The sequence below is a fragment of the Leopardus geoffroyi genome, chromosome B4 (assembly GCF_018350155.1).
Source record: "Leopardus geoffroyi isolate Oge1 chromosome B4, O.geoffroyi_Oge1_pat1.0, whole genome shotgun sequence".
Lineage (NCBI taxonomy): Eukaryota > Metazoa > Chordata > Mammalia > Carnivora > Felidae > Leopardus > Leopardus geoffroyi.
The window spans coordinates 25,199,973-25,272,061 of NC_059341.1; the positions used below are offsets into that span (position 1 = coordinate 25,199,973).

The 72,089-nt window shown below is 37.6% G+C and overlaps 1 protein-coding gene across 1 annotated transcript; it reads left to right on the forward strand.

Moving 5' to 3' along the window:
- The first annotated feature begins 14,545 nt into the window (after positions 1-14,545).
- RAB18 (RAB18, member RAS oncogene family) lies at positions 14,546-52,565 on the forward strand. Its single transcript, XM_045467113.1, has 7 exons — positions 14,546-14,837; positions 19,592-19,647; positions 40,553-40,614; positions 45,118-45,190; positions 46,379-46,497; positions 46,569-46,635; positions 50,584-52,565. Exons 1-7 carry the CDS (start codon positions 14,770-14,772, stop codon positions 50,757-50,759), a joined length of 621 nt encoding a protein of 206 aa, XP_045323069.1. The 5' UTR covers positions 14,546-14,769; the 3' UTR covers positions 50,760-52,565.
- Positions 52,566-72,089: the final 19,524 nt, after the last annotated feature.

The window sequence follows — 72,089 nt, forward strand, 5'->3', positions numbered from 1 at the left end:
AAGTGGCTTTCCCAAGAAATGTAGCCAATCTGACGACTTCAAGTTTTACTACTCTATATCCCACATCACAGCTGCTAGGGAGGCACTGATCTTTTACACTTGAAAGTGAAATAGCAATTATAATCTGTGTGTCAGAATTAGCTATCTCATAAGGGGCCCAAGTCATTTTTTACAGGAGTGTTACATCTTTCTGTTTTGAGTTTGAAGGCCCACATCCACCATGTATCACTATGAAAAGAAAACTCAGTTCTGTGTTTTGCAATAACCAAATAACTCATACTGTCTCTGGGCCAATTAACTTACATTACCCATCCATCTGGCTGGTTTGGATTATTATAGGCTGGATGGGTAGCAGGAGAGGTAGGGAAACATGTTACTGGGGATTCAGAGCAATGAAGGACAATTTCCTTGCAGCTGATGAACAATTTGAAATTAAGTATTAAAATGCTCAACATCACTCATCATCAGTGAAATACAAACCAGAACCACAATGTCAGAATTACTAACGTTAACAACTCAGGGAACAACAGATGTGCAGAGAGGGAAGATCTCTTTTGCACTGCTGGTGGGAATGCAAACTGGTGCAGCCACTCTGGAAAACAGTATGAAGTTTCCTCAAAAAATTAAAAATAGAACTACCCAGCAATTGCACTACTAGGTATTTATCCAAGGGATACAGTTATGCTGTTTTGAAGGGGCACATGCACCCCAATGTTTATAGCAACACTATCAACAATAGCCAAAGTATGGAAAGAGCCCAAATGTCCATCGATGGATGAATGGATAAAGAAGATGTGTTATACACACACACACACACACACACACACAATGGAGTATTACTCAACAATCAAAAAGAATGAAATATTACCATTTGTAACTATGTGGATGGAGCTAGAGGGTATTATGCTAAGAGAAATTAGAGAAAGACCAATACCATGTGACTTCACTCATATGAGGACTTTAAGATACAAAACAGATGAACATAAGGGAAGGGAAGAAAAATAATACAAAAACAGGGAGGGGGACAAAACATAAGAGACTCTTAAATATGGAGAACAAACAGAGGGTTACTAGAGGGGTTGCGGGAGGGGGGATGGACTAAATGGGTAAAGCGCATTGAGGAATCTACTCCTGAAATCATTGTTGCACTATATGCCAACTAACTTGGATGTAAATTAAAAAAAATAAATAAACTCTTTAAAGAGAAAAAAATGTTTATTTTTGAGAGAGAGAGAGAGAGAGAGAAAGAGAGAACGAGTGGGGGAGGGGCAGAGACACAGAATCCAGGCTCTGAGCTGTCAGCACAGAGCCCGACACAGGGCTCGAACTCACCAGCCGTGAGATCATGACCTGAGCCGAAGTCAGTCACCCAACGAACTGAGCCACCCAGGAGCCCCTAGATACCCCTTTTCTTAAAAGTCCTTCAGCCACTGCATTTCTGGAATGCACCCCATTCTTTCTGGCTACTTTTTTCCCTGGCACCAATAATCCATCACACAGATTAATCAGTCTTTTCCCTCAAGTTTCCCCTCCTATTCCTGGACTCTCTAATTAACCTTCATCTTTATCTCTCCTCTAAATTAAATTCCTCTCATTTACAGGGCAGAGCCATTAGCTCTCCACCCCCTCCTCAGGTCCACCTCTGCACATTGAAAGATGCATTCATCACTTTGCTAAACAAAAGGCCATCTTGGGGCGCCTGGGTGGCTCAGTCGGTTAAGCGTCCGACCTCGGCTCAGGTCATGATCTCACAGTCTGTGAGTTCGAGCCCCGCGTCGGGCTCTGTGCTGACAGCTCAGAGCCTGGAGCCTGCTTCGGATTCTGTGTCTCCCTCTCTCTCTGACCCTCCCCCGTTCATGCTCTGTCTCTCTCTGTCTCAAAAATAAATAAACATTAAAAAAAAAATAAATTAAAAAAAAACAAAAGGCCATCTCCTTGGATGCTCATCCTGTGCAGCACTGAAGAACTGGTAGGCTTTACAATTTCTGCCTTTCCTTAATCCCCCCCCCACCTCCTTTTCCCTCCTCCCAAGCTCTATAAATGGTAGAGTTCAACATAACATTTATTTTCCAATTGATAAGAACTGTCTAGCCAGCCTCCTACACATCTTAAAAAGATGCAGTAGTCAGTTTTTGATTTTTAAAAACGTTTTCTATTGAATAATCAAATACATACTGAAAAGTACACAGTTCCTAAGTGTACCTTCTATTAATTTTTATAAACTGAACATACGTGTGTAACCAGCGTCTCGAACAAGACGCAGAACATTACAAGCATTCCAGAAGCCTCTTTGTTCCCTCTACCAACCAGTATGGTCTTTTCTAGTGACAAAGAGTCTGAGCATGCCAGCATATGCTCTCTAACCAAGAGCACTGCAGTGAGTAACTGAGTTTTATTACTGTGTTGGCCTACAATCAGAAATTCACCACATGAGGCACAATTACTTATGTTATTTGTACCCAAGTCATTGAACAGGTAGTGATTGTTTTAACACTGTGGTTTAGGGCCTCAAGAAGGGGGAGAAATCTGCTTTCTGTTCCTGGGATTTCTCAGAGGTGTCGTCTCTTAGTCACCCATGAAACCCCTTTTTCTTTGGCTTCTACATGTGTTACCTTCTCTGATGAGTGATTACTGCTCTCCCAGCAGACGTCACACTACTGCACGTGGAATTATTGCTCCCAGAATCACCAACGGCATCACTTCATACTGTACTGTATAGGAGACCCTGAAAGGGTAGAATTCTCTACCCCCAGTGGATCTCAGCCCCGGCAGCACATTAGAATTATTTGAAGAATTACAAAAACCCCACAAAACCCAAACAAACAAAAAGTAACCCCACCAACCAGCCAAAACCACCCCCCTGTCCCACCCCCCAACTCATATCCACCAATTACATGAGAACCTGTTGAGGGGTAGGGTCCAGCACAGATACTTGTAAAGTTCTAGGTGTTTCTGAAGGACTGAAGAGCATTGCAACTTCTCAGCCTCTCCTTGTAGCTCCCCTCCATTGTAATTTTAGGCATATCAGTAACTCTAATTACATTTTCAAGGTGATTGAAAATTTACTCCAGACTTGATTCCCTAACTACCTTTCAAACATAGGGTAGGGCAATTTTCTTTTTTTTTTTTCCAGCCAAGGGACTATCCTTAAGTTATCAGAAACTGGCAAAACATCTCCATTATATCCCAGTTTCCTTCCACTGGTCACAGGGCAGGAATGGCCAGATCCCCTGGGATCGCTGTGAGGAAGGTCTGACCACCAGAATGCCCTGCCAGGGGAAGAGGACACTACTCCAGTGTGGAAGCGAGCCTTTTTCTGGTTGCTTTCAGTTCAGGACACAAGGTCTCCTTTAACAGAGCCATGCAAACAAGTGGCTTCCATGTCTCTGAAAGCAGTTTCACTGTCAACTGTCATCGGTCACTCACCAGCTACCTTTTGATGGCCTGTGAGCTGCACTGGTGATGTGAGGGGGACAGTGAGTTGAGAAGACAATCTGGTAGAGAGTATCCCAGAGGTTTAGCTCAGAAGAGGTCTATAGAGAGAGAGAAGTAGGCGTTGACCCGGCTGTGGAGGACTTTTCTTTTCTTTTCTTAAAATTAAAAAAAAATACTTATTTACTTTTGAGAAAGAGAGAGAACATGAGCGGGGGTAAGGGAAGAGAGAGAGGGAGACACAGAATCCGAGGCAGGCTCTAGGCTCTGAGCTGTCAGCACAGAGCCCGATGCGGGGCTCGAACCCACGGAACGCAAGATCATGACCTGAGCTGAAGTCAGACGTTTAACCGACTGAGCCACCCAGGCGCCCACCTAGAGGCCTTTTTTATGGAAAAAAATCAGTCCTTGTTTCCTTTCATGTCATCATGTGCCTGCTTTTTCTGGCTCTTTCTCTATCTCTAGGATGTATAGTGTCCAGACGATCTTCCTTGGAACTGCATCCTGCCTCCACCACCTGAAAGATGTAGTACCTAAAGATGACTTGAGAAGGCATCCCACAGGTGACCTGTCACTGGGCCTGGGGGTCATACACAGATATGAAGTTAGCCCCAAACATCTCTGACTCCTCTTACACCCTTTTCCACAAGTTTCAAGTAATTGGAAATCCCACCTTTTCTTTCTGCCCCCTTCTCTTCATACAGACCTAAAAAAATTTTTGTTTTTAAATGTATCCCTCCTTTCAGGGGTGCCTGGGTGGCTCAGTCAGTTAAGCATCTGACTCTTGGTTTTGACTCAGGTCACAATATCATGGTTCGGTTGGTGAGTTCCAGCCCGGAGTCTTGCTCTGTGCTGACAGTGCAGAGCCTGCTTGGGATCCTCTCTCTCTCTCTCTCTGCCCCTCCCCTGCTCACGTGCTCTCTCTCTCTCTTTCAAAATAAATAAATAAACTTAAAAAAATTTTAAAGGTATCTCTCCTTTCAGTTGTTTTTCATGTTCCTTCTAACCTAATATTTTCTGTATTAAAGGCTAAAAGAATGGATGTTATACTGGATAATTTGCTCCAGACTTCCAAGAGGTGTCTTTGCTGGAAAACAAAGGGTACTCCCTAATAAACCTGAAGCCCCAGCTTTGAAACTGGGCCCCAGGAAAAGAGTCCTTAACTTGTCCTTTTATAGTAAAACCCCTGGGGAGTCACCACCTCTGATGGCATTCCTGACTGATGGGACTGGCTGAATTAATAATAAGAATAGCCATCATTATTGAGGATCTGCTATTCACCAGCCACTGTATACTCATTATGCTGTATGATTAGTCCTTTTAAAAAAATGTTTATTTAGGGACACATGGGTGGCTTAGTAGGTTGAGCATCTGACTTCAGCTCAGGTCATGATCTTACAGTCTGTGAGTTCAAGCCCCACATGGGGCTCTGTGCTGATAGCTCAGAGCCTGGAGCCTGCTTCGGATTCTGTGTCTCCCCCCTCTCTCCCTGCCCCTCCCCCACTCATGCTCTGTCTCTGTCTCTCTCTCTCTCTCTCAAAAATAAATACATATTTAAAAAAGTTTATGTATTTATTTTGAGAGAGAGAGACAGAGAGCAGAAGGGAGGGGCAGACAGAGAGGGAGAAAGAGAATCCCAAGCAGGTTCTACACATCAGTGCAGAGCCTGACATGGGGCTTGAACTCACGAACCATGAGATAGATCATGACCTGAGTTAAAATCAGGAGTCATATGCTTAACCAACTGAGCCACCCAGACACTCCTATATGATTAACCCCTAAGGTAGGTATATCTCATGTCACTTTAGAAGAAATCAGGGCTTAAATGAAGAAATCGGGGCTTAAAAACGTGAACGCTTGCCTCTGGTCACACAGACGGTCGGTGACTGAATGAAGCTTTGAAACCAGGTCTGTCTGACCAGACCCTGCAGCCTTTCATAGACAACATTGATCTTTCACATTTCCCCTGTAAGGCAAAGCCACTAAACCTTCTCAGGTTCCTGGTGCTCTTATGCCATACCTGAATTCAGAGTTTCTGGCAATTACAGGCCAGTTCAGGCCCGTTCTCTTCCTTCAAAGTCCCACATGAAGAGAGCTGTGTACTTTTCTCCACCTAAAGTCTTTTTTTTTTTTTTTTTTTTTTTTTTTTTTTTTTTTTTAAGAGATTGCTCCCAAAGCAGCAACAGTTCATGTTCTATGAAAAATGTCATGAGTTCATCTTTGGTTCTTCCTGGAAAATACATTTAGTGTATGAGAGCCTTCCAAGAGCAATGCCTTAACCAAGATTGGTGCTGATAGTTGGGATATTAGACACCTTGCAGAGAGAGAGCTATATATGGGGTACTTGTAGAGGTTTCTTGAATGGGTCAGTTAGGACTCTCTGGTTGGACAAATAAGGGAAATGCAAATTCAACCTGGCTTAAGGGAAAAGAAGGTATACTAGCCAAATATTGGCAACATTAGACAGACAGAGAGAGAGAGAGAGAGAGAGAGAGAGAGAGAGAATGGTGAGAATACGTAGTTGTATGCAATTTAGAGTACACCACTTTATTTTTTTATATGAAATTTATTGTTAAATTGGTTCCCAGTGCTCATCCCAACAGGTGTCCTCCTCAATGCCCATCATCCACTTTCCCCTCCCTCCCACTCCCTATCAACCCTCAGTTTATTCAGAGTTTTTAAGAATCTCTTATGGTTTGCCTCCCTCCCTCTCTTTTTTTTCCTCTTCCCCTCCCCCATGGTCTTCTGTTAAGTTTCTCAGGATCCACATAAGAGTGAAAACATATGGTATCTGTCTTTCTCTAGAATACAGCACTTTAAATGAAAAGCTACATCTCCCAACAAAGTTAAATCTCTAAAACAACCCTGAATGAAAATGTCAAGTTGCACCAAGCACCTGTGTAATTTGCTAAAAGTATAAAGTTAAAAAATCTATAAAACGGGTTTAAGGATCCATGACTAGGAAGTAAAAATATAATGTCATGCATGGGTGTGATAAATACTGAATTTATCTCTGGGGTTGGAGTTAGAATCAGGTAGGAGTACACAGGTTGTCTCAAATCTGCAATATTTAATGCTTTACGTGGAAAACACCTAAATTATGCTTAACATATTTGATAAAACTGGATGTTCATCATATTGTTCTCTACTCTGATCAGCATATTTAAAATAATTCATAATTATCTTTGAAAAGGGAATCTGCTGACTCATATAAGAGAAAGATCTGTGAGCATCTGGCTATGGGTTTGGCTCGATCTTGAGGATCAAGTGGTGGTGTTAGGAGCTCTCTGTCCTCATATCGGGGCTCGCCCTTCTTTTCTCTGGGTTCTGTTCAGGTTCTTATTCATGCTAGAGGCGGCTTCAGGTCCATGCCCTAAACTTTCAGCATCTCTTATAAAATGGACTTCTCTCTCCTGACAGTTTCAGTAAGAGTCCTAGAATTTCATTCCATTGAATCATGTGCCCACCCATGAATTAAATCATTTTGATTAGGGGAATGAGCTGGGTAGCCAGGACTCAGTTATGGGCCAACCGCTATAACTGGTGAGAGAGGAGATCAACCTCCCTCAAATGACATTGAAGGAGGAGTTTCCCAAGGAAATTAGGAGAGTGTCTAAACAAGCAGAAGGGGAAGTAGGTTCTTCCCCCACGATAAACCCTTCCACAAAGAATGATTATCTTAGTCCAATGCCGGCTGTGCTCACCTGTCTCTAAGTGAAAGTGACTTACAGGAAAATATATCTCAGTCTCACTAAGGAGTATATTTATATATGCAAACTCATAAATAAAATGTCAGAAAGCAACTTGAACAGTATAGAAAGGAATATTTTGCCAAAATCAATTAAGATTTATCCTAGCATAGAATAATATAACAAAATTCTTTAATATAATACATTGTATTAATAAGTTATGAGAAATAACAAGCAATAGGTGAAACGATAGATATTCTCATTAAAACTAGGAACAAGAAAATGGCTCTCAGCATGATTTAATTTTTTTTAATGAAATAATAGTGCATTAAGGAAGAAAGTAGATACAAAAAGTACCATAAATAGAAAGCAGGAGAAATGTTCTATGCACAAAAGACCAAAACTAACAAAAGTGGACAGATTCAGTCTAGTTTATCAACAAAGAGAACCTGATCTAAAGGACAAGGGCACAAGCTTGCTTTGGAATGGGGACAGTGGGAGTATTAGATGGGGAGCCAGGTCATTCTGGGAATTATCTCAGAACTAGAGAAAAAGGAAGAACAAGATCCAGGCCCCAGGAAATGAGGCTGGTGGGAATGAAGCCGGAAACAGGTTCCCACCAGCTGGCTTGATACCCATAGAGCACTGACACTGTAGCACCTAGAACAGGGAAGCCCCAAGTCCTCCAGGTAGAAAAGAGTCACATAGGGGCCCAGACTTGCCATGTTGTATATCTGTCAACATTTCTTTTTTTCAGGAACTATAGACACACTTAGCATAAGCACACTTAGGTGAGAGCAGCAGGGCAAGAGATTTTGAGTTGGTGCTGGGCTGGCTCATCATTGGTGCGCGAGGGCAGGCAACCTATTCCTAAATGGAGACTCCTTCTACAGACGATATAACTGGGCTGAGAATACTATGGGACAAGCCCTGACAGTGCTCTCCATGTGTATCAAAGATTATGAATGGTATATCATAAAATAAATCATTATGTTGTAAATACACTAATGAAAGACATCCGTGAAAGTTTGAGCTTTTGACGTGGTAGATTATCCTTTGTTACTCAACAGATCTAGCCCTCTGAGTAGACTAGAGGGCCAGAAATTCCAAAACTCAGAAGGCATTTGGTCAAAGGGTCTGTTTTCAGGTAAGAGGTAATAAGTATACTCTGCCTTTCCTCTCCCACTGAATGAAGCTATAAAACCTGGAGGGAAAAAAAAATGTGTGGAGTAGCTATTTAAGGTATCTGAAAAGTAAATAGCATATGGCTTGGGAAAGAAGATTAGAGTTTGAAATATCATTAAACCAGCATTTTTATACCATTCTTTTTCTTTCTAATATCTCCTGGCCTTAGCTCAATGCACTGGAATTGGGCAACGAGGCACAGAAAGAGAGTTTTAGGAGACATCCTCTGGTGGACCAGAGCAGTGGAAAACACAACTTCTAAGCTCAGAGAGAGTGTGGAAATCTATCTCCCTTTTCCTCTTTTCAGGGAGGAAAAAAAAGAGGGGGAAACATGACATACACTGGATACATTAAAAGGATAATAACCCTACTCACGTAAATTCAACAGCTTAGGTGAAACTGACTCATTTAAGTCTTCAAAAAACACAAACTACCTGAACTGGCTCAAGACGAAATAGATAACCTGAGGGGCACTGGGGTGGCTCAGTTGGTTAAACATCCAACTCTTGATCTCAGCTCAGGTCTTGATCTCAGGGTTGTGAGTTCAAGCCCTGAGTTCAAGTCCACTGGGTGTGGAGCCTACTTAAAAAAAAATAATCTGAATATATAACTATTTATATATATAGAAAAATATGTAACTATAATATAATCATTTAAAATAATTAATTCTCGGTTAAAATTGTTTTGAAAATCTCCAACCTCAAATAGTTTTACTGGTAAATTCTACCAAATAAGTAAAGACAAAGTAACACTAATACTACCCAATTTCTAAACAAATTAAATCAATAATAAATAACCTTCCCCCAAATAAAACACCAGGCCTAGATGGTTTCACTGGTGAATTCTAACAAATATTTAAGGAAGAGTTAAGTTAAAAAAAAATTGTTTTAATGCTTATTCATTTTTGAGAGAAAGAGTGAGACAGAGTGTAAATGGGGGAGGGGCAGAGAGAGAGGGAGGCACAGAATCTGAAGCAGTCTCCAGGCTCTGAACTGTCAGCACAGAGCCTGATGCGGGGCTTGAACCCATGAACTGTGAGATCATGACCTGAGCTGAAGTTGGATGCTTAACCAAAGGAGCCACCCAGGCACCCCAGGAAGACTTAAGTTTAAATTGAATTTAGGTCAATTCTCCACAATCTCTTCCAGGTAACAGAACAGAAAACAGACCATACTCTAACTCATTTTATGAAGCCAGCAAATTCAAATTTAACAAAAACAGTACAAAGAAAACTATTCCAGGTATATCCGTACCAGGCTTATCTCAGTTTTAGATTCTCGTTGATTAACAACTCACAACCAACTTTATAATAAAAAAAAAATACATACCTTTAACACTATATTTTCTTTTGAGGTCCTTTGTTAGCTTATCTCTTCCTGGTTTTTGCTAATTTAAGTTGTTGGCTATTGACAACACTCTAAATATTAGCTATCCACTTAATATGTCTTCAAGAAAATCTACAGCCTACCCTGAATTGTTGTTCTACCCACTCCGCCCCATGTTCAAATATCAGAATGTTCACTTGGAATTTTGAACTGAAATTGAAATATGAAATATCATCATCAATATGAAATATCTAACACATTTTAGTCGGTAGTGAAAATGAGCCTAATGCAAATATTTGAATAGCACAGAACTTGTATCCGTGAGTTTCAGAACCACAGCTCTGAAAGAGTTCGGAAAAAGTTTGTGTCCAAGGCCCATCTTTGTATAAAATTCAACATGGCTGAAATCTAATTCATTTTCCTTCCCCTTCCCTGTCAGGACTTTTCCTTCTTATCAGTGGCACCTAGGCTTAAAATATTAGAAAAATGTTTGATATTTTTCACTCCCTTTGCTTCTCCTTGTCCTTCACCAATTGTCCCATGCAATTATTCCTTACTTCTTTTGGATACATCCTTCCATTTCTAGGCCCCCTGCCACCACTATATTCTCGCCCTTTCCTGAATAATTCCTATGCAAAGCCAAACTTATCCATCTAAAGGATTGTATTTTACATATCATCCTAATGCCTTCGTTTATACTGAATTCATTCTGCCTGAAGTGTTGTTACCTTTCTTGTACTGGTCTAAACTGTACCTTTTGTTGAGTCCTGTTTTCCTTGTGACTCCCTTTCTCGTTGTCCTAAGCTTCAACCACTCTTGTCTGAATTTCTGGAGCATGTATTGTCTGTATCACTTATTTAGCACACAAAATACTACTTTGCTGTATCTGTGCACAAATGCTTGCTTCCTTTCTAGCAGTGCCTGTAATGGTTATGCATTAAGAGGTATTGAAGATTCTTTTCCCCTCTAATATTCAAGATAGAGATTCAAGAGACATCTCAACTTATATGTATATAAACAAACAAAACAAACAAACAAACAAACAAACAAACAAACAAACAAGTAGAATACATTGTTCCAGTTTCCTGAGGTTGACTTGGGGTTTTTATATTAATATTTTTTTTGGAGCAACTACTCTTTGTTTCTATGCTAGACATTATACTAGATGTTGGAGACAGAACAAAACAGGACAGCAGTCAGTTCTGCCTTCAAGAAGCACATATTCTGAAGGGAACAAATAAACACAATGGCAATACTGTGGAGTATACATCACAGTAGATGCATAGGGAATATCAGAACACATAAGAACATGTAATACTGATGTGGGAGGCCATGGCAGTCATCCCAGAGAAAGGGATCCCCAAAACTGGAACACAGAGGATGAGTAGAAGTTGCTCAGGCAAAAGTGTGTGTGAGTATATGCAGGGGTGGGGTGGGGGTAGGGAACAGAAGACTACTCCAGGCAAAAGGAACGTCATATGCAAGGTCCTGGAGACAAGCAAAACATGGTTCGTTGAACATGTGAAAGGAGTTTAATTTGGGTGGAACACAGAGTGCAAGGCATGGGAAAGCAAGAGATGAGGTTGGAGGGGTAATCAGGGCTTATGATAAGATAGGAAACACTTGGCAGGGCAGTGAGCAGCATGTGGGAGGCAGGATGACTAAATGAGATGCATTTTAGGGAGGCCACTTTGCCTGCAGTGTAGAGAATAGTTTGAGTGGGGAGGGGAGTGGAGGCAGGAAGGCCAGTTGGGTTGCTGCTGTGGTAGGTAATCATTGATGATGAGCTAGCCATAGCAGTGGTGGTAGGGATGAAAAAACTGGATAAATTTCAGGGATGCTGAAGGTAGAACTGTGAGGACTAAGTGTGGGCATGGGGAGAGAGAGAGAGAGTTAAATAGGGGTTCATGCCATTCCATAAGAAGAAAATCAGGAGAAAAATCTGGTAGGGAGGAGAAGATAATGTGTTAAGTGTCAGCCATGTTTAGCTTGGGATCCTCTACCTGGGAATACCCATGTGGAGATGTCATGGCAGCCGTGTATGTTGGCCTAAACCTCAGGAGAGAAATCTTGGTCAGAGATGTAACTTTGGGGCTCCAAAGTAAATTACTCCAAGTAAATGTGATAAGGAAGCCATGTAAGTCCAAGAAGACAATGTGTGTGTAGAGTTAAGTGTAGAATAACAAGTGTGTGTGAAGTAAGAAGATAAAGCCAGACTAAAATCCTAAATGCCAAAGAACAAAAATGTTTAAAAGATGAGCAAGAGGATCACGCGCACACACACACACACACACACACACACACACACACACACAAACTGAAAAGTGGTCTAGAGGTAGGAGGATATCTAAGAAACTATGGTGTTGCCTAAGTAGGTCAACAATGTTACATACAATATCAATAAATCCGGGCCTATTATTTATGAGAAAGGTTTTTTTTTTTTTTATCTTGGTGTGAATACTACAGTGCAGCAATTCTCAAACGTTTGGTTGTACAAATTATTGTACACTCTTATAAATTACTGAGGACTCAAAAGAGCTGATTATGGCAGCTGATTATGTAGATTATGGCTACATCTACTGATATTAATAGAAATTAAAATAGAAAACTTTAAATGTATTAATTCATTAACAAATAATAAACCTATTTATTATTAGTTAATATGTTCATAAAAGTAACTATTTTAAAACAAAAAGCTTAGTGAGGAGAGTGGCATTATTTTACATTTTGGCAAATCTAATGTCAGGCTTTCTGGAAAACAGCTGGATTCTCATTTCTGGTTCTGCCTTCAATCTGTTTTGCTGTCACGCATTATGAGTAGCCTCTGGAAAATTCCACTGTATTATCATGAAAGAACAAGAGTGAAAAAAGTAGATAACATCTTAAATAATGATGAAAATAGTTTGTTTTGCAGACTTCCTCAGAGGGAACTCTAGAGATCTGGGGACTACACTTGTAGAATTAATGCCCCAGAGTGGGAGAGCTTGACCATGCTGTGAGCCTCACAAGCTGTTGATACTATACTCAAAAGTATGCTGGGTAGAGTCAACTAAGGCTTCAAGGGTTATTTTATGAGAGGTTGAGGTGGCCTGGTTGATACTACCTTCCAAAGTTAGGAATGGACTTTAGAATGTTCATTCAACTGATTCATTCAACATGTATTTATTTAGCACATATTCTACGCCAGGTACTGTTTTAGAAGGAGAAGATATACCAATAAACAAAACAGACAAAAGCCTTGCCTTCATGAAGCCTCCCTTCTGCTGGAAAAGATTACACAATAAACAAAATAATAAAATATATAGTATACAGGAGCATGGTAAGTACTATGCAGAAGAATAATACAAAGAGGTATAGGGATTGTTGGAAGGATTTGCAAATTTCAGTAGCAGGGACAGAGAAGAACTCATCTGAGCAAAGGCAGCATTTGAGCAAAGACCTGAAGGAGGCGAGAGAGCCATTTGGTTATCTGGTGGAAGAGCTTTTCTAGGTATTTGAAAAATTAGTTTTTAAAATTTAGTCTAACTTTAATTAATATGTATTCTTTAATCTGGCATCGATTGTATCTGGCAGTAGCTGCAAGCATAGAAAATAAGATCTGAGAACTAATGTTCATTCAGTGTCTGTCATGGACCAGGTATTCTGCTAGGTATTATAGGTATTATATATGAAGTTTGGTACCTTCATTAATGTTTACAGTTTAGTGAAGAAGACAAAGCATGCACGTACAATTCCTGCAGTTGCGGTGTAGCAGTTCTTACGAGGAACAGTAGTTGGTTTGAAGTTGCACCAGCAGAGGCTTCCATGCCCCTGATCTACCTGAAGTTTACATTTCTTACACTGAACTGATGTGTGAAGGGTACTACTCTTTAATGTAGCAGAAAGTAAGCCAGGAAGTTAATAACACCTAATCGCACCTTTTACAGAGCACTTGAGTTTACAAAGCGTGTTCGTTAATTAATCCATTTAATCTTCATAACCATTTTCAGAAGTGGGTATTATTCTTAGTGTTATTGCCTTTGTGCGATGGGAAACAGGCTCGGAAGGCTAGATAAAGTGGTTATACGGTATACTGCGGGGTCTTTGAGCGCAATGGAAGCTCTGTGGTACAACTTAGTAAGTTTATTTAAAGTAGCACTGGGACGGACCTGTGGGCAGAAAGGGCTGTACTTTTGCTGTATGAACCTGGTGGTTATATCCTTAGTGCTCAGGGAGGAGGAAACGCGCAGGGAGTATTCGATCATAAACGTTTTTCTTTGCATTTCTACTCATAAAACCACTTTCACAAGATTTCTCTGGTGATTATCATTCAGTTCCATGTTAAAAAAATTTTTTTTAACATTTATTTATTTTCAAGAGACAGAGTGTGAGCGGGGGAGGGGCAGAGAGGGAGACACAGAATCTGAAGCAGGCTCCAGGTTCCCAGCTGTCAGCTCAGAGCCCCGCGGGGCTCAAACCCACTGACCTTGAGATCATGACCTGAGCTGAAGTCTGACGCTTAACAGACTGAGCCACCCAGGCGCCTCTCACTCCGTTCTATATTAATAATTGGTAAGACAGACAGGCAGTCATGAAACCCTTTAAGAATGTAGCAACCAGCACATATTTGAACCTTATCAAAACTATGCAGGCTATAGGTCAGCATTGTGGGCTAAAGTTGAACATATTTTTGCTTCTATCCCTCATCAGGTGGAGTTGGGGCTTAAGATAATCTGCCTTCAAACACAAAGCTTTTCCTACTGCAATGCAGCTGTTATGAGCAGCTGCTGAAATAAAAGAGCGTTGTGCTCTGCACCTCTGAAGTACACCAAGTACACCACTGAAGGAGGGTTAGATTAGGACCGGGGGGTACTAACAGCCTACAAAGCAGGGCGAAATCACCCACGGCTCTTCCACTCTGCGCTTGCGCAGAGGAGGAATTAAACTCCCCGGAAAGACGCCTGGGACTCTGAGTTTGCGCAGACGCAGAGCTTCCTCAAGGCGGAACTGGGGCGACCCGGGCTCCTGCAACCTAAACACCCGGGGAGAAAGGAAGGTGGCAGACGTGCAGCGGTGCGCATGCGCGGGCACTTCTCTCGAGTGAAGGGTTGAGAGCCGGACCGGGCGGCCAGCTGGACTGAGAGCGGAGTAGGGTCAGGATGGACGAGGACGTGCTGACCACCCTGAAGATCCTCATCATCGGCGAGAGTGGCGTGGGCAAGTCCAGGTGAGGCGAGCCTGCGGGCCGTGACGAGGGCAGCGGGGCTCTTGCTGCCTCCGTGGCCTCTGTCTGCTGGGCCGCGACGGGAACGGTAAAGGCGGCGGGCCAGGCTGGGGGCGGGCTCCGCGGGTTCTTCCCGGCCTCTTGGCCGCGCGGTCCTGCGGCCCCTGTCTTCCCGGCGCCCGCCCGGTTCTCGGCCTGTGCCAGGCCCCACTTGTCTGGATCGCTTCTCCTCCCGTCGCGCCGAATAAACAATTCCGAGGGCCGCCGCTTGGCCGGCAGGTTTGCTGCCGACGAGCCTAGGGCGTGGCGGGCGGGTTTGGCCCGAGGGAGGCCGAGCGCGAAGCCGGGTCTCGGCCCCCGGGGTCCAGGCTCACTGTCATTCACCCTGCGAGTTGAGTTGTAACTTCAGCGCTTTGGTTTTTGTCAAGCTTTCTCTGAACACGCAGGGCTCTGCACGGGAAGTTTCGCGACGCCTTAGGTCACATTCCTGGCCTATTTTGGTGCACCCCGTTGCCGCTTCTCTGTTTCTTTATGAGTCAGCTGTGAAAGAACTCCTTGGTCTTCTGACCCCTTGAGTAATTCACCTTAGCCTAAGATACTAGTTGAAGCGGCGGACCACCCTTGAGAGTAACGTGTTATTGTTGCCTCGCGTTCTGCCACATCATCTGGAGGTAAAAGAACAAAGTAGTATTTTGTGTTTTCTTTCTTGATTTTTTCTTGAGGGACGGTGGTAACGGACGGTAAGTTCGAGTTAAATGTCAGTCAGGGAAGGCTCAGTGGGTGTTGCAAGCGGGGTGTGATTTCATTCAAGCCTTGGAACAGAGTTCCCCAAGTAATGTTATCCTTGCCATCTGATGATTATCATCATCACTGGCTTATATTCTAGGCTGTCTTGATTTTTAAACAATATTCAAATTTCGGGAGTTGTAAATAATTCCATGGTTTAGCTGTGCCTCCTGCTAACCGTATCGTTCAAATCACTTCATAAAGTTTTCCTTTTGTTTAGATGCTTACGGGTTTGAAATTTTATTCTGTAATATGTTCTGCAATTGTATATATTTTTAAAGTATGGCAATATAGTTTCTAATTTTCCTCATTTAATGTTCTCAGTGTATATTGGAGTGGGGGATTGGCACATAACGGGGAATAAATTTATGAATCTATGGGCTAGCAAAATAGTGCGGTGTGTGTGTTATTTAAAGGTTTCAATATTTTTCATGATCACCATCTATTATATTTGAGGGTTAAAAAGTTAGTTAGTATATTGAACATTGTCAAAAGGAATTCTATAGCCTCGTGACCTTTCTTTTTTTCATAAGATGTGACTCTCATTTAATGGGTTAAGGCATATGAAATTGCTGATTTTGAACTCAAGAATGGTTAAATGTCATTTTCTGCAGTTCAACCCAATACAAGTTTGGTTGGCCCTTTTTTTAAATGTATTGGAGGGATGACTATTTAGGCCCTGTTAAAATTTTCTGGAAGGTTAATTGGAGTGTTTACATAATTGAGGTTCTTCCTCTAGCATAAAATCTGTGAAATGGATTTACTGGTTTCCTTACTTCTCTCCCCTCAGACGAACAAACATGTTTGGATCTAATCTCCAAGCTTTTCTAAGAACTTAATGGTGAATTTTCAGCTGCTTACTGCAAAATTTTAACACCTTTAACTACCTCTTTCAAGAAAGGATCGTGTTTAGGGAGAAAGTTGGCATCTGTCTATATACCTATCTAGATGTAGATATACTAGACAGGCACTATTGGTGTATGTGATATACTATGGAAAACACCCTTGAACACTTTCTGGATGAGAATAAATGACTCTGCTAAAATAGAAGCCTATGCTTTTTAAGGTGAGTTAGTACAAAAACATTTGTCATGGATACAATCTTCAAGGGTTGTTCTGACCAGTAAGTTTCTATGATCTAGAGCTAGTAGAAGTGCAACATCACTTGTATTGTTGCATGACAGAGGACATCTTTTTTAAAAATTTAAATTAACTAATTAATTAATTTAAATCCAAGTTAGTTCACATATGGTGTAATAATGATTTCAGGAAAAGAATTTAATGATTCGTCACTTACTTGTAACACCCAGTGCTCATCCCAACAAGTGTCCTCCTTAATGCCCCTTGCCCATTCAGCCCATCCCCCCAGCCAACATCCCTCCAAGCAACCCTCAGCTTGTTCTCTGTATTTAAGGCTCTCTTATGGTTTGTCTCCCTCTCTGTTTTTTAATATTATTTTTGCTTCCTTTCCCTTATGTTCATCTGTTTTGTCACTACAAAGAATATCTTAACTAATTCAAATTAGTGGGTTGTTTTTCCAGTTTATTTCAGACTGTTGGAGTATAATGAGCATGGGTGATAGCAGTCAGATCAGGATTATGAAACTGGTGCTGCCACTTGTGTGACCTTGTGTGTGATACTTGAACACTCTAGGCCTTCATTTCTTCATTTGAAAAATGAGGTTCGAATGGAAATCCCTCAAACCTTAACTGATGTTAAATGTATGAGATTCTTCTGTGGCTCACAGTGGGGAAGTAAAGAAGTAGCAAAGTGTTTCAGAGACTGGAATGGATTATAGAGACTTTGTATTATCTAAATTGCTGTCTCTCCTATCCCTCTTGTATCCCTATCCTTTTTGGCCAATTTCATTTGTAAATTAGGAAAGGCAGACTAATTATGATCACACGTTTATTGGAAACTTGGTCTCCTCTCAGTGATACAGTGGTAGTTACTCCTTCCATCTCTCTGCTCCTTTAACTTTTGCTCCTTTAACTTTGCTCCTTTAACTTTGAAAATATGAAAGCTTAAATATACATCCTTTAGAGCTTTGGTTCTTAATCATTTTCTGGTTGTGGATTCTTTAAAAAATCTAATGGAGAAATAGACTCTCTGCCTTGAAGAAAGCACAGCATAGAGTTTAGAATACATTTCCAGCTAACAGTGTACCCCTGGTTAAGTTCTGCTTATGTTAAAATGTGTTGCTTTGTACCATATCAGTTCCCTGTCCTTCCTGACAAAGTACCATTAATGGCAAGTGTTATTGTAAGGAGTAGCAATTGTGTAAGAAGAACCGCTGGCTCAAGTGTGTGGCATATTGTTGATGTTCAATAAATCATAGCCAATACTGTTGTTATTATTGTATTGTTCTGGTGTTATGATTGCTACTACTACTCTACAAGGTTCTTATGTTTTTGTAATATTTCTTTGGTGACTGAGTATGGATACATACCTTTTCCATTCTAAAATTATGAGTAACTAAATTTTTAGTGAAATCTTCACTTTTATTAACTTAAAATTTAATGTTGGGGAGAGAAGATTTTTACAAGTGCAGCCTTTTAAGATCCTTGTTAGTGCTGTCACCTAACTCATGTTGGAAGTAAAAACCATACAGTCAAGAGGGTTCAATGTTAAGTAGAAAAATCTACAATTTGTTTCACTTTTGTGGTTCTGGTTTAATGGTAAACACGAGAAGGCAAAACCAAGAAAAGGAGAGTTAATCCCTTAACACCAGATTTTGAATACCAAAAGGCCGTTATGTGTTGCAATATACTCTGGACAAAAAAAAAAAAAAAAATCTCTAGCAGCAATAATTACAACCTGTAGAAATATATATATATATATATATATATATATATATATATATATGTAATTTTTTTTTCAGTTCAAACATCTGATAGCTATTTCCTTGATCTTACTAATGCATACAGGTGAATAGAACAATCTAGTCCTATTGTTGCAGACGATGTGAGGAAGGATCGATTAATTTTATAAATCCAGGGCTTTAAGAAAAGCTTAGATTTTATTTTTGAAGAGCTTTTAATAACTGGCACTTTACCTTACATTAAATAAGTAATTCTGGGAGATATATAATCTTAGAGTACTCCTAATGGTGTCTTTTGCTTTTATTTCATCTCTTCCCTTCTAGTTTCTTTACTGTTTCCTGGATTTAGTCCTTATCTCTCACCATAACCATGGCAGTTGTCTTCTGTTAATTTTCTTGCTTTTTTTTTTCCTGTCATTAACTTTTCTCTACATTTTCAAAATGTAAGAGCATTTCTTGCCATTTTTTTTTTAAGCTTTCAGTAGCTCCCTGTGGCCTACTTGATTTCATACACCCTACTTAGCATTTGCCAGAATATAGTTATTCTGTCTCTGGTATGATCTGTCTACCCTCACTTTTTGCTAGATCTTTTCTTCCCACTTAGGTAGTAGTCCTACTACTTGTTACAAAATGATAGATTTTCTCACCTGTATGTTTTTACTTGAATTCAGAGTGGATTACACATCAGACTTAAACAAAACATTAATTTGTTGTATTCCAAGAGACTTATTCCCCCCCCCCTTTGTCCATGTCACAGTATAATGTTTTTGCCGATACTATTTTCTCACAAGGATGTACCAGTACAGTTCAAAACTAAAACCAAAACACAGCCCAAATCTTTTCACACTTGGGAATTATGTAGGGGAGCATGGGGACTATATTAAGTAAACTATTTTGCTCTTGGGATTCTTTTATTGCCTTTTCAACAATTTAATTATTGGAATTAAATTATAATAATAAATAATTAAATTATTTTCAATAATTTAATATACCTGTATTGAAGCAGTATTTATATACCTGCACTGAGGCAGTATTTGTGGGAGCAGACCAACATCAGCTATTCTTATTTGTGTCTAATTTGTAACAAAATGTAATACATGGTTAAGAAAAAAGAGAAATTTCTAATCTGTCTTTTTAACGTCTCTTTTAGCCTGCTCTTGAGGTTCACAGATGATACTTTTGATCCAGAACTTGCAGCAACGATAGGTAAGCCTGTATTTAAAAATTCAATAGAGGGGCGCCTGGGTGGCTCAGTCGATTAAGCATCCGACTTGGGCTCAGGTCATGATCTCACGGTTTGTGGGTTCGAGCCCTGTGTCAGGCTCTGCTGACAGCTCAGAGCCTGGAGCCTCCTTCTGATTCTGTGTGTGTCTCTCTCTCTGCCCTTCCCCTGCTCACACTCTCTCTCTGTCTCTCAAAAATAAATAAATGTAAAAAATTAAAAAAAATTAAATTAAATTAAAAAAAATTCAATAGAAATGCCACATATTTTCTTGCCTTCAGTCTGTTTTATCTGATTCCTTCTATCCTTCATCTCACCACCCCATTGCTTCCATGTCTGTTGCTTTCATGTCTTCTTTATCTTTCAAGGCTCAACTTGGTTTCATTAAATTTCTGGAGCCTTTGTAGATCTCACCAAGCAAAACTAACTTTATTTGTTGGTTCATGGCACTTTGTTTTATCACTGTGGATATTATGATTATCTGTACACACATTTCTTTCTTGTACTATGCATTGTCTTTTATTTAGCAGCATATAATTATCTGAATATTTATTGTATGCCAGGCATTGTCCTGAGAGGTCGGGTTATAATGATGAATAATGCAGACTTGGTGTCTATCATCATGGACCTAACAGTATCACCTACTAGTAGACTGTGTTGCCTTTTTAGCGTTTGCTACAGTATCTTGCATATGTTCTGAACTCAACAGGTTTATTGATATTAGTTGTTAAAGATTGTTAGAAGCAGTAATACCTAAGTGGCTTTTTAAAACGAAATTTAGATTGCCTGAAAGTGGTTTGCTACACTAGCTTACTAGAATACATGAGAAAATAGAGCTAAATATTTACCAAAATATGTCACATGTTTAGGGAGTAGATGACAATAGAAAAGTATCAAGAGAAAGCGTGCAGTATGTGAAAGAGCTGAGTCAGAGCGGGATAGTAGTCTTGGCTCTGCCTTGAACCAGTTGTCTAGATTTTGAGCAAGTCCTTTAACTTCACTGTTTTCAGAGAGATAATACATTTTTCTTACAGCTCTAAAATTTCATGATCTGATGAGCAGAATGTAGTAAATACGATCCTAGCATTATTATTAGGGAAAATGAGTTTCTCTTAACTGGCTTTATTTGTTTTCATTTATTGTGTGTGTAGATTTATTTTTGTTTCCTTTTTTTTCAAATGTTAAATAATTTCATACTTAGAGAAAGGTTATAAAAATAGTACAAGAATTTTTGCATAGCCCCAAACATTAATATTTATGCTTTAAACATATGCTTTGTCATTCTTCCTTTACATACACATACCAGTATTCTTGTTTTTTTTTTTTTTTTTTTAATTGAGAATAAAAATGGAGATATGATTAACCTCTAAATACTTTGGTGTGTATTTCCTAAATGAAGATGGGTACAATTCTACTCTATATAGACAGATTTCATTAATTGTCTCCCTAATGTCTTATTTAGAAAAAAAAAAGAAAAAAACTATGTTTTGTTTCTGGTCCAGGATCCAGTCCAGGATCACACACAATTTAGTTGTCATTTCTCTCCAGTCTTTCTTTGTCTTTCATGGCTTTGACATTTTTGGAGTTCTTACAGGTCACTTACATTGTAGAATATCCTTCAATTGCATTTGTCCAAAGTATCCTCATGGTTAGATTCAGGTTATGCCTTTTTGACAGGAATTCTTCAAAGTGTTTCTCAGAGCATGGTGGATATTTGTACCATTCCTGTGATGGGATTTAGGTCACTTAAAGTGACATATGCCAAATTTCTTTACTATGAAGTGTCATTCTGTCATTCTAACTGTGGTGGTTATCAAACGGTGATTTTTCAAGTCCCATCATTCCATCTACATTTCTTATTTACAATTCTGTAAGGAGGAGGTCTCTTTTTTGTTTCTTTCTATCAATATGTACTCACAGTGCCTCTAAATGTTTAGTCAGTTATACCAAGCATTACTTAGCTTTTGTGTGGCATATTAACATTTACCAATTTACTTTTATGTGTGTGAAAAGGAGTCATTTAAAACACTAGTAATTTAGGGGCACCTGGGTGGCTTAGTCGGTTAAGCATCGAACCTTGGCTCAGGTCATGATCTCATGGTTCGTGAGTTCGAGCCCTGCGTCGGGCTCTGGGCTGACAGCTCAGAGCCTGGAGCCTGCTTCAGATTCTGTGTCTCCCTCTCTCTGTGCCCCTCCCTGGCTCACGCTCTGTCTCTCACTCTCTCTCAAAAATAAAATAAAAACATTAAACAAAATTTAAAACACTAGTAACTTAAAATCCATTTTAATTTGGCTTTTATATATTACTTGTTCCTTTAAAAAATTGGTAGTAAAACTTCATTTGACTCAGAACAGGCCTAACAGTGGATAGTGAATAGAAGGGTAGTAACTGGCAGGAAAATAAATTTGCCTAGAGTTAAAATTTTACTCAGGGAATGATCCATATATAATATAAAGCCATCTGTCCTCATTTCAAACCCGATTGGAATCTGGGGAGTATGATAAATTATGTGTTGTCCTTACTATTAAAAATACTTTGTCTGCTTTAAAAACAAATACTGAGGTTGTGGCATACTGATGAGTATATACATAATTTGTTCCCCAGATGGGCCCTGGGTCTTGAAAAGTATCTTTTACATTTAGGCATCAGATTATTTTCTGCCTTAGGTTATAACTAACATACACATGAGTTTTTAAAATAAAAGCAATTAGCCCATTTGCTATAATGACCTTGTAAAAATTAGTGCATTGTGGAAAATTAGTATTTTATCAATCAAATAGTAAGGAAAGCATACTTTCATCTTTCAGTAATATGGTGAGACACTCAAGTTTTTGTCTTGTATAACATATCCTTTTAACATATTTGTTAGATTTGGAGTCTGAGGATGGTACAATAAAGTTGGCATTTTCTTTTTTTCCTTTCTGGCAGTTGGCCAGAGTCACAACAAAGAGAGGGAAAAACTAAAACACATACGCTGTATTCCACTGAACCAGAAGAGAGCTAAAAACCCTAGGCCACAAAATAGGCGGAATGTCTGCCAAAAGCAGCGAGAATAAGCAGGCTGCATGTGGGAAGTGGAGCGAGGATACCACAGCTATAGAGCTTGGAACCAGCAAGAGATGCTTCATGAAACTGAGAGGCCTACCCTGAGATGCAAAACCCAAATCCCTTGTTTGCAAAAGCAACATGGGCTTTTAAAGCTGATGGCAGGAGTTTCCCTGTACCTGATTTGATTCTAAGAAGTTGGGGAGATGAAGCCGAACAGGCTTTTTTTTGGCATTTTTCTGTCTCTGTAGCAGTGGGGAAGAGATGTCTTTGCATCCTGAAAACCTGAGGGCTGCCTGTCTCCAGTGGCTGTTGAGAATTAAAAAAAAAAAAAAAAAAAAAAAGATTCTCATGTAAAACCCTGAATCAAGACAAAGTTTTTCTGGTCAAGAACTGGAGTCACTATGGCCTTCTTCATGAACCTCTTACAAATAGCTTATCCAAAAAACCCCCAACCTCCTTTAAAGATGAATTAACAAAAGGATTTCAGCTGAAGGCCACTCCTACCTTTCCAGAATCAAAAAGGAAGAAAGTAGCAGAAAAACCAAGGACAGATAAAGCATACTCAACAGAAAAAATACTTCTGTAAGGGAATTGAAAATCATGTCCAACGATTTTGTTAATTGAGAACACTTTTTGGGGGCGCCTGGGTGGCTCAGTCGGTTGGGCGTCCGACTTCAGCTCAGGTCACGATCTCGCGGTCCGTGAGTTAGAGCCCCGCGTCGGGCTCTGGGCTGATGGCTTAGAGCCTGGAGCCTGCTTCAGATGCTATGACTCCCTCTCTCTCTGCCCCTCCCCTGTTCATGCTCTGTCTCTCTCTGTCTCAAAAATAAATAAAACGTTAAAAAAAATTAAAAATAAATAAAACACTTCTTGGAAGTATTTACCACTGAGAGCACAAAGCAGTGATAGAAGAGGTCAGGGAAGAGATAGTATAGCCGCATGAGAAAATGCAATGTAAGCTGATTGAGCAGAAAGAAAAATAAGGTAAGAAAATAAAACCATTGCTGAAATGAAGGTGAAATTAGAAGGATCACAAGGGACAGTAGAGACTGTGGAAAACAAAATAAAGGACAGGGAAGCTAGAAATGGAAAAAGTGGGTGGAATTTATCAAAGTGAATAAAAATGTTAAAACACATTAGAGAAAATGATGTGGAAATCAGAAAAGGAGATTCAGCATATGTGTATTTGAATCTTAGAAGAAGAAATAGAATGAGGCAACAGATACAAAGGTATAACCCAAGGTAATTATTTCTGACATAAAAATAAATACACAAAATTGTAAGAATATATTGAACAGGTTTTTTTGTTTGCTACGTAGGGGTGTTTGAAAGAAAAAGGCATAAAGTTTCTTTTTCTGCTGTGGCAAGGCCATATGATGGTACTTAATCGGCTGCATAAATAGAACTAATTGAAATGGTAAGCATCGGTTAGATCTTGTAGAAATTAGTTACACTAACTTCATATAATTTGATTACATGGGCAAAATTGGCTTCATGTTAAAGTTTTTATTTTTATTTTTAATATTTTTTAAGTTTTTGTTTTTTAATTTACTCTGTTTTAGGTAACTTACCTTTGAGTAGAAAAAGTGCTTTAAGTAAAACTTTTTTTCAAATAAAAAAATTAGAAAATTTAAAACGAGTTCTCTACTTAAGATAGCTCACAAACTGTTCCTTAATCTGGTTGTAAGACATAATTGCTAAAATATATGAAAATGGTTTGAGGTTTGGTACATTTCCATGTAGACAAATTTTGGTTGTGATTGGTTGACTTAGGTCAGTGATTCTTATTACTCCCTTGTTAAGCTTTTAAAAATATTAATGAGTGTGCCCTCATATTACCTGTGTTTGGCTTCTAAGGACAAGCGGCCAAATCTGTTCCATCCACAAGTTACCTTATGGTTTGGGCTGACTTAACAAAATGACAATTTATTTAAAATAGTGACTTTATATATCTTGTTTAATGCCATAACACAAACCTGTTAAATTATTTGGAAATATTAGGTAGTTAGAAGAAAAATGTAACTATTCTGTTTCATGTAATTTCATTCAGTTAAACATTTTAATTGGAGTAAAGCAATAAAAAGGGCTCTAGCATTTCTGTATTTAGAATAATGACAAATGGTCTTCATCATATGTAAATAATTTCTTTTTTCCTCTTTTACTAAGGGTTTTATTGGGAGAGAGTATGACTTTTTTCATATGCCTTGTCAGCACTGATTAATGGTTGATAGACTTTTTAATATGAAAGGGTCCTTGCTTTCCTAGATAGGTCTTCGCTCATATTTTTGACATATTTCTGGATTATGTTGACTAATAGTTTAGGAGTTTTACATCTGTTTTTGTACACAAGATAGTCTTTATTTTTTTAAAAACAGGATTTTATATTAAAGTTGTATTGGTTTATAAAATGAAAGAGTTTTGGTTTATAAAATGAAAGAGTTTTCTGTCTTTTAAAATTGTCTTTATTAGCTTCAATATTGGAACTATCTGTTCTGTAGAGGTTACATTTTACCTGTGAGTCATTCTGATCCTTCTCCCTTCTTTACCATTCTAACCTCTTCCGGTTTTCTATTTCTTAGGACAGCCTTGGGAGTGGAACTGGGAAAGCCTCCCAACTTATCTCTTAAGTTAATTGTTTATGCTTTTCCTTCATTTCTAAACTTGGATGTTTTTGTAATCTGTCTTTTCTTAGGAACATATTTATTTAATTGTTTGAGAAATTGCTTCATTTTTTTCCTTCTTCCTACTTTTCTTTTGGTTTATTTTGTTAGTTTCTTATGATGAGTATTAAGTTGCCTTCTTTTCAGTCCTTATTTAATAAAGATATTCTTGAAGAACAAGTTTGCTGTGCCCCATAGGTTTTAGTAGGGTGTCTAGTACTTTTTCATTGCACGCTAGATAGTCTGAATTTTCAGTTTAGCTTTCTTTGAACATTTGAATTTTTTTATTTTTATTTTTATTTTTTAAGTAGCTTCACGCCCAGTACAGAGCCTACTGCATTGTTTGAACTCACGACCCTGAGATCAGGACCTGAGCTAAGATCAAGAGTTGGATGCTTAACTGATTGAGCCACCTAGGTGCCCCAAACATTTGAAATCTTTGATTTAGGGATGTGTTTCCTAATTTCCAGGCTATTTTGTTGTCACTTTATTTCTTATTTATTGGGTAATGATATTCATTTGGAGTAAGACCATCCAACCCTCTACCAGCTTCCTGTCCATCAGCAGGAGTCAAGTTGGGGTCTTGGAATTCAGCCTACTTCTCTCAGAAGACCTTCCTCCACCCCCCCACCCCCCCCCACCCCCCCCCCCGCTTTCCTCTCAAACATTTTTAAACTTGCTATTGCTTTTTGCCCTAAAACCATTATTGTTTGTCCCTCTCTGAGTAGTCATCACAAAAATCCCTGGCCTCCCAGGTTATTCTTCATCTCCCAGACTTTAATCTTCATGAGGTTTTGTACATCTTCATTTCTCACCCCTAGCTTCCACTCTTTCTTAACTCTTAAAACATATTTACTCTATCCTCTGGGTAGCAGAGCACTTCCCTCGTTTCATTGTTGATACTTTTAAAGTTGTTTGTAAACTCAGATTTGGAGATCTAGGTCCTTATAATCTTGTTCCCCACTGGATCCTTAAAGCTCTTATAGTATCCCTCTTGATGTCCTCTTCCCCTGATGTTCTCCACCCTCCCTCCCACCAAAAAACTAAAACCCAGGTAAAGCAGCAAGTTTTATATTCCTTGATGAGAAGGGGGAAATTGACTTAAAGAGGTTAACCTCCTGCCTATCTAGACGTCACCTTCTAGACCTCAGTAAGAGAACTGAGACTGAACCCAGCCTCCTAACTTCTAACTTGGTAATCTTTTAATCACAGCATAGTAATACAGAAATAAAAAGGATCAAACACAGGTTTGAGCAGAATGCCAAAAATGTTAAACATGAGAAGGAAGCAACAGAATTAAAATATATCAGTTAATTAAATGTGAATAGATCCAGGCCTCCTAATAATTTACATTGTCAAATGGAATTGAGGAGTACTTAAATAATGAAAGGTTGAAAATAAAGGGATGGGCCAAGCAAATGTAAACAATACAAAAGCAGAGGCAGTACTATAAGGTAATTTAAAGTAGAATTTAAGGTTAATGCACTGGACATAATGAAATAGGACATTTACAATAATGAAAGGCCCAATTAATTAACAATGTAGTTATAACAGTCTTACAAGTAGGCACCAAACATAGATTATATATATATATATATATATATGTATATGTATATATATATATATGTGTGTGTATATATATGTATATATATACATATATATGTATATATATACATATATATATACATATATATGTATATATATATATATATATGACCAAAACCTATTCAAAACACAAGGGAATAGGGGCGCCTGGGTGGCGCAGTCGGTTAAGCGCCCGACTTCAGCCAGGTCACGATCTCGCGGTCCGGGAGTTCGAGCCCCGCGTCGGGCTCTGGGCTGATGGCTCAGAGCCTGGAGCCTGTTTCCGATTCTGTGTCTCCCTCTCTCTCTGCCCCTCGCCCGTTCATGCTCTGTCTCTCTCTGTCCCAAAAATAAATAAACGTTGAAAAAAAAAAAAAATTAAAAAAAAAAAAACACAAGGGAATAATATGATGAGAATACAGTTATATTAGGAGATTTGTTATATCTTTTTCATAAATAAATCCAAAAGACACAAATGCGGCCATAGGGAAATAGCATAACGCAATCAACAAATCTTTTTTTTTTTTAAAGATTTTATTTTAAGTAATTTCTGCACCCAACATGAAGCTTGCACTTGCAACCCCAAGATCAAGAGTTGTATGCTCTACTGAAAGTCAGCCAAGCACCCCTTAATTGACAAATCTTTTAAGTGAAGAAGTCATTACTTTAAAAGCCCATGGAAAAATTTTACAAAATCAGTCTTAGACTTAGCACCAAAGTAAATCTTAAATAGGAAAGAAGCAGAAACAATACATGTTCTCTGATAATTTATTCTTTCAGAAAATATTTTTGATATGTTCTGTTACTAGCATATGTTTTTTAAAAGTTATCCCACAGTAATATTGACTTTTTTGGGGATACAGGTTTTTTGAATTTTAACGTGTATTATACAAATTTGTATAGTCATTTAACTATTACCACAGTCAAGATATTAAGCAGTTTCATCATCCCCCCAAAAAACTACCTATTGCCTTTTCAGTCTTATTTTTTCCTTGCCTCTAGCCCCTGAAGACTGCCCCTGCTCAGTCTTCATCACTATAATTTTATCTTTTTGAGAATGTCATGTAAATGGAATATATTATGCAAACTTTTTAGACTTTTTTCACTTAACATAGTACCTTTGAACTATATCCAAGCTGTTGCACATCAGTCATTTGTTTCTTTTTTTTTAATGTTTGTTTATTTTTGAGAGAGACAGCATGAGTGGGGGAGGGGCAGGGAGAGAGGGAGACACAGAATCCAAAGCAGGCTCCAGGCTCTGAGTTGTCAGCACAGAGCCCAACGCGGGGCTCAAACTCACGAACCATGAGATCATGACCTGAGTTGAAGTTGGATGCTTAACCGACTGAGCCACCCAGGCACCCTGTCATTTGTTTCTTTTTATTGCTGGGTTGTATTCCATTGCATGGATGTTGCAGAGGTGATTTATCCATCCACTTATTATAGGACATTAGATTGTTTCCAGTTTTTGATGGTTATGAATAGACCTGTTATAAACATTCAGGTACAGGATTTTATATAAATATTAATTTTTATAACCTTAGAGTAAATAGACCAGTAATAGGATTGCTGGATCATATGGTAAATGCATGTTTAACTTTCATCCATTTTTTAATAGAGTGATTGCATCATTTTACATTCCCACTTGTAGTGTATGGAAGTTCCTGTTCTCTGCATCCTCCCCTATTACACTTAGCACAATCAGATTTAAAAATTTTAACCATTCCAATATGTATGTCTTGGTAATCTCATTGTAGTTTAATTTGCATTGCCTACTGATAAATGATGTTGAGTGTCTTTAAAGTTCATATTTGCTAGCTAGCTATCTGTATTTTGAGTGTGTGTGTGAAGTGTGTAAATCTTTTGTTCATTTTTAAATTTTTTTTCCTTATTGTTGAGTTTTGAGAATTTTTTATTCTGCATGTAAGTCCCTTATTACATGATATGTGCTTTGCAGATATTAGTCTGTGGCTCCTCTTGTCATTCTCTTAACAAATTTCTAAAAGCAGAAATTCGTAATTTGATGAAATTCAATTTGTCAATTTTTTCTTATCAGTAGTGGTTTCAGGGGCGCCTGGGTGGCGCAGTCAGTTAAGTGTCCCACTCTTGATTTTGGCTAAGGTCATGGTCTCATGGTCATGATATTGAGCCCTGTGTCTGGCTCTGCACTGGGTATAGAGCCTCCCTCCATCCCTCTCTGTCTCCCTCGCTCTCCCTCTGCCCCAGGTGTGTGCACTTGTGAGCTGCCTGCCCCCTCAAAAAAAATGATGGTTTCAGTGTTGTACCCTTTTGCTTAACAGAGGGTTGGAATGATTTTCTCCCTATGTTTTCCTCTAGATGTTTTACAGTTTTATGTGCTACTTTAGGTCTGTGCTTCATTTTGATTTAATATTTGGGTACAGTATAAAACATATATGAATCAAAGTTCTTTTTCCTCTTCCCCTCACCTGCCCTATTGTGTATATGTTCTAAAATCATTTGTTGAAAAGACTGTCCCTTCTGTACTGCATAGCTTTTGGACCTTTGTAAAAATATCAGTTGTTTATATATGTGTGAGTCTGTTTCTGGACTCTCTCTCATTAATTTATTTGTCTTTATGTCAGTGCCTTACTATCTTGATTTCTGTAGCTTTATAATAGATCTAGAAGTCATATATTGTTGGTCTACCAATTTTGTACTTTTTTCAAAATTATTTTGGTTATTCTGGTTTGTTTGCATTTCCCAGTTAATTTTTATAATTAGATAGTTGATTTACAAGCAAAAGCTTGCCAGGATTTTTGTAGGGATTGCAGTTGAATCTATAGGGATCAATTTGGGGAGAATTAACCTTTTAACAATATTGAGTCTTACGATCAGAGAACAAATTAAATGTCTCTGTTCATTTAGGTCTTTTAAAATTTCAGAGTGGTTACATGTTTTTTACATCTTTTGTCAGATTTAGCCCTAAATATTTAATAGATTTTTATTAAAAGATGGTATTAAAATTTAAAAAATCCTTTGCTAATTGCTAATATATAGAAATACAATACATTTTTTAAATGTTTAGTTTGTATCTTCCAACCTTGCTAACTTGCTTAATAGTTCTAGGAACATTTTTTTTTGATCCTGTATATTCCATTGAATTTCTACATCTTTTTCTTTCCCATCTGGATGACTTTTTTATTTATTGCCCTGGCTAAAAAAAAAAAAGTTGAGAGAAGTGATGAGTTGATATCCTTCTTTTATTCCTGGTATAAAGGGGAAAACATTAAGTCTTTTACTATTAAGTGAGATGTTAGGTGTATTTTTTCATAGATGCCCTTTATCAGGTTGAGAGATTTCCTTTCTGTTTCTAGTTTACTGAGAGGTTTTATCAGGAATGCATGTTGAATTTTGTTAAGTACATTTTCTGCATTTGTTGAGATGATCATATGAAGTTTCTTTTTTTAGTTTAATGTAGTAAAGTCCACATTGCTTTTTTCAGTGTTAAATCAACCTTTTGTTCCTAAGATAACCCCACTTGGTTATGTGATGTGTTGTTCTTTTATACATATTCGTATTAGTTATGATAAAATTTTATTTAGGATTTTCATCTGTAGTCATAAGGGATATTAATCTACAGTTTTTAATTACATATGTGTATATATAAATATTTTTATTTGAGAGAGAGAGAGAGAACCCATGAGTGGAGGAGAGGGGCAGAGGGAGAGAGAGAATCTTTTTTTTTTTTTTTTTTAATTTTTTTTTTTTTCAACATTTATTTATTTTTGGGACAGAGAGAGACAGAGCATGAACGGGGGAGGGGCAGAGAGAGAGGGAGACACAGAATCGGAAACAGGCTCCAGGCTCTGAGCCATCAGCCCAGAGCCCGACGCGGGGCTCGAACTCCCGGACCGCGAGATCGTGACCTGGCTGAAGTCGGACGCTTAACCGACTGCGCCACCCAGGCGCCCCTGGAGAGAGAGAATCTTAAGCAGGCTCCATGCTCTGCACAGAACCCAACATGGGACTCTATCCCATGACCCTGGGATCATGAGCTGAGTCGAAATCAAGAGTTGGATACTCAACCTCCTGAGCCACCTAGGTGCCCCTATAGTTTTTTAACTTTAATGTCTTTGGTTTTGGAATCAGGGTAAGGCACAACTCATAGAGTGACTAAGAAAGTATTCACTCTTCCTCAGTTTCCTGGAGGAGTTTGTTTAGAATGGATTATTATTTAAATGTTCAGTAGAATTCACTCTGGCCCTGATATTTTTTTGTGGAAAGGTTTGTAACTATAGATTCAATTTCTTAAATAGACTCAGGGCTCTTCAGTTATCTATTTTATTTTTCATTGTGGTAAACTATACATAACACAAAATTGACCGTTTTAACCATTTTTAAGTTTACAATTCAGTAGCATTAAGTACATTTGTATTGTTTGCAACCATCACGACTATCCATTTTCAGAACTTTTTCATTACCTCAAACACTAGGAACTCTTTGCCATTTAAACTATAGCTCTCACAGGGGTGCCTGGGTGGCGCAGTCGGTTGAGCGTCCGACTTCAGCCAGGTCACGATCTCGCGGTCCGTGAGTTCGAGCCCCGCGTCGGGCTCTGGGCTGATGGCTCAGAGCCTGGAGCCTGTTTCTGATTCTGTGTCTCCCTCTCTCTCTGCCCCTCCCCCGTTCATGCTCTGTCTCTCTCTGTCCCAAAAATAAATAAACGTTGAAAAAAAAAATTAAAAAAAAAAAACAAAAAAAAACTATAGCTCTCACTCCACTTCCCCTTCAGTCTGCAGTAACCTTTATTCTGCCTTCTATCCTTATGAACTTGTCTATTCTAGGTCCCTCATATAGGTAGAATCATACACTATCTGTCCTTTTGTGAGTAGCCTATTTCACTTAGCATAATGTATGTAAAGTTCATCCATTTTGAAGCATATATCAGAATTTCATTCCATCTTATAGCTTAATGTATCAGAATTTCATTCTATTTTATGACTGAATAATGTTCCATGGTATGTATAAACCACATTTTGTTTATCTGTTCATCTGTTCATGGACACTCAAATTGCCACAGCCTTCTGTTGTGAATAATACTGCTGTAAATATTGTTGTGCAAGTATCTGAGCTCCTGCTGTCAGTTCTTTATACCCAAAGGGTGGAATTGCTGCATGATGTGGTAATTCTATTGTTAGCTTTTTGAGGAAACATCAAACTGTTTTTCACAGTGACTGTACCATTTTACATTTGACTACTTACTCGTTTCTTTAATTTCTTCCAGTAGTGTTTTGTAGTTTTCAGTGTGTGAGTCTTAAAACTCTTGGGTTAAATTTATTCCTAAGTATTTTCTTTTTGGTGCTGTTGTAAATGGAATGGTTTTTAAAAATTTTCTTTTTAGATTCTTCATTGCTAGTGTATAGAAATGCCACTAATTTTTGCATGTTGATCTAGTATCCTGCAACTTTGCTGAATTCATTTATTCTAACAGATTTTTTTTGTTTGGTGTGTGTGTGTGTGTGTGTGTGTGTGTGTGTGTGTGTATAGGATTAGGATTTTCTACATACAAGAACATATCATTTATGAACAGAAATAATTTTACTTCTTCCGATATGGGTGCCTTTTATATTCTTTCCTTGCCTATTTGCTCTGACTAGGATTTCCAAAACTGTGTATAATAGAAGTGGTGGGGGTAGATGTCCTTGTGTTGTTCTGATCTGAGGGGAAAAGCTGTCAGTCCTTCACCAGTGAGTATAATGTTAGCTGTGAGGTTTTTTGTTTTTTTGTTTTTTAAGTTTATTTATTTGGAGAAAGAGAGGGTGCACAAATAGGGCGGGAGGGAGGAGGGGGCGGAAAGAGAGAGAGAGAATATGAATATATCCCAAGCAGACTAGAGAGAGAGAATATGAATATATCTCAAGCATACTCTGCACAATCAGCACAGAGCCTGATGAGGGGCTCAAACACAAACCTCAAGATCATGACCTGAGCTGAAGTTAGACACTTAATTGATTGAGCCACCCAGGCACCCCAGCTATGAGTTTATATAGCCTCTAGCATGTTAGGGAAATTTTTTTCTGTTTCTAGTTTGTTGAGTGTTTTTATCATAAAAGGATGTTGAGTTTTGTAAAAATCCGTTTTTGTCATGAATTGAGATAATCATGTGTTTTTCCCCCCTTCATTCTATAATGGGATATACTAATTTGATTTGCTTATATTCTACCAATCTTGTATTATAGAAATAAACTCACTTTATCATGGTGTGTAATGCTTTGAATAGGCTGCTGAATTAAGTTTGCTAGTATTGTGTTGAGGATTTTTGCATCAATATTCCTCTGGGATACTGATCTGTAGTTTTCTTCACTTGTGGCATCTTTCTCTGACTTTGGTATCAGAATAATGCTAGCCTTATAGAATGAGTTTGGAAGGGTTCTTTTCAGTTTTTGGAAAAGTGAGGAGGATTGGTGTTAACTCTTTAAATATTTGGTGTAATTTATCAGTGAAGCCATCTGGTCCTGGCCTTTTTTTTTTTTGTTGGGAGGTTTTTGAATACTGATTCTATCTCTATTAGTTATGGGTCTCTTCAGATTTTCTTTAAAGTCAGTTTTGTCAATTGTGTGTTTTCAGGAATTTGTTCATTTCACCTAGGTTGTATATAATTGTCCATAGTATTCTCTTAATAGCCTTTTTTTTTTCTGTAAATTAGTAATGTCCCCACTTTCATATCTGAGTTTTGTAATTGGAATCTTTTGTTTTTTCTTTGTCTAATTAAAAGCTTGTCCGTTTTGTTGATCTTTTAAAAAAAACCAACCCTTGGTCATTGATTTTGTCTATTGTGTATCAATTCCCCATATCCTTTATCTTGGTTCTGATCTTCATTAGTTCCTTCTTTCTGTAGTTTGCTCTTCTTTTCTAGTTCTTCAAGGTATAAAATTAGGTTATTGATTTGAGATAATTATTATTTTTTTTTTTTTTTAATGTTTTATTTTTATTTTTTGAGACGGGGAGAGACAGAGCATGAACGGGGGAGGGGCAGAGAGAGAGGGAGACACAGAATCTGAAACAGGCTCCAGGCTCTGAGCCATCAGCCCAGAGCCCGACGCGGGGCTCGAACTCACGGACCGCGAGATCGTGACCTGGCTGAAGTCGGACGCTTAACCGACTGCGCCACCCAGGCGCCCCGAGATAATTATTTTTTTATAATGTATGTATTATAGCTATAAATTTCCCTCTTAGCACTGCTTTTGCTACATGTCATAAGTTTTGGTATATTGTGTTTTCATTTGTATGAAAGTATGCTCTAATTTCCCTTTTGATTTCTTCTTTGACCTTTTGGTTGTTGTTTAAAGGGTGTTATTTAATTTGCACATGTGTGTGAACTTTCTAGTTTTCTTTCTGTTACTAATTTCTAGTTTTATTCCATTGTGATGAGAATACTTCATATGATTTTAGTCTTTACAATGTATTAATAATACTTATAGACGACATATAGTCTGTCCTGGACAGTGTTTCATGTGCACTTGAGAAAGCTATTTATTCTTTTATTTTTTATTTTTTTATGTTTATTTATTTTGAGACAGAGAGAGAGATGAGAATAGGGGAGGGACAGAGAGAGGAGACAGAGAATCCTGAGCAGGCTCTGCAGAGGGCCCGATGTGGGGTTTGATCTGACAAACCGTGAGATCATGACCTGAGTTGAAATCAAGAATCAGACTCGTAACCGACTGAACCAGGTGCCCCCAAAACTGTTTCTTCTCATGTTGTTGAGTAGAATGTTCTATTGGTTCTTACTGGTTTGTATTGTCATTCAAATGCTCTATTTCTGATTGGTCATCTATCTGATTGTTGTATCCATTATTGAAAGTGGTGTATTAAAATCTCCAAGTAGGGATGCCTGAGTGGCTCAGTCAGTTAAGCATCCGACGTTGGCTCAGGTCATGATCTTGGCAGTTTGTGGGTTCGAGTCCTGTGTCGGGCTTTGTGCTGACAGCTCTGAGCCTGGAGCCTGCTTCAGCTTCTTTGTCTCCCCCTCTCTCTGACCTTCTCCCACTCATGCTCTGTCTCTCTTTCCAAAATAAATCACATTAAAATAGTAAAAAAAAAAAAAACCAACCCTCCAACTAATGCTGTATTTCTTCCTTCAATTATGTGAATGTTTGCTTTATATATATTGGGATCTTTTCTTTGGTGCATATGTTTATAATTGTTACATCTTCTTGGTGAGTTGACCTTTTTATCAATATATTTTGTCCTTTGTCTTTTGTAATAGTTTTTGACTTAAATTCTATTTTGTCTAATATTATTAAAGCTACTCCTATTCTTTCTTGGTTACTGTTTGCATGGAATATCATTTTCTGTCCTTTTACTTTCACCTTAAATGTGTCTCTAGCTTGAAAGTGAGTTTCTTGTGGACAGCATATAGTTGGATCTTTTAAATATATTTATTTGTGTATTTAGATAATATTTATATATATAAATTTTGATAATCTCTTCCTTTAACATAATTACCGATAAGGAAGGATTTACTACTGACATTTTGCTATTTGTTCTCTGTGTGTCTTTAAAAATTTTTTTTTTTTTCAACGTTTATTTATTTTTGGGACAGAGAGAGACAGAGCATGAACGGGGGAGGGGCAGAGAGAGAGGGAGACACAGAATCGGAAACAGGCTCCAGGCTCTGAGCCATCAGCCCAGAGCCCGACGCGGGGCTCGAACTCACGGACCGCGAGATCGTGACCTGGCTGAAGTCGGACGCTTAACCGACTGCGCCACCCTCTCTGTGTGTCTTTATATAGAGTTTTTGTCCTTTATTTCTTCCAGCACTGTCTTCTTTTGGGTTTAGTTAATTTTTTGTAGTGATATTTTTAGGTATTTTGTTATGATCTATTTCTTTTTGAGTCAGTTCTGGTAGTTTTAATCTTTCAAGGAAATTGACATCTCATCTGAATTGTCAGGTTTATTGGCATGAACTTGTTTATAACATTCCCTCAGTATCCTATTAACCTCTGTACAATCTATAGTCATGTGATGTCATTCTTTTTAATGGTAATTTTTGTCTTTGTTTCTCCTGATTACTTTGGCCTAGAATTTATATTTATTGATTTTTCCTTATAAAACCAACTTTTGGTTTCATTGATTTAAAAATAAATTTTTTTTTAATCTTTATTTTTGAGAGAGAGAGAGAGAGAGAGAGAGAGAGAGATTGATTGATTGATTGTGAGCAGGGGAGGGGCAGAGAGAGAGGGAGACACAGAATCTGAAGCAGGCTCCAGGCTCCCAGGTGTCAGCACAGAGCCCCACAAGGAGCTTGAACTGACAAACTGTGAGTTCATGACTTGAGCCAAAGTTGGATGCTTAACCTACTGAGCCACCCAGGTGCCCCTTGTTTCATTGATTTTTTTAAGAAAAAATTGTTTTGCAGGTTTGATTTTATCAGTTTCTGATTTGAACTTTACTATTTCCACTCTTCTGTTTATTTCTATTTTATTTGCTTTTTAAATTGCCTTAATTTGGAAGCTGAGGTCACTCATGTAAAGTAATTTTTTCTTTTCTCATATAGTGATTTAGTGCTAATAAGTTTTCCTGTAAGTGTTGCTTTAATGACATCCCACAAAATTTTGATGTATGTTTTTCTTTTCACTCAAAATGTTCATTTGAAATGCTTCCTATTTCCCTTTGAGCAGTTTGTTACGATGTCCCTCAGTATAGTTTTCTTCATGTTTCTGTGCTTGGGGTTCATTGAGCTTTTTTGATCTGTGGGTTTATACTTTTTATTAATTGTGAAATATATAGGACCATTATTTTTTCAGATCTGTCTTTTGACTTTCTACTTTCTTACTTGTCCACTATAGTTGCCTGCTTATTGAAATTATCTCACGGATCACTGATGCCTTCTCATTTTCTTTGAATTGTCTTCTCCCTGTGTATCCTTTTGGATAGTTTCTGTTGCTGTGTCTTCATATTCACTTATGTTTTCTTCTACAATGTTGAATTTTTGTTAATCTATCCCATGTATTTTACATCTCAGACATTGTCATTTCATCTCTAGATGTTTGATTTGAGACTTTTTATTTTACTTTTATTTATTTATTTTTCTAATGTTTATTTTTGAGAAAAGGAGAGAGAGATTGTATGGGCAGGGGAGGGGCACAGAGAGAGAGGGACAGAGGATCTGAAGTGGGCTCTGTGCTGACAGTAGAGAGCCTGATACAGGGCTCCAACTCAAAAACCGTGAGAACAGCTTAACTGACTGAGCCACCCAGGCACCCCGATTTGGGTCTTTTTAATCTCTCATGTCTACTTAACTTTTTCAACATGTGCTATACATTTAAAATAGTTTTTAGTTTCCTGTTTGCTAATTCTAACAACTTTGTTGCTTCTGAGTCAGTTTCTGTTGATTGCTTTTTCTCCTTTTGACAAGGCAGGTGATTCCATTGATACAGAGGTGTGCCTAAAAAAAAGATTACCTTAAAAAAAAACTGAAGTATTTAATTAAAAATGCAAGCCCAAATGAACAATAAGAAAAAAGCCAAAATGGTAGTTCTTCTGTGAATATTATGATTTATAGTAAGAAATATATATTTGGTTCCTGGCACAGAGCTTTTAAAACTCTTTGATTTTCTTAACTGATTGGAGCAGTCTTTGGTTTTTCTTTAAGAAGCCCCTTGCAAGCACAGCTGAGTTTATGTTAATACTGTGACTTCTGGAAAGCCTTTAAGTGTGGAGGCTGGTTGCCTGGAGAGGGAGTTGGGATTTTCAGTCCTACTGTGTTCTTCCCTACCTGAGGGGAGGGGAGAGGGGACTGGAGATTTTATTGTCACTGAAGAGCAATACTGATTTAATCAATTATGCCTAAATAATAAAGCCTTCCTAAAAATGCTAATGAGAATTTTGTTTTGGCAAACACATTGGGGTTCTGGGAAGATGGCACACTTAGAGAGGGCATGGGAGCTTTGTGCTACTCCCCCTTATTTTGCCTTACTCATCTCTCCATCTCTTCCATGTGGGTTATATCCTTTTATAATAAAACGACAGTCTAGTAACTGTTTTCCTGAGTTCTGTGAGCCACAGATTAATCCAATCAAGGGAGGGGATTATGGGATTGTGGGAACCTTTGATTTATAGCCAGATAGTTGGAAGCACAGGTAACAACCTGGATTTGGGATGGCATCTGAAATGGAAGCAGCAGGCTTATAGGACTTAAAAGACTTATAAGGACTTATAGTTAGCCCTTACCCTGTGGGATCTGATGCTATCAGACTGAATTGAATTGTAGGACATTGATGTCCCTGCAGAGTCAGAGAATTACTTGTAGGAAAAACCCTCACAATATCTGGTCATAGACATGTTCATTGTTGTAATTGAGTAGAGGAGAAACACAGGAGTGTTTTTTGCCTAGACATTCTGCTTTTGGTATCAGCTTTTTGTCATCCACATGAGGAAGTTGAAAAGATAGTTTAATCAAATCTAGTAAGAAGCTGGCAAAATCAAATTTATTAAAAGATTCTCATTATGGCCACCAGTAAAAGCAAATTAAGAGCCACTTGTAAAACAGAACCACCAGACTTGGTGAAGAAGCAAGCAGTTTGAGCATATGAAAGCTAAAGAGCTCAGTATCTGAGTATGAGATTCCACAGAGGAACCAAGGAAGGATGAAATGGGGACTTGAAGGGTCTGGGTCCAGATGAGGTACCCTTTCGGGCTACCTGTGTGGGCATTGTTTCCTAAGGATGTTATCTGTGACTTTCACATTTAATATCTCAGAAAAGTAACTTTGAGACTGTTATTAACACATAAATTATACATATTACAGAGACTGTCATTAGATTGTCAGTTAACATGAAAAACAGGAAACTGTAAAAGAGAAAGAGGAGATTGGGAAAGGGAAGGTAAACAAACATTCTGCAACAGCGAGTTTCTTTTCTTGGGTAGATTAATTAGCCAGTAGCTAGCAAAAAGGCCAGTCTGCCCTTGAACACGTTGTCTGCAGTAATTAGGGGAGAAAAACGTTCTTTATTCTCTGAAAAACTGTGAGAATTTAGCTGTAGAATATATATGACAGGTTGTCTCTCTGTAATGTCTACCAGTGGCCTTAATTTATTTTAGTACCTGCACCAAGTCAGAGCCATTTCCCTCATTTGAGTTTTCTCAGGTTTTGTTTTTAAAGCAATGTGAATAAAATGGAAATAATTTTATATGTTTTTTCATAAATGGCATAGTACAATACTTCTTTATCTAGAAACATGGTGAATACAAGATTTTTTAATATGAGATTTTTTGTTTGTTTAACTGCAAAGAAACTTCACACTTCGGTTTTTCCTTGGGCTGTAATTGTCACTGTCCTTTAATTGCCCATGATTCTAGGTTTGGCTTTATCAGCAACTTTATCACCCGAGCCCAAAACACCAAACTTTTTTTTTTTTTTTTTTAATCTTTGGTATACAGAAAGAGCTGGTGTAATGCACATTTTGAAGTGTATTTTTATTATCTAATTTGTGTTTGTAGTGGATCACCAGAAATATCCAGGAATTACTAATATGTCTCCATATTGGTGACAGCTGTTCTAGGAAGTAGTATATGAATGAGGGTGCTGTTCATCTTAGTTGTGCTGTTCTGAATTAATTGTGACAAGCTAATATGATCTTTTGAAAGTTTCTTTCCAAGCTTCTTGAGCTAATGCTTTCCCTCTGGCCAGTGGGGTAGACTGCACGTTAATTTTGATACTCTTTAAAGACATGTGGGCAGTTACTGTTCATTTAAGCCAGATGGCATGTGTCAACTCCTTTTCCTGGAAAGGGGGAGGGTATGGGGGGGCGGCTGCTGTGGTAAAACCTTATGTGTCTTCTTATGGAGCTCTTCTCTTTACATAAATTAGTACTTACAGAAGATTTTCATAGCACTTTTAGTACTCCTCTTTGACTTAGGAAGTTTCTTAGCAGATTGGACCCAGATGTTTTTGTGTGTAAACTCTCCTTTTGCAATTATGCAGTAGCAAGTGATCATCGATAAAGTCATATAGAACGAATACTGGCTTTTCGGATAAAAACAAAACAAAGAATTCATAAGACAAGGAATAGGGGACTTTTTATTATATTTTTACCAAGATGCCTACAGTCAGAATCTGAGTTAGGGGATTGGCTCTTGATAATGCACTGTAGGTGCTTTTGGAGCCCCTTAGAAAATTGCCCTGATCCAGAATCAGCCCAGTAGTCTTCTCTACATTAGTACCATGGATTCCAGGACTTGGCTTTTTTTTAATTTTTTTTTTTTTCTTGGAACTTGGAGAGCCACTAATGCAGATACTAATGAATCTTTAGATAAACGCATGTATGGACTTGGCTTTTAATGTGCATTGTTAATCACCATACTGCATTGAATTTTATTTTTTCATTAAACTTTTAATTTTTTTCAAGCAAGTACAAATAGGTGAGTGTTTGAATTCTGCAAGCATTTAGCATTTGGTTTTCATTTATCCTGATTAAATCCTAGGCTGCTGAACTTGAGTGATACTTTTTTTTAAATTTTCACATCCATAACTCTAAGAATTAGAATTTTCAGCTTTCTGGTTTTCTTGGCAGTTGATTTTAAAAGTATTATTTTACTGAGATTCTTACTAGTATTTTCATTTTTTTCAAGGTGTTGACTTTAAGGTGAAAACAATTTCAGTGGATGGAAATAAGGCCAAACTTGCAATTTGGGTAAGAGTTTTATTTATTTATTTAAAAAAAAAATTTTTTTTTGGGTAAGAGTTTTAAAAATGTATTTAATATAAGTATTCAACTTCTACTTTTTAAAGAAGCAGAAATTGATGTGTGTAGAGTTCTAGAGGTAAATGAACAATTGATATTAAATATCTTTTGGGAAATTTGATATTGATTAAGGGATAAACAATAAATAGTATGGCTTATAATTGGATATGAGATAGATACTTGTTTTACTTAAATTTTTAAAGTATATAATCCCTTAACATTTAAAAGCAGAATAAAGTATAGAAAAATCATCTTGTCTGCCAGAGAGAATTATTGTTATTGAATCTGTTTCTTTAAAGTTTTAAGAAGACAGTATAGACTCAGCTAACACTGAGGCAATTATTTGGGAGAAAGGGATGAAGTGATACTTAGGAAAAAATAATTTTTTCATGTTTGTTAGTATAAATATTTATAAAAACTGAGCTTGCCAACTTTGGATTTATTTTTTAATACTGATTCCCAGTCTTTCTTTACTTACTGGCTTCTTTTTATCTGCCCTTGAATCCAAAGATTCTGATACATATTGCTTTCCTAACTAGACCTTTTCGTGGTAGTGCTGACCGAATAAAGTAGCATTAACTGTCAAAAACATCCAAGATGCTCAGTGTCTATGTCTGTCTGCCTGTCTTTTCCCTCCTCCTATCCACCTACTACCTACCTATGTATGTATTTACCTACTTAACCTATTTCTATCTAAATGATTGCTAATACATATTTAATATACTAAATATATTATACATATAATTTATAAAATTATACTCTTTTGTGTGTCTGATTCCCACATATACTCTAATTAAATATAGAAACCATTTTTATTACATGTGATAATATTAGAACTGGTCAGCAGTCATCACATGAGATGTACTTCAGCATGGTGATTAAATAGTAAATGGACGTCAACTACAGATCGAAACAACAAATTTTCATGCATTGTATCATCTGATTCATCTTCCTGGCATTCTCTGAATGGCATATTATTTCTAACACAAGTTTTATCCTAAATAACAACTAACTGTGTGTGTCTCATGTTTTCTTGTTAATTTTTTTCTAAAATACAGTACTTTACACGATTGGTAGCCTATTTGCCCCTCTCCCTGAAATATAATTATGATATCAATCAGAATAGTAATGTCTAACAGAAAACAATTTGGCATATGTTGGACTAGGCCATAGTGAAATGTATTGAACAGTTTAATTAAAAATGCTGGCTTCAGGGCGCCTGGGTAGCTCAGTCAGTTGGGCGTCTGATTTGGCTCCAGTCATGATCTCACCGTTCATGGGTTCAAGGCCTGCGAGGGGCTCTGCGCTGACAGCTCAGAGCCTGGAGCCTGCTTTGGATTCTGTGTCTCCCTCTCTCTCTGCCCCTCCCCCACTCATGCTCTGTCACTCTCTGTCAAAAATAAATAAACATTAAAAAAAATTAAAAAAAAAAAAAAAGAATGCTGGCTTCTTTCTGTTCAGAAAAAATATGCTACAAATATTTGTTTCCAGTTTGTCATTTACCTTCAAATCTTGTTTAGGATGAGTGTGTGGGGGCGGTGTGGGTGATGAGGGGAGAGATGTTCTTGTCAGACCAAGGTGTTAGTACTTACATGGTCAGACCAGTTATTTTTCTTCATGAATCTGGGTGTCATGTCATATTTAGGAAGGCCTTCTCACTCATTAAAAGAAATACATGAATCCATTATTTGCTCTAATTCTTCCGTGGTTTTATTTATATGCATAAAATCAGTTCCCCTCCCATTTGGATGGCCCTCCCAGGATCAGTCAAATAGAATAATCAAGTATAGCCCTGTCCTCATTGCTCCTGAAAGTGCTGCACACACATCATGGCCTACTTGGCACCTCTGATGCTATTTTTCTTTATATGCTGCTCTCGCTGCCACTCCCATATTCTAATACTTTGCCTTTCCAGATCCTCCCTAACCCTTTATCCATTTCTATCTTTAATAATCTCTCCTCTCACATCAGAGAAGAAAACCACAGATAATAAGGTCTGCTTTTCTTATCTTACAGAGATGTCGTTACAGTTATTGCAGATTCCTGTCTTGAAAACAAACACAAGCAAAAATCTTAACTTTTGACTATTTAAACATATACATTTTATAGTTATTATAACTCCTGATCCCATACTATGGCACAGGGTTTTTGCCCAAATTATCATATCTACTTAAACATCTTTATAAGTGAATCTAAAAAAATTAAGACTCTAAACAGCTGGACTAACTTAAATATTTGTGTATTAAGTTGTGCAGTATTTTAACATCAAAACTTTTTTTTTTTTTTTGCTCTAGGATTTTATTTTAACTAGAATTGCAGTTGTGATTTTTATGTTGTGTTTCATCAAGGCAGTTATTGAACTTGATCTCAGTGAGGACCAAGGGGGCAAAATTCATAGTCAAATGCTTTCTGCTAGTTCTGGAAATTAATTTATTGCAGCATGCATACGGTTTCATTATGCAAACAGAATTTTTCTCTTATAACAAAAAGTCTTGAGACTAAAATATTTCTTGCATGGTCCTTGCCCTAACCTATGTCAGATTATCCAAATTATAATCTGCTTTAGATAGCAAGTGCACTTCACTTTAATTTAATCTTTGTGTTATAATTTTTTATTATGTATTATTATTTTTATTATTTGTCAACTTGTTTATATTATTGTTTTTGAAAAGTTGACTCAGTCTGCAGATTGAATAATTTTAAATATCAGAGAGGTTTTGTAAGAAACTTTGGAGGAAAGGGAGTTTTTGTAAAGAGAGATCATTTTTATCTCAAATTTATCTGTTTAGAAAGTTTAATTTTGTTATCTTTTTCACTTCAACATGGCAGGGGTAGGGGCAGTTTCTGTAGTGGTAAGAATCTGGAAGTAAGGACAGTGTACGTTTACGGAAGCTCATCTGGAGGAAGGGAAGAGTAATGGAAATGTAAAGTGGTTTACTTTGAAAGTTATTTTCATCTTAAGTTTCTCTTCTGGGGCTAAAATTACTCATACACTCTCTAGCTATTGCTCTTGTCTTAAAGCAGTCTGTATTTTGACCAGGCAAAGAAAGTAGGTAATTGCTGGTGCCTGTCATTGCTGGTTTAAAATTCCTCTCCAATCTTATAAACCTCTTAGAGGTTATTAACATGTTTTATATCTGAAGGAGCTTCTGCTTGCCCCGTAGCTAAGCTCCAATTTACAGCCATGGGACTGGCAGCTAAGGTGATGTTTGATATATGTCTTCACTTTTCTTCAGGTTATTTTATATTAGCAGACTGGAAACTTTTTCTTAAAGGCCAGATAGTAAATATTTAGTCTAATCTTAAAGCAGGCATGTGGCAATGCGCAAGCAAATGGGCCTGGCTGTGTTCCAGTAAAACTTTATTTAATAAACAGGTGGTGGGCTGAGGGAGCCATTTGTCAACTGATGTTTTGAAAAATCTTAGGTACCTTGAAGCCACAGTCAAAGGTGGTAGAAAAAAGACGGAAGGAACCAGGCCCAGAAGTACAGACTTGTTAGTTTTTTGTTTTTTTTTCTTTCAACAAAAGTTGAGCAACAATCCTGTGGCAAGAATTGCTCTAGGCATGGGGGTTAAACTGGTGATTAAGCAGACGAGGTCTCCTTCCTCATGAAACTTAAACTTCCTAGCTAGTGTACATCTTGTTTATCACCCCTGAGATGTGTCAGAAACATGTGATAACAAGTGGCTTGGTTTTATACATTTTCCTAAAAGAAGATAAATAGAAAACACTTGAAAAGTCCAACCTAAAATTTGCTTACCTAAAATAAGACACTCCTGTAATTCTCTTTTAATTGATTCTATGTTAGAATCACTTGGGGAGATTTTAAAAACTTCAGTCTTACTTTAGACCAATTAAATCGGAACCATTGGAGATTGGACCCAGGCATCAGTATTTTTGATTTCCCAGGAAATTTCATTGTGCATCTCGAGTGGAGAGAACCATGGCTTTCAATGAAATGTGTTTCATGTATGATAAAAATCTTTTTTTTTTAAATTTTTTAATGTTTTTATTTTTGAGAGAAAGAGAGACAGTGTGAGTGGGGGAGGGGCAGAGAGAAAGGGAGACACAGAATCTGAAGCAGGCTCCAGGCTCTGAGCTGTCGACACAGAGCCTGGCATGGGACTTGAACTCAGAGACCATGAGATCATGACCTGAGCTGAAGTCAGATGTTTAACCGACTGAGTCAACCCAGGTGCCCCTCATGTGTGATAAAAATCTTTAAAAAGAACCTTTTTCCTTAGATGCATTTTTTTCTAGAGATGAGTCAGTATTTATTAGTTTTATTGTATGTAACAATTGTCAGTAAGAATACATCTTTAAATTTCAAGTTTTACATGAGCTTGTGCATAGATATTATTTTTAATAATGCTGTTTGACTTTCTACTCTTAATACATTGAAGATCTATTATCTTTTGTTTTATTTAATAATGACTGATTGTCACTTTTAGGATACTGCTGGTCAAGAGAGGTTCAGAACATTAACTCCCAGCTATTACAGAGGTGCACAAGGTGTTATATTAGGTAAGGCTTTACTTTAAGATACTATTGTTGTTTTATTATTGCAGTTTCTGATTTTCCTTGTCTGTGAGGGTCAGCAAGTTTTTATTTTTCTTCAGGTTCGGGGTACCTTTATGTAACTTGAAGTCATATTAGCTTCATTTAATATTAATGAATATTTAAACTTTCAGAATTTCTTTTCAGTCCTTTGTCTAGCAATTAAAAAATAAAGATCAGACTATTTGGTTTTAAAGCACATGTTGATGTGGACATAATTGAGGATTAATCCACATGTAATTGGTCTGTCTTAAGAGTGTCACCAGAAACTGATCTTCAGTCCGCATTGTATTGACATGTGCTGTAGTTTATAAAAGAAGATGGCTAGTTTCTTGGTAGAGTCTGTTTTATTAGTCCTAAAAAATATCACAAATCACTTGTCACTGTTGATTCATAATCACACAGAATTTTTAAAAAGTCTTAAAAAGTACTTGTTATTGATAATCCTGGGAAACTTTTTAAAATAAATATTGATGAGTTTTAGGGAGAACATAGCTTGTGAGGTTTGGGTTTTATTTTATTTTATTTTATTTTATTTTATTTTATTTTATTTGGTTAATTTAACAGCAACTCTTATTTTGGTTCAGCATCTTTAAGTTTAGAAGATACTTTAAATTAATAAGCTCTTTATATATTGTAATGCAGTGTGATGTAAAATGAAAGTGATAACAGGGAAACAATCAGGATCCTATCTATTAACTTTAGAAATTTTTTCAAAATTGCGAATTCTGTTCCTTGTGATAAATAAATTAACAGGGTCATAGATGTTTAAAGTCATATAAAATGTTGTGGTATTTTGCCACAGATTTGAATCTAAAATGCTTTTTGTTTTTTGGATAAACATCTTCTATTGTTATGAATGGGAACAGCTGTTGTTTTGCTGAAATTAATTTTCAGTTACAGCACAGGATACAATTTCATTTCTCTCAGTGTGTGTTAATAAAATCGAAGTGTGTGTATGTATATGTATTATTGTTGTTTAATACACTTGTTTCTTCCATCTGAGTTAGTTGGTACTATCTGATGGTTAAGAATTGAAGACTTAAAAACAGACTTGCTTATATAATAACATTGCTCTTAGTCACATATCAGAAATGTAATGTCATTGCTTCTTATTTTAAATGCTTATTTAATGAGTGAGCCTTTTTATTTCAGTTTATGATGTCACAAGAAGAGACACCTTTGTTAAATTGGATAATTGGTTGAATGAATTGGAAACTTACTGCACGAGAAATGACATAGTAAACATGCTAGTTGGAAATAAAATTGATAAGGTAAGAAGTCAGACAGTTGCATTTTGACTACATTTTAGTAGCTTGTCTTAATCTTTGCATTTATATTTTAGGAAAATCGTGAAGTCGATAGAAATGAAGGCCTAAAATTTGCCCGAAAGCATTCCATGTTATTTATAGGTAGGTGTATGAACATTTATCCTTTCATTATTAATGAGGAATTTTAAAATGAAGTTTCTGCTACATTTTTTCTCTTTATGACTATAAAATGTATGTACTTAGTTCAGCATTTTCTTGTGCTATAAAATCTAACTACAGAGCCAGTTTCTTTTTTCCTTCTGTATAAAAGATAGGATCACATTATGTAAAGTCATGTAGGACACAGATCAGTTGTCTCCGGGTATAATGGCATTCGGTAAAGCCAGGTGCCCAGTGCCATGGTTGTACCTTGCTGGTGCTTGTGTTGGTGGCAGTGGCACCACCTGGAAATTTGTTAGAAATGCTTCATTTCAGGCCCAGCCCAGCTTTTCTGGATCAGAGACTGCATTTTAACAAGATCTTCATGTGATTTGTATGCAATTGATATTTGAGAAGCTTGGTAGAATGGGGGTTGACAAACTACAGCATGGGCCAACTCTGGCCCCACCATTTGTATTGGAACACAGCCATACCTACCCAGTTATCTACATGCTGTCTTTCACTGCGTTCATGCTTCAAGGCAGGGTTTAACAGTTACAACAGAAACCATATGGCATTCAAAGCCTAAAATATTTACAACAAAAAGTTTGTTGACCGCCTGTCTGGAAAAGTGGACTGGCTATATCACTGTGGAGGTTTTAACATTTTAGGTTTCCTGGGCCTTGTCACATGTCTGAAACTGGGCCTGGAAGATATTTATAGACACCCTAGTTGATTCTGTGTGAAGGCAGCTTTAAGAATTACTGATGTAGCTATTCCACTGTGTTAGAATCTTTTAGGAATTAGGAAATGGAAACGAAGAACATCGTATATAGATAGAAGCAGGGTGGAATAAATGGAAGGTAATGGGGAAATTTAGAAAGGAATTGAATACTACCTCTTCTGCTTACTTGCTGGGTGTCCTTCATTTTGATATATTAGTTCAATAAACATTTATTGAACACATATATAACGAGCAAAATGGACAAACTCCCTGCCCTCATGAAGCTTACATTCTAGTAGAGGAAATAGACTTAAATAAGTAAGCAGCACTATGATGGAAATAAAACATTCTAAGGGGAGGAAGTATGATGGGGGTAGGAGGAAATTGGGGAAAGTTAAACTTTGAGATAGTCCCATTTGAGCAAGAATCCATCATATGAAGACCTAGAGGGAGAACATCTCAGGCTGAGACAATAGCACATATTTCCTGAGGTAGGAACCAGTTTAGGTGTATAAGGGGCAGGAAGAAGGCTTGTGGGCTGAAGGAATGGTATATGTTGGGGGAAAGGATGGTGGTGAAGGGAGATGAGATAGAGGTCATTTGGGCATCATAGGATATGGTATGGAAGTGGATTTTATTCCAAGTGTGAAAAGCAGGGGAGTAGTGCTGTGATCTGATATTCTTTAAAAAGGCTTGTTTGTATAGAAAATGTTCCATGAGGAGCAGAAGCAAGAGGCTCATCATTCTCTTACAATGGCCCAGATGAATAATGCTGTTGACTTTGAATATGGGAGCGGTTGTGGGTCGTGGAAATTTGGCAGATCCAGGGGATATTTTGATGGTAAAGGTGGTAGGCTGTGTAGATAGATAGATTGGGTCTGGAGGGTAAGGAAAGAGAGCCATGAAGGATAACGTCGAGTCTTTGGCATGAGCAGATAGGTGCATTGTGCTGCCGTTAACCATGTGTGAAAGACTGAGATAAGAACAGGTTTGGGAAAGTGAGTAGGGAATCAAGAAATCTGCGTAGTATAAGAATGGCCTGTTTTTCAGATAACTAGTGGACATGCTGGTCATTGGCATTTAGCTGGTGTTTAAAGTCATGGAACTGGAGTGCCTGGGTGGCTGAGTTGGTTGAGCATCCGACTCTTTTGTTTATTTATATTTATTTATTTATTTATTTAGATTTTTTTTTTAATGTTTATTTATTTTTGATAGAGACAGAGCACAAGTGGGGGAGGGGCAGAGAGAGGAGACACAGAATCCGAAGCAGGCTCCAGGCTCCGAGCTGTCAGCGCAGAGCCCTACGCAGGGCTCAAGCTCACAAACCGCGAGATCATGACCTGAGCCTAAGTCAGATGCTTAACTGACTGAGTCCCCCAGGCACCCCAAGCATCCGACTCTTGAATTCAGCTCAGTTTATGATCTCACAGTTCGTGACTTTGAGCCCTGCATTGGGCTCCACCTGCTTGGGAATTCTCTCTCTCTTTCTCTCTGCCCCTCCCCTGCTTGTGCGCTCTCTCCCTCTCTCTCTCAAAATAAATAAATAAACTTAAAAACTTAAAAAATAATAAAGTCATGGGATTGTAGTGATCACAGGAAGAACTGGATAGAAAACGGCTGAAAATTGAAGCCTGGGGTACTCCCAGCAGTTAGAGGTCAGCAGAAAGAGGAAGTGTCAGCAAACAGGTTGTGAATGATGTAACCTTGAGAGGAGGAGTGTTCAGCATCCTGAAAGTCAAAAGCAGACAAAGTATTTAGTACAGGAAGAAAGTGACCAGGTGTATCAACTGCAGCAAGATGTCAAATAAGATAAGGTATTCGATCTGACAAGATAGAGTGTTGGTATTTTTTAAAAGTTTCAATGGAGTGGTGAGAACAAAAGCCTAGATAGAGTACAGTTGACCCTTGAACATTGTGGGGTTAGGGATGCCGACCCCCCACGCCGTTGAAACTCTGCATATAACTTTTGACTCCCCCTGAAGTGAACTGCTAATAGCCTGCTGTTGACCTGAATGAAGCCTTCCTGATCGACAGTCAGTTAACACGTAGTTTGTTATGTGTATTACACACTATGTTCTTACAATAAAGTAAGCTAGAGAAAAGAAAATGTTGCTAAGAAAATCATAAGGGAAAATACCTTTACATTACTATACTGTATTTATAAAACAAAATCATGTACAAGTGGAGCTGCACAGTTCAAACTTGTGTTGTTCAAGGGTTGACTGTAGTTTGAAAAAAATTGTGAGGTAAGAAAGTGGTAACAGCTTATGTAGGTAACTCCGGATGATGATTTTGGTTTGAAATAGAGTAGAGAAACTGGGTGGCTACTGGAAGGCTTTGTGGGCTGCAGGGAAGGGTGGTTGGTTGCTTGGTCGGTAGTAAGATGGACAGTAATTTTGGTAGGCTTTTAAGCTGACTGATGTGATCCAGTAGTGGGGGTACATGATTTTTCATTGAATGAGAAAGGATGGGATCCCAGGAGCTAGAAAGGGGGTTGCTCCTAGATGGCAGCACAACATTTCATCCAGTGTCACAAGACTGAAGGCAGAGCCCAAGGCTGCACATGCAAGCAGGCTCGTTCGTCCCTTAGTGGGATGATCAGTAGCTCCTGTCAGGTTGTTTTTATTTTTGTCAACATAAAGTTATGTGATGAGCTGAAATAGAAGAGTTTTATGATGAAGGAATAAGAGAGTCCCCTCAGACAGTAAAAAAGGTAATTACTAGGGAAAGGTAGGCTAAGGGAGCAGGGCTAAATGTGCACATGAGTTTCATGAGCATAAATGTCAAAGGAGACTGGCGTCCATGGTTGTATGTCATTTATCCAACCGCCAATAGCTGCTTGATTGCAGGCACAGAACAACCGGATGGTTCAACTTGGAGACTAAGTTTCCTTATTCTGAAATGGGAATAATATCTGCTTTGGGGCTGATTTTAAGAGCTAACTAAAAAATTAAGGAGGAACTTTGGCATCATATATGAGTAGGGTTTTACAATGTACAATTCTGTCACAAAATTTTGGGCTTATATACTACTGTTGTTATGGATAGAATTTAAATAGCTCAACTTTGAGAGTTGGTAAATTCATGAATATTAAACCTGTGGGGAGAAATTGCTCATGACTTGTCTTTTTATATATTGTCGGCTGATATGCCATAATAATTTCCCAGAAAAACATAAGAATATGACCAGAAAAGAATATACTATGACATTTTTTTCTCGGATTTCAGAGGCAAGTGCAAAAACCTGTGATGGTGTACAGTGTGCCTTTGAGGAACTTGTTGAAAAGATCATTCAGACGCCTGGACTGTGGGAAAGTGAGAACCAGAATAAAGGAGTCAAACTGATACACAGGGAAGAAGGCCCTGGAGGCGGAGCCTGTGGTGGTTACTGTTCTATGTTATAAACTCTGGGAAACTCCCATCTCTTGCATATTTGATCAGATAGTGACATCTTTCTGTATATAAACTCTTTAACTGCTATTTTAGGGACCTTGCAGTTTGCACATATTTGTTTTGTATCATGGCAGTAAATATTTGCAAGAAATTCCACTCATCGGCTTTCCCAGGTAAAATGTTATGGTAAGCATGCACAGTTTGCAGTCTACAGTTTTTTATGTAACATAAAATAGGTGTACTTTTATAAGTACATTTGATTTTATGATTTACATTTATCATGTGATAAAAAAAATCCACCTATTTAGTATATGTTGATACAAGGTCTACTTTTGGTCTCCTCTTTGCATAAATACTCCTCTATCAATTACTAAATTAATTGGTATGTAGAACTCCTAGAACTACTAGGAGATATTCAGGTATCATCAAACCTGGCAAATTTCCTTTCAGGAATAACAAAGAGCATGATTCCACAGCTTTTGTAGGATGTTTGCAGACAGATTCTTTTAGTACTAAGCAAAATTCTCTTTAGAGGATGCAATCCAGGCCAATTTATAATTAAATCTCTGTTTGTTCTGATGATGCTTCTGAAATAGCATTGATATGTTAAGAGGTTTGGTCTTACTTTTACATTTTCTTCAATGAGTAGCTCAGTTGCTTAACTGGAGTTTTAATTCTGTGATATGTACATTGGATTCTGACTCTTTGTGCATCATTTTTAGTTATGTGGTGTTTGGCAAAATGGCAATAAGGTTTTCCCCCATTTTGGTTTCAGAAGGATGAGGATAGTGTGTTTATGTAACTCATGTAGTACTTAACCACTTTTAAAACCAACACCTTTTTCCATAAACGTTGATGGTGTTTGTCCAGGTACCTCAATTGTAGCTCGTGTAATGTTTATGAACATCTGTATCTTACGACTCCCCTAAATGGCTAGTTGATTCAAAAACCTATTTCTGTGTGTTGAGGGTTGGGAAAAAAAAGAACACTAAATGACCATTTGAGAAAGACATATTGCTTCCAGATTTTGATGTGTGTGGGAAAATACTGTTACAATGAAAATCTTGGTAATTTACTGTAACAAGTAGCCAATAGTTTATCAAAACCAACTTGTCCAGACTAATAAATCTTTTCCACAGTATACAGTTTTCTAACCTCTTGCTATTATACATTGCATATTTTTTTTCACTCGTATATTATTTAACTTACATTGATATCTGCTGTTTTATGCCCCTGAATAAGTTATTTGTCCTTTCAGGCAGGTTACCATGATACCCCCTCAGTAAGATTTCTGATACTAATTTCTGGGTACAAATACTAATTGTATAGAGTTGCAGGTGATACTTTTTGGGGGTCACTTTTGCAATACTCGTGATAGTGGATTTACTTCAAGTTGGGTTCTAAAATGTACACCTTCACTTAAGAGAATCTTACATTCTACTTGGTTCACACTTCTTAGACTACATTACATGTGATTAAAGGTTTTATACGTTATATATGTATTTACTAAATATAAAACATTTACTCCTTTACTGTTGGAGAAAGGTAGCTAACACGTACTTATGATTTGTTTGTGTCACATTACAGCTGTAGATTTGTGTATTTATGTAGTGTTTGTATTGACAAGACATTCATTTCTTTGTGCTTTTTGCTCTTTGAGCTATATAATAATCTTTTTGTGTATTGGATTGTCCTGTTGATTTGGTCAAAATTTGGATACATATGAGTCACTTACTTTTAAACACTAATTTTGTTTGATAGAATTATATTGTAACCTTTTGTAGTTTTTGAAATAAATATAGCCTGCTTTCCCTAGATGCATTTGCGAAGGAAGTATTCTACATCTCCCTGTTACTTTCATTGGCTGAGGAACATCTGAATGTAGTCTGACTCAGATTCTATTCTGTCATATGGCTTTCACTTTACTATTTTGTTGCAAGCTTATTGTTTCATAGTGGAGGCTTTCTTTTTCTTTTTTTCCAGTGTTTATTTATTTTGAGAGTGAGCGAGTGGGGAGGGGCATAGAGAGAGGGAGAGGGAGAAAAAAAGAATCCTAAGCAGCCTCTGTGCTGTCAGTGCAGAGTCGGATGCAGGGCTTGATCTCAGGAGCTGTGAGATCATGAGCTGAAACCGAGAGTCAAATGCTCAACTGACTGAGCTACCTAGGCGCCCCAGTGGTGGAGATTTTCTAAGTGAAGTAGTTATAGCATCTAAAATTGGCCACTTAAATAGCTGAGGATTTTGTCAGTTCTTCATTTTCACATCACTGGAAGTAGTTTAGAAGTGCCTTTTGCAGATGGTGAAAATTAGAACAGTTGGAATACAGTGTTTGGGATTCTAGGAGTGCTGACACAGATCTAAGCAAATAAATAAATATTTAATTTATGTTGAGAGTAATAGTTAACATTTACTGAAAGCTTCTTTGGTGCAAGGTGCTGTTCTTAGTGCTGGATTAATTCCTTAAGCCTCACAGCAACCTTAAGAGATTGGTTGGTACACCTGTTATGCCCATTTAAAAAATGAAGATAGTGAAACCTAGATATGTTAGGTAACTCCCCAAAGATCACATAGCTTAATCAGTGATGGAGCTGGATTCCAGTGAAGGCATTTTTTTTTTTTTTTTTAAATTTTTTTTTTTTTTTTTTTTTTTTTTAATGTTTTTATTTATTTTTGAGACAGAGAGAGACAGAGCATGAACGGGGGAGGGTCAGAGAGAGAGGGAGACACAGAATCGGAAGCAGGCTCCAGGCTCTGAGCCATCAGCCCAGAGCCCGACGCGGGGCTCGAACTCACGGACCGCGAGATCGTGACCTGGCTGAAGTCGGACGCTTAACCGACTGCGCCACCCAGGCGCCCCTGAAGGCATTTTTTATATGTCTATACTCCTAACCACTGTTCCTTTTGTGTGGCTATTTACTAGCTTTTTGTTTTAACACAGCAGGGTTAAAGGAGTTCTCCTATTTTTTTTAAAAATCATTCTTTTGTTATTTACTTTATAAAATCTGAACTACTTCTATTAAGTAAATTCCATTGGTATAAACTAACCAGGTAAGTCATTTGACCTAAAAGTTAAGGTAGGAGAGTGGGTAGTCTTTTAGTTCTTTGGCCTTCACAGGATTGAATGAAAATCCCTGGTTTAGGAAAGATACAAAGGCAGGGGACATGCGGGACCTTAACTTTTTAATTGGCCCTGAGAAAAGAAATTAAATCTGGGAACAGTCTTTTGCTCAAAATTGAAATCTGGGGCGGGGGGATGTTTTCATTTCGAGTACTTAGTTGCCATATCTGCAGATGCACACTTGGTGTTGACTTTCTAGTTGAATGCAGTGGCATTGAACTTGATTTTGATTCATTGTACTTTTCATACTCAAGAAGTATATGTGATTCTGTACAAGTGTGGGACTGGCCCCATAGCTCATAAAAGAATCCTTATATCATTACTTTTTCTGTCTGTGAGATGGCACAGACCTACCTCATATCCATGATATCCTTAACGATGTTTTTTAATGTTTTTTATTTATTTTGAATGAGAGAGTGAGGGAGCATGAGTGGGGGAGGGACAGAGGGGGGCGGGGGATAGAGAGGATCCCAAGCGCTTTGTGCTGTCAGTGCAGAGCCCAACACGGGGCTTGATCTCATAAATCATGAGATCATGATCTGAGCCAAAATCAAGAGTGTCGGATGCTTACCCATAACTGAGCCATCCAGGTACCCCCCCACCCACCGCCCGCCCAATATAGTATCTTTAAACACAGTTTACTGTATAGTTTTTCTGATTTTCAAGTAAACTGGTATATTCCTCTAGGTCCTTTCATTTGTAGGTCTTCTCAATATTCAAATATTATGCTTCTGTATCTTGGGTTCCATTTCACTAGTCATACTTTGGAAGTTTTTTTATCTGTTTAGATAGAGGGATAAAAGCATTTAATGTTTCCAGAAGACATTCTAGTTCTGACCCCAGCCACACCTTGGGTTATTAACTAGAGATTCCATCCTGGGTTTTATCTAAGAATGTTGAAAGAAGTGAATAAGAAGAAGTAGGCTAAATCAAGACTTAGAGCTAAGGAATGTAAATACAGATTTACCCAGATCTCTTTTTTTCCCGTCCAAATGGGAACATCTCTTCGGAGGGGGAAAAAGGAGTCAACTTCTGTTATCGGGCTTTAAATTTTCCTATTGTTACTAGCTTTCTGTTTTATATTTAAGAATCGGTGTTTCTGGTTGTGGTATAAAGTTTGGGTGCCTCTTAGAGCTGTTTTGTTACACACACATTTCCAGTTGTGTGAGCACCTATTGTCAGTCCTGCCCTCCCACACCTCTCTCACACACAAACGGTACTTTTTTTTTTTTATTAGCCTGATAAGCAACAGATTATTTAATTTTATTTGTATTTTTTGATTACTAGTGAGCTTGGGCACTTTTAGTATTTTATTGGATATTTGTATTTTCTTTAATTCCTTGCTCATGTATGCCGATCCAGCATTCACTTCCATGTCTTCTTTGGATAACCACCTTCCTCCCATCATGCATGTGGTTTAGACGGGATTGTCACACCCCCAGCTCCAGCTAGAGTTGACCTGGTTATCTTTAACCAGTGCTACTAACTCTCCCTTTTCCCCCACCCCCCAAAATAAATGGTTCAGGGATAGTCACCTGACCCAGCTCAGGCTACTTAGATACAAGATATTTGCTGAGGCTTCCTTAGGACCTGCTGAAAGAAGATACCTTCTTGGAGATAGTGCGGTGCAAAGACTCATGTTTTGAACTTGCTGCAGCTAATTTTTTCTGCTACAAAAGAGTCAGCCTCAGGGCTGTACCAAGAAAATGAGAGGGAATCTAAGTTGGAGCCCTGATGCAATTTGGAACCTCTGGATCAAGTTGGACCTGAAATCAGATTTGCTTCTGGACTTTTTACTTATGTGAGCCAATAAATTCCTTTTGTGTTTTAAGCCAATTTGAGTCGGATTTTCTTTTTTCTTGGAACCAAATGTATGCCACATGAGTGTATGTGTTCTTATTAGTAGGGGCTTTTTGTACACTGAGTTCAATATGTTGATATTTATTTGCATAGAGAAGAAAGAAGTAAAACTATCACTTAAAGAACCATTACTCTTAAATAACTTAGTGAGGTTACTTTCTCATGTATTTCTTTATAGATATAGACATATAAATGAGTTACATTCATACATGTGATTTTAAGGACTTCTTTGTTTTTAAGGTCTCCTGTGTTTTGATTTAGTTTCCTCTGTCACATGGATACTCACATGAATACTTACCTCTCTCCCCCCTGAGGGAATCAGTGTTACCTGGCATGTATATACCCTTTTTGCATTTCTCCATGCCTCCGAGCTCTCCTCCAATGCAAAAATATGTATATACATTGTCACACAAAAATGGTATCATCTGTGTATTTCCTCCTATTTCCTTTCTTACCTAGCCGTACATTGTGAAAATCACTTCAAACCAATTTATATGCATCTAACCTCTATTTTAGTGATTGTGCAATGTTACTATTCCGTGGTATGGATTACCACTATTTAACCACTCCAATAGAAACGGGCGTTTATATAGTTTCCATTATTTGCCCTTGCAGATGGTACTGCAATAAATATCCTATCCACAGATCTTGTTGTTTCTGTGGGATATGTATCTAAGAGTTGGATCCATAGGTCAAACAAAAATGTGTATTTTTTTAGGTTTGATGTGTCTTATAGACGCCTTTCCAAAAATTTGTAACAATGAACATTTCTACTAGCATTTCCCAGCATCAGCAGGAAGTGTTCTCAAGTTTTAATTTTTGTTACTTTGCATTTGCAAGGTGTAACTTCTTTTAGTTTGCATCTCTGTAGAGCATTTTCTCATGTGTGTGGGCCATTTGTAGTTGGCCTTCTTTTGAAAGGATTATTCATATTCTTGCCAGTTTTTCTGTTCAGTTTTTGTGGTCTCATCTGATATCAGCTCTTTGTATAGTACAGCTTTTAACCCATATGTGTATGTTTTAAACATTTTTTCTGACCTATGTTTTTTCACTTTGATGATGATATGATTTTTCTTACAATATTTTTTTATATTTTGTACTTTCTGTGTTCCCCAACTTTCAGGTTGTACATGATGTCTTCTTAGCGTCTTCTGAGATTGTTTTATTTTGAACTATTAAAAACTTGGAATTATTTTTGCTTATGACTCAAAATAGGGAGCCATCTTACTCCATATGGATAGCTGGTGTGCCTACACTACACATTAAATTTTATTTTCCCTACTGAGCTGAATTACCACTTTTGTCCTAGATGAAATTCCTGTAAGGAATCTACTTTGGCCTTCTGTTTTGGGGGTCTCTTAACCTTGGAAAGTTACATATTTCAGTGTAATTGGTTTTCTTTAATCCTATGTATATCATTTTATACTTTAAAAAACATTCTTAAAAGGACTCTGCAGGTTTCATCCCACTGTCTCAGGTGCCTGAGTTTTGATGTTAGTGGCTCTATAATGTGTTTTTGGCTGTAAAGCAAGTCCTTTCTCACTCTTTTTCAATTTGATTTCACATATGAGTCTTAAACATCACTTTATCCTTTGCCCATTTTTTTTTTTTTTTTTGTGGATCTTTTTTTTTTAATAAAGTTTTTTTTCTAAAATCTGATATGGATACTAATCCTTTGCCATTAATATGTATTGCTGAAGTCTTTTCCCAATTAGTGGTTTCTCTTTTGAATTTGTTTGAAATGTTGTATAATTAAAACATTGTAAGCCAAAAATTTAGTCATTTTTATCATTTTTTAAAACTGGGAATCTAACTGGAATCACATATTTCTATATTAATGGTGAGAAAACTGATTAATGGTTTTTTACTGTTTTAAAATTCTACAGTTTTCATTGCATATGTCCTGAACCTTAAAAGTTATTCTCAGGATTTTTTTCCCCCCCATTAGTGTGAATAGAATTGGTTTTCTTATTTCAGAATCTATGTAGTCGCTTTTTCTGTCTGTCCAGGTGCCTAATCAGTTTGATACTTTGGTTTAAACTAGTTTCTTTGATTTCTTAGGTAAAGTAACAAAAATGTAATTTATTTTAAAATATGTATTTATTTAGAAGAAATTGCAGGCACCTTGCTTTATTTTGATGTTTTGAATGTGTGCCCTGACAAACTGTTTAGAGGAAACCTCCCATTTCACACCAGTTCTTAAGGCCTGCACACTTCAGCCTTCTGTAGAGGCCACTCATGCTTAGCTCCTTGGCCAGTAGCACCCAGATCTCCCAACTGTCCCCAAGCCATAGCTCTTGGATTTCCATGGGCCAAGCTCTCCCTGGGATCCACCAGTTTCTGACTTTTTTCTTTTTTTTTTTTTTTTTTTTAAATTTTTTTTTTTTCAACGTTTATTTATTTTTGGGACAGAGAGAGACAGAGCATGAACGGGGGAGGGGCAAAGAGAGAGGGAGACACAGAGTCGGAAACAGGCTCCAGGCTCTGAGCCACCAGCCCAGAGCCCGACGCGGGGCTCGAACTCACGGACCGCGAGATCGTGACCTGGCTGAAGTCGGACGCTTAACCGACTGCGCCCCCCAGGCGCCCCCCTGACTTTTTTCTAATGTACTAATAGTGAGACTTGGCTATTGTTTCTGTTGCTGATAACTTCATGTGTCGTGAGATTCATAAAATTGGGAAGATTGTATCTTATTTCTCCACGCTGAAATACTTAATTTTAAAAAGGGAAATTGCCTGTTCAGTGTAGGTTTCCTAGAAGTCAGTATGGCGTAATGGTTAAGAATGTGGCCATTTGACATCAGAGTAGTCTCTTATTCCAGCTTATAGCTGTTACGATCTTGGGCCAGTTAATCTTTTTGGGTCTCAGTTTCTTCATATTGAAAATGGGATAATAGTCTCCACAGCTTCGTGGGGTTGTGAGCATTAAATGAGCTAGGGAATATAGAGCTTGGCATTGTGTGCTTCAAGCAGTGTTAGCTGTTACTCATAGCATATTCCGGTTACTAGCTGCCTCGGTTTTTCTGTTGTTCTTAATCAATTTTTATAACTCACAGAAAACAATACTTTTTTTTGAGATTTAAATTTTTTTCTGAAACAAAATAGGACATACTCATTTAAAAATTATTTTTCTCGGGGCGCCTGGGTGGCTCAGTCGGTTAAGTGTCTGACTTCGGCTCAGGTCATGATATCACAGTTCGTGGGTTTGAGCCCCGCATCAGGCTCTGTGCTGAACTCTTGCTCAGAGCCTGGAGCCTGCTTCAGATTCTGTGTCTCCTTCTCTCTCTGCCCCTCTTCCACTTGCACTCTGTCTCACTCTTTCAAAAATAAATAAAAAATTATTTTTCTAGAGTTATAGTTTCTCATTCTGTGTGTGTATATGTGTTTTCCTTTTTTCTTTTAAAAGCATTTTGTCTCTGTGGTCTATTAAACAGGCAAACAGTAGTCTAGAACAGTGAGCTGGAAATAAATGATATAATGATTTCTAGGTGGATAAATTTTAGATTTCTAGGTAGATAAATGCAGCTAAGGGGCCTGTTGAGAATACTTATGAGTTCCTTTTATTGCGAAGGCTCAGATAGCGACAGCAGGCCTCACCTCAGGCCTCACAACATCCTATGTGTCCTGGCACTCTCGTCTACACACACCACAGGAGCTTCGAGCATTCACCTTGCTGTGTCAGGAAATAGCGTAGGCTTCTGCCACAAGACATATGTTCTTTTTAGATTCATGTTCCTTTAGCCATATTTTCTTCGCTAGGAATTTTAAGCTAGTTAAATATTCCCACATGTCACACTCATACCACCTATTTTAGGTTAAACACAGCCGACATCTAAGTTTTCTGTAAAGCAACGCTAGCCTTGTAGTACTAGATAGATGTACATTTATAAACTGGTCCGTTTACACTTACCTCTCACTTTACCTCTCGCAGCTCACTTTATATTAATAGAAATATGATTAAATCACTCTTACAAAATGATTTGAGTTCCAATACCAGTAGAACTACTAATCACAAACCTGCTAAAGAATATAAAGCTTTATTTACATTCTTTGTGTCCTTAGGTGTTATTTCACTATAGATGTGTAATCAAGTGTTCAGATTACTTGAATACTTTATGGTTTTGTTATCTATTTGATAGAAGTTCCTTTGTTCCTATTTACAATTTTATGGCTTTTTTCATCTGTGTTTAATATAAGGGCTTACTTTTTTCATTCCTTTTAATTTATTTGATTTTTTCCCGTTCCTATTGATTCCATCCTGATCTCACACCCTCCTCATATGTAGTCATTGTCACTAAGTTCTGGTTTATTCCTCCTGTTTCTTTTTATAAAAATTATGCAGCATTCTTTTTTTCCATCTCCTACACAAAGGGTAGCATATTACATACATTCTTGAATTTTACTTTTTAATGTGAACTAACGAAATCACTCCATATATCATCAGTCTGGGACTCTGCCTCATTTTTTTTTTTTTTTTAATGGTTGTAAGTCCATTGTGGATTGCAGTTAATTCAATGAGTGGCCCATGAATGGATGGTGAATAACTGTGTTTGTTTCATTTCTCTGGATAAGTTTCTAAATCAATTTTTAAAATCTTACAGTATATTTCACATAATATGAACTGCATCCATTTTGGGGATCACATTTTGATGAGTTTTAATAGATATATAAACTTGCATAATCACTATCACAATAAAGATAGGGGACATACCTATTACCAAAAGGGTCACTTGTTTGTAATGTTTGGCTCCCTTCTTCCTCTCACCTCTGCTATACCTGATGCTTCCTGGGGCTTTCTCTCTGGACTCCAGGCAGATTGGCTCTGGTCTCTATTATAGTCTTCACCTGTGTATTCTAGACTTCCTTTTTCTTTTTTTTAATTTTTAAAAATGTTTTATTTATTTTTTTTTTAATATTTTTTTTTCAACGTTTATTTATTTTTGGGACAGAGAGAGACAGAGCATGAACGGGGGAGGGGCAGAGAGAGAGGGAGACACAGAATCGGAAACAGGCTCCAGGCTCTGAGCCATCAGCCCAGAGCCCGACGCGGGGCTCGAACCCACGGACAGCGAGATCGTGACCTGGCTGAAGTCGGACGCTTAACCGACTGCGCCACCCAGGCGCCCCAGAATGTTTTATTTTTAAGAGAGAGGAGGGTCAGAGAGAGAGGGAGACACAGAATCTGAAGCAGGCTCCAGGTTCTGAGCTGTCAGCAGAGAGCCTCTTTTGTGGCTCCAACCCAACGCACCACGAGATCACGACCTGAGGTGAAGTCGGCTGCTTAACCGACTAAGCCACCCAAGTGCTCCTCTAGACTTCCTTTTTCTTTCCTTTTAAAGGCATTGTCTTGGGGCGCCTGGGTGGTGCAGTCGGTTAAGCGTCCGACTTCAGCCAGCTCACGATCTCGCGGTCCGTGAGTTCGAGCCCCGCGTCAGGCTCTGGGCTGATGGCTCAGAGCCTGGAGCCTGTTTCCGATTCTGTGTCTCCCTCTCTCTCTGCCCCTCCCCCGTTCATGCTCTGTCTCTCTCTGTCCCAAAAATAAATAAACGTTGAAAAAAAATTTTTTTAAAAAAATAAAGGCATTGTCTTTTCTCCATTTTGCATAAATGCAGAAATATGATAATATGCTTCAGTGCCTTTACTATTGGGATTTGTTCTTCAATTCCTTTATTTTTAAAATGTTCTTGGGAGGGCATAGAAACGAACGTGCTTGGGTGTATCTCCTAAACTAAACCAGTCATTGGTCTTTTAACTAGTGAGGTCAACAAGGAATTGTTGATAGGAAAAAAAAAAAAAAAAGGTAGAATCAAAGGATGGGGTTCATAATGAGGCCAATATTTTGGAATGGATACACCAAAGCAAGTAAGTGGGAAAGCTGGGCAATGTCAGATGCTTGATTTAGAGATTTGGGGAGTAAATCAAGATTATAACCATGTATGAGTACCCGAGGAAGTGGAAGAATAGAAGTTGGAAGTGAGGAGGTCAAGATGCCAGGTGGATCATGTATGTTTTTTTCAATCAGTAGATACACAGTTGAATCTATTTCCAGGTTCTATTCTGTTCTGACAGTGTAGTGCTATGCCAGAATCAACAGAATATTGGTTTTGCTTTACAGAATATTTATAAATCAAGCTCTGCCCCTCACTACTTTTTTTAACAACTTGTTTTGCCAATCAATTTATCTAGTTACAAAATAAAATCCTTTGGAATTCTGACAGGAGCGGTGTTAAATATATATATTAATTTATAAACTGACATTTAAAAAAGCCTTGCTATCCAGATCCATGGCATATCTTTCCATTTATTCAGTTCTTATTTTACATCCTTCAGTAAAATTTTAGAATCTCTTTCATATATATCTTGTAGCTACCTTTGTTGATGGTATTTTGTCATGTTTATGTTCCTACATTGTATCAAGGGGTTTTGAAATTTTTCATATCTCATTAATTGTTTTCAGTAATAAAAAAATTAGTGCATATATATCTTATAAAGAGCATCTTACTGGGGCGCCTTGGTGGCTCAGTCAGTTGGGCGTCCGACTTCAGCTCAGGTCATGATCTCGCCGTTCATGGGTTTGGGTCCCACATAGGGCTCTGTGCTGACAGCTCAAAGCCTGGAGCCTGCTTCGGATTCTGTGTCTCCCTCTCTCTCCACCCCTCCCTCGCTTGCACCCTGTCTCTGTCTCTCTCAAAAATAAAGGAAACATTTTTTAAAAATTTTAAAAAGATCATCTTACCAAAATTGGTATTAATACCAATCTCTTTAGTGTTTTTTATTTCCTAGTTTCATAATTATGTGTGAATAAAGATAATTTTGTTTGCTCCTGATTCTATGACAATCATTTTGCTATTTTGCCTTTAAATGTACTATTGTTGTTTTATTTCAAGGTATAGTCTTTCTGTTTTAGGATGATGATGTGACTTCATTCTTTTAATATTTTACTTCAATCGTATTTGGAATGGCAGCTGAATTTTTTCAAATTCTTTTTTTTCCACCATCTAATTTTGATAGCAGTAAATTGTTTGTTACTTGGTTTAATATAAGAGTTCATGTTACAAAACCATCCTTACAGTCTTGGAAGATATCTTACTTGTCTGAATTATACTGTTAAAAAATATTCTTCTGGATTCAGCTTATATATTTATAACTTTTACATCTGTAAGCTACATGGACCATGGCTTGTGAATTTATTTGTAAAGGGCAAATCGTACATATAATTATGCTTCTCCCCTCCACCCTGTAGACTTCTAGGTGTTCCATTGTGTTTTATGGGAAGGGATTCTGTGAGCACAAACTCTGTGGCGATCCAGGGAGACTGTCTAATAGAAAAATGACTCCTAGTAGATCCGTTTACCCTAAATTTTCAAATTTATTGCTGTTGAATTGTAAGATCTCTTAATTTCTTCAGTAGTTGGGGATATACCTTATTTCTTATATCTAATTGTATATTTTTATTTACTCTCCCTGCCTTGGTCAGACTTGGGTATTTAATCTACTTTACTTGTATTTTCGAAGGACAAGATTTTATTTTATTTTTACTTTCTATTTTAAAATTTCATCCCTTGGTTTTTTACACTTTTTGTTTTGGAATAGTTACAGATTTGCAGGTTGTTGCAAAGATAGTGCAGACAGGTCCCATGTACCCTGTACCTGGTTTCCCCCCAACAGTTACATCTCACATGACTATAGTACAATATCAAAACCAGGAGATCTACATTGGTGCAATTCATGTGTAGATATTTCTATGCTACATTATGTGTGAGTTGTTGTAACCACTATATTCAAGATACAGACAATTCCACCACGGCAAAGGTCTCCCTTGTTCTATCCCTTTATGTCACCATTGCCCCCTTTCCCCCCACCATCCCTGACCCCTGGCAACCAGTAATTTGTTCTCCATCTATATAATTTTGTCATGTCAAGAATGTTATATAAATGGACCCATACAGTATGTGACCTTTTAGGATTAGCTTTTTTTCACTCTGCATATGCCCTTCATCCATCTAAGTTGTTGTGTGTATCAGCAGTTCTTTCATTTCTCCTTGCCGAGTAGTGATAACATGTTTGCTCTAAAATAGTTTGTTTACTCATTAACCTATTGTAGGGCATTTTAATTGTTTTCAGTTTAGGGCTACGCTGCTATGAACAATTGTGTACACTGTGTGGATGGAAGTGTCAAGGAGTGTGGGTGTGCTGTCATTGTCCTCGATTCTTAATTCTCTGTGACTTTGTTTTCGTGTATTATAGTTTTTAAAAATGTTCTTTAATTGCATACTTACAGGCAATCTTTTTTTTTATTAAACTTTTAAAAAATGTTTATTTCTGAGAGAGACATACACACAGAGTGTGAGCAGGGGAGGGGCAGAGAGAGGGAGACACAGAATCTGAAGCAGGCTTCAGGCTCTGGGTGTCAGCACACAGCCCAATGCGGGGATTGAACCCATGAACCGTGAGATCCTGATCTGAGCCGAAGTCAGACGCTTAACCGACTGAACCACCCATGTACCCCTATAGGCAATTTTTTTTTAGCAATAGAAACATTTAAGACATTTTCTACTGTCTACGGTTGATCTATTTTTATATCAAGTATTCTTTTTATTTGTAATGTCAGTTTTAGTTATGTCTTTGGTTAAGAACCATTTCAAGGAGTGTAGCTTAATTTCATATTGTAAGAACTTTGTTTTGTTTCTTTCCCTATAGGTTATTTTTTCATCTTCTTACAAACTTCTACTTTACAATTCAGTTATAGTTAGAGAATGTGGAACATAAAAATCTCTCTACTTTTTAGAATTCATTAGGGTTTTCTTGATGGCCAGGAATTTGATTTCTTTTTTCTGGTTGGTTCCTATTTTATCATTATATTTTAAACTTGCAGTTGGGTAGGCCAAGACAGCCAAGGGCAAGAGCAGTTCATCTGGCATGCTACAATGAGACAATCTGTGGGGGTTGCTCATTTTGGTGTATCTAAAGTCTTTCTAAGTAAAGGAGAGCTGTCATACAAAGAGGGACCAAAAGGTACTTAGTCCTCAAGTCAGGAAAGATGGAGACCAAGAAGAAATACAATTACAGAAAGAGAAAACACTACTATCCACTGTCTCATAGATGCCAGGTCCTGTGCTTGGCTTTCACTTGTATTAATCATTAAACCTTTCAATGTGTTCACCACACTGTACTATATGGAATATATTGTATTAAAGCACATGTATTAAACATGTTTTTAAGAGTACTACAAAAACAAATCATTACCCTCTTAGAATCTGGTGAGTAGGTGTGAAAATTTTTATTTTATAGAGAAGGAAATGGAAATTCAGATTAAGTAACTTCCAAGGTTATAAAACTAATAATAGAGTTGGGATTTTGATTGATTTTTAAAAATATTTCATGGATATAAGAAATTTAGTGTATATGATTTATAGAAAACAAAGTTTATACATATGCATCTATTAAGTAAAGCATGTTGTATCATTCACATCTTCTATAGCATTGTTATTTTGTCTACTTGAGCTGTCAAGTTCTGAGTTGTATTACGTATATTACCATGATAGATGATTTTATCAAGTTCCTGTAACTCAATAAGTTTTAGTTTTATGTTTAGTCCATAAAGAAACACAATGTATATATTCTTTATGATTATATCTCTCATCATTACATAATATTCCCTCTTTGTCTTATTTCGTTAGTTAGGGTCTTGAATTTTGGCTAATCTGATGATAATATTGCAACCATATAGTATTCTTATATGCTTATTTCATTGGATTTTTTTCCATCTTAGTAGCAAAGAGCCTAGATAATGTAAATATGTTACAAAGAATAACATGATGAATGTACATTGAAGTCCTACTATTTGTGTGGGAGTATGTATGCATATAGTATAACTTAATTTTGGAAATTACAAGTTCTCTATAAATCAGCCTTGGTGATAATATAAAAAAACAAATATTTATCATTAGATTTTTGCTACCAAGTTTGGAAAAACTTGAAGAATATGTAAATATAGGAATTCAGATTTGTTTTCAAACTGTTTTCAGCTTTAAGTGAGCCCAGAAGAGTAGAGGACTAGGGTGGGATCAAAGGTAAGTGAACAAACTTGTAAAAAAATCTTACTTTTATACACCACTTTCATGGAGAAAAGGAACTGGTTACAGCATTCAAAGGGAAGGACATGGAAATACCAAAACTCACTTAGTTCCAAATGGTTAAGATGCAATTATTGGAAACCCCATTTCAGTCTCCACTGATGAGTATCATTGTGTAAGTTATATCTCAGGTGTGTCAGTTAACTAGATGGGAGGAATATTTTCATCATATGTATACACATCATAATGTATGCTTTAAATATCTTACAATTCTATTTGCTAATTATACGTCAATAAAATGGGGGAAAAAAAGAGCTTTTCTTTTTTCCAAGAATGGGTCTTGACTTACAAAGGATAAAGGATAAGTATTACAGTTCCTAGGTTAGTCTTTGAAAACAGACTGAAGTAAATTCAGGAGATTCTAAAACTGTATCAAATTCTAGATTCTGTTTGAATTTAAAAGAAAACCAATTGTATTTTGGATGAGTGGAGATATTTCCACTCATACAGCATCAGATGTTTTGATAAACATGGGAATGTGATGGAGATGCAGTTACCAGTGAAAAAGTAATGGTCCTCCTTGCATAACCAGTATTAACTTTCTCATTCACACAAGGAATATTTTAATTTTTAAAAAAATTTTAAGAAATATTTTTAATTGCCTACAACCTAGAACAAGACAGACAAGTTCCCTACGGAATTTATATTCTTGTGGGATGAGATAGAAAAAAAATTACATTTAGATTTTGAGGTCATGGAGCGCCTGGGTGGCTCAGTCAGTTAAGCGTCCAACTTCGGCTCAGGTCATGATCTCACGGTGGGTGAGTTCGAGCCCCGCGTCAGGCTCTGTTCATACACCTCGGAGCCTGGAGCCTGCTTCAGATTCCGTGTCCTCCCTCTCTCTCTGTGCCTCCCTGGCTCATGCTCTGTCTCGTTCCGTCTCTGAAAAATAAATAAATATGAAAAGGAATTTTAAAAAAGATTTTGAGGTCATTTTTTTTTTCTATATCAAAATCTACACTATAGCATGTTCTCCCGCCAAAAAAAAAAGTGCATTGCTTTGCCACTAAGACTTCAAAGTTTCTTGGAAATGAATTCATTTTTGTATTGTAACTCTTGAGCTTGACCATTTCTGTTGCTAGGATCGCATGGCTTGGGATAAGACCCAAGACCGGGGAGAGACAGAATACACAAAAAAATAAGAAGGAAACATTGTAGATTTTCAGTCAGGATGTTGCAGGGAAGGTGGATATGGACCACAAGGTAACTTCAACTTAGCTCTTCTCTAAGTTTTGAAATTCAGCTATTAGATTTGTAAAGTGTGTGTTCAAGGCCTAACTGTAGCCTGTCACGTCAGACTACTTCTCTGTATAGTCATGTTTGAAGAACAGAATTTGATGATCTATCTAAATCCAAGTAACAATAATTTAAAAGAGATTCTGTATTTTATGCCTTTCATATGTGTATACTATATGGTCATCAAAAACGGAATCAGTTATTTTTAAAGGAATATTATACATCAAGAAGGACGTGAACTTTCTATAAAAAATGTTTGTGGTTATCTTTAAGAAAACAAAACAAACAAACAAACGAACAAAACAGCCCATTAAAAGAGAAAAGGCAGGATGTAAATGTGTGATGGCAGAATCGATACCTCTGAGATCTTCCAGTTCTCCATGAGGTGGCAGCAGCTCTTCAGTTATCTGAGAAATCCTGTAGTGAAGGTCACGTTCAAACACTCAGACTGTCCAACTGAGAATTTGTACAGGTTGTGCTTTTTTGTTGTTGCCAGATTTCTGTCCTTTCTTCACCTTCGCTCTCTCTCTCATTATTTTTTTTTTTTTTCTTTTTTTTTTTTTGGCAAAGTTCAGCCATGGATCACCTTTTTATTAGATCTGAGCCTTCCTGTTCTGAAATGGCCTACTTACGCTGAAGTCAACAGGCAGATTTCACAACAGTCCTCGGGGCCAAATTACAGTTCAGCATCTACAGAGGTTGGCTTGGCTGGAGACTGAGAAAATGGAAACGTAATTGATCCTGCATTTTAGGGGAGAGGATTGCTTCCTTCCTATGATATGCCTTTATCTTTTTTTTAAAGAGAAGTTTCAGGGGATTAAATAGAGGCATTACAGATAAAATGTGGATGCCACCAATGTCTTGTAAAACACTTACTTTAAAGCTTTGAAATTATTTATTTACTTTTATATTTTTTTTGCTATAAAATCATTTTAGAGATTAAAGATGAGATTATATTAGTCTTTTTGTGTGGATGGAACTATTTTCTGGAAATACTCAGTTAAAGGATTTAAAATTGCACTTCATTTTCCACCAAACTTAAAACTAAATTGTTCGATGATTTGGACTCCAGTATTTTGAATACATTTAATTCTAATACGCTTCCTTCTCCAAATGTTTTGAATTATAAGACAATTCTGTCATTGTATTCTTCATCAGAGTCTGGCACTACCTTTCTTTCTCTGCTTACTTTGCTTAAATGACACTATTTCTGGTTTGAGTAACGACAGACATGCTTGATATAAATATATGTTCATCATGGTAAAGTCATTTTTAGAAAGTTCAGAAGTCTTTTTTCCACTAATGTTCTTGATCGTGCTTGCCACTTTAAAGGTGTTGGTTTTGTTGATAATGTTTACATTTATAAAAATTTTTTTCATTGTTTTTATTTACTCTTGAAGGAGAGAGAGACAGAGCATGAGTGGGGGAGGAGCAGAGAGAGAGGGAGACATAGAATTTGAAGCAGGCTCCAGGCTCTAAGCTGTCAGCACAGAGCCCGATGTGGGGCTCGAACCCACGAACTGTGAGATCATGACCTGAGCCGAAGTCGGACCCTCAACCGACTGAGCCACCCAGGCGCCCCGATAACGTCCACATTTTTATTAGTAACATTTCTATTTCCTTAACTTTTACTTCTGTATTAATTCTTCTCTCTACTTTTAAAAAATAAACTTTACTTTGTATAGCACTTGTAGGTTCACAGTAAAATTGAGCAAAAGAACAGTGATCCCCTATACTCCCTGTCCTGCATATACACAGCCCCCCCCCCCCCACCCACTATCAACATCCCACACCAGTTATTTTCCCTTTCTTGATTTCTAGTTTAATTCCAGTGTCATCTGAGAGCAGATGATTTATTTTCTTTCAAATTTGTTATGGTCTTTTTTTTTATGGCTCAGAATGTGTCTGTCTTAATCAGTGTTCCACATAAGTTTGAGGAGAATATACAGCTGTCAATTATAACCAGTTGATTGATGGTTCTGTTGAGTTCCACTATGCTTTTAATGATGTTCTGCCTGCTGGATCTGTCCATTTAGAATAGAGAAATGTAGAAATCTCCAGTTACAGGGGTGCCTGGGAGGCTCAGTGGTTAAGTGTCTGACTTTGGCTCAGGTCATGATCTCAACGTCTTGTGGGTTTGAGCCCCAAGTCAGGCTCTGTGCTGACAGCTCAGAACCTGGAGCCTGCCTCGGATTCTGTGTCTCCCTCTCTCTCTGCCCCTCCCTGCTCATGCTGTCTTTCTCTCTTTCTTTCTCTCTCAAAAGGAAATAAGCCTCACAAACAAACAAACAAAAGAAGAAATCTCCAACTATAATCGTGGCTTCATCTATTTCTCCTTGCAAAACTATCAGTTTTTGCATTATGCATTTTGATATTGTGTTGTTAGGTACATACACATTAAGAAGGCATTTGTTATGCCTTCTTAGAAAATTGACCCCCTTGTTATTATTTAATGCCCCTATTTATCCGTAATAACTTTCCTTGCTCTGAAGTCTGATCTGTCTGAAATTAATATAGCTACTCCCATTTTCTTTTGATTAGTGTTAGTGTGGTGTATCTCCATTCTCTATTGATCTCTCTCTTTTTTTAAGATTTTATTTTTAGGTAATCTCTATACCTGATGGCGGGCTCAAACAACCCTGAGATCAAGAGTTATGTACTTTACCAACTGAGCCAGCCAGCTGCCCCCATGTCTTTATATTTAAAGAGGGTTTCTTGTAGATAACATATAGTTGGGTCTTGTTTTTCATCACACTGACAATTTCTGTTATTAATTGGTACATTTTAACTTTTGGCAGTCAAAGCTATTATTGGTACAGTTTAGTGTCTGCTATATTTGCGACTGTTTTCTATTTGTTGCCCTTGCTCTTTGTTCTTGTTTTTCTTCTCTTTTTCTTTCAAAAAAATTTTTAATGTTTTTATTATTTATTTTTGAGGGAGAGAGAGACAAAGTGTGAGCGGGGAGGGGCAGCGAGAGGGGCAGACACAGAATCTGAAGCAGGCTCCAGGCTCTGAGCTGTCAGCACAGAGCCCCACACGGGGCTTGAACGCACAAACCGAACCGTGAGATAATGACCTGAACCAAAGTCAGACACTCAACTGAGTGAACTACCCAGGCACCCCTTCCGTTCTTTTTCTGCCTTCTCTGGGCATAATTGAGTATTTTATATGATTTCTTTTTCTCTTGTTTCTAAGCATATCAATTATGCTATTTTTATCTTTATTTTTGAGAGAGAGGGAAACAGCATGAGCGGGGGAGGGGCAGAGAGAGAGGGAGACACAGAATCTGAAGCAGGCTCCAGGCTCTGAGCTGTCAGCACAGGGCCTGATGCGAGGCTCAAACGTATGAACTGTGAGATCATGACCTAAGCCAAAGTCAGTCGCTTACCAACTGAGCCACCCAGGAACCCCAAGTTTATTTATTTTTGAGAGAGAAAGCACGAGTTGGGGAGAGACAGAGAGAGAGGGAGAAAGAGAATCCCAAGTTGCTGATGGTGTGGAGCCCAGCGTGGGGCTTGAACCCATAAACCACAGGATCATGATCTGAGCTAAAGTTAGATGCTTAACTAACTGAGCCACCTAGGTGCCCCTATACTCTTCTTTAAAAAAGTTTATTTTATTTTAGATTTCAGTATAATTAACATACAGTGTTTTATTTAGTTTCAGGTGTTCAGTAGTGATTCAACAATTCTATGCATCCCTTAGAGCTCATCACTTTTGTTGTTGTTGTTTTTAGGTAAGTTCTATGCCCAATGTTGGGCTCGAACTTACAACCTCAAGATCAAAAGTCTCATGCTCTACTGACTGAGTCAGCAAGGAGCCCCAATTATACTTCTTTTAAACAATGTTTAGTGTTTCCTCTCGACTTTGCAGCATACACTTAAAAGTGTATATTTGTATACAAGTGTACAATCCAAGTCCACCTTTGAGTAATACTATACTACGTCATGAGTAGTACAAATATTTTATAAAAACAAAATATTTCTAATTCTTTGCTCTCATCCCTGTGTCACTGCTGTCATTCATTTCACTTATACATAAGTATACACAAAAACATGTATAATCAAATACATTGTTGCTATTATTAGTTTGAACAAACTCTTCTATCAGAACAAATAAGAATAAAAAAATAAAAGCTTTTATTTACCTGCACTTACTCATTCTCTGATGCTCTTCATTTCCTTATGTAGATCTTAATTTCTTTAAACTCTATACTCAATGTGGGGCTTGAACTCACGACCCCAAGATCAAGAGTTGCATGCTCTATTAACTGAGCTAGCTAGCCACACCTGTAGGTCTTAGTTTTTGACCCACAATATTTCCTTTCTTTCTTAAGAACTGCTTTTAACACTTCTTGCAAGACAGATCTATTGGCAACAGATTCTGTCAATTTTTGTTTTTCTGAAAAAGTTTCTATTTTCTCATCACTTTTTTTTTTTGAGAGAGAACGAGAGCACATGTGGGCATGTGTGCAAGCAAGTGGGGAAGGGGCAGAGGGAGAAGGAGAGAGAGAAACTCAAGCAGGCCCCATGCCCAGCACAGAGCCTGACATGGGGCTCGATCTCATGATTGTGAGATCATGACCTGAGCTGAAATCAAGAGTCAGTTGCTGTCAATACTACCCAAAGCAACCTACATATTCAGTGCAATCCCTATCGAAATAACACCAGCATTCTTCACAGAGCTAGAACAAACAATCCCAAAATTTGTATGGAACCAGAAGAGACCCCAAAGAGCCAAAGCAATCCTGAAAAAGAAAACCAAAGTAGGAAGCATAACAATCCCAGACTTCAAGATGTATTACAAAGCTGTAATCAACAAGACAAGTATGGTACTGGCACAAAAACAGACACATAGATCAATAGAACAGAATAGAGAACCCAGAAATGGACCCACAAATGTATGGCCAACTAATTTGTGACAATGCAGGAAAGAATACCCAATGGAATAAAGACAATCTCTTCAGCAAATGGTGTTGGGAAAACTGGACA

What these genes read in the sequence shown, in the direction of transcription:
- RAB18 (XM_045467113.1), top strand. Translation starts at nt 14,770, where the DNA reads ATGGACGAGGACGTGCTGACCACCCTGAAGATCCTCATCATCGGCGAG. An exon ending in AGAACTTGCAGCAACGATAG is followed by an intron (nt 19,648 to 40,552) that starts GTAAGCCTGTAT and finishes ATTTTTTTCAAG; the next exon opens with GTGTTGACTTTAAGGTGAAA. An exon ending in AGGCCAAACTTGCAATTTGG is followed by an intron (nt 40,615 to 45,117) that starts GTAAGAGTTTTA and finishes TGTCACTTTTAG; the next exon opens with GATACTGCTGGTCAAGAGAG.